Source organism: Gordionus sp. m RMFG-2023, chromosome 1, assembly GCF_954871325.1.
Source record: "Gordionus sp. m RMFG-2023 chromosome 1, tfGorSpeb1-WG-v2, whole genome shotgun sequence".
NCBI classification, from domain to species: Eukaryota; Metazoa; Nematomorpha; class Gordioida; order Chordodea; family Parachordodidae; genus Gordionus; species Gordionus sp. m RMFG-2023.
This window is the reverse complement of record NC_088775.1, coordinates 85,616,946-85,688,725: the sequence shown is the minus strand read 5'-3', so window position 1 is coordinate 85,688,725 and position 71,780 is coordinate 85,616,946. Positions and strand designations below refer to the sequence as shown.

Here is a 71,780-nt window from a genome sequence, read left to right as displayed (position 1 = left end):
ACAATATTGACAGTTGGTAGTAGAACTGCAATAATTTAAGTTATTCTTTTTAATATTTATGAAAGGAGTACCAGTATAATTAAAAGGGGGTAATTAATAATGGTAAAACATCCTGCCGAAGGTGGCAAATTTTTTTTAGGGGGTAGGCATAGGATTTTAATGGGGGCTTGAGTCCAGTGAAAATCACCCTGGTAAGCCTATTTATAGCAACCTTAGAAAAGATGTAAGAATAACAGAAAAATAATAAGTAGGCAAACAAACCCCGAGAGAAGGTTAAAAAAAGACAAGTTTAACAAAGAAATAACTGGCGTATAAAGTAGAGATCTACTCTGATATGGCCTTAGCCTCACTCATTTCCTTCGGTAAAATTTATCACGGAATTTAGCAAAGAAAATATTTAATGATGGTAGATTTTATAATGGTATTGTATATTTGTAACGATTGTTTTCTCTTTTTAGGTCACGTACCCTGCATTCATATTAAGCGTGAATTCTATGCTGTATTTTTGTATACTTTGCAGTGATCGCGCTATCTGGGAATGCAGGATAGCGATTTAACGGCTTAGCGATTTTAAAAAATCTTTTAATGAGGACAAATTTTTTTTTAATATTAAAATCAATAATCCTAAGATTTAACATCATGAATAAATAGAATTGTATTAATAAAAAAATAAACTGATCTCATAAACAGATATTTTTTTTCAAATCGATCAGCTGTTAAGTCGTGTCGAGTCGGATCTCATTAACACTTAGCGCGAATTAGCGGCAAAGTATACAAAATATTCTCTATTTTGCATTTAGAACTAATGCTTAGGAAAATAGCTTTGCAAACTTTTCTTATATTAATTAATTATATTTTAACTCAAATTTCGCTTTCTATATTAACTATCATAACTTTAAAAAATAAATGATATAATACAATCGTTCGCATACGTTGATTGTATAATTTTATAATTTCGTTAAAATTAAATTAATCATATACAATGTAAAAATTATGTAATTAAATGGTTTTTAAAAAAATAATTTTCTTTTTATTTTAAATTGAATTGTAGTAAAATAAATTAAAATTTATGGGTCACGTGCTAAATTCAAACGTATCATGGCTGGAAATGCAGTATTTCAAAGAATTTCCGGAGGAGGCAATGAAACTATCTGGATTAATCGAGGAATCTATTGATCCTCTTACTCCGGTAGTTTATCATTCGGAAAGGACTCATATGACGAGTTCAAGGGAAAGTTCTAACTTTATGAACATTAAAAAGGCTCAATCATATCCATATATATCAGGAGATAGGAATGTGTTTAATTTACAAGAGGATATAATGGAAAAGAGTCAATTCGTCAAAATTACCGATGATTTAGATAAAACCAATGAGGCCTTTGACGTTAGATATGGTAATGATGATCTCCATTACATCCAAAAAGAACATGAAACCGTGATACTAAAGCTGAGGGAGGAAATAAAGGTACTGAGACATAAAACGCAGGGTTTAAATTTGAACGTATCTGTTATGGAAGATTCTTTTAAAATCTGGGCAGATCAAATCTTTGACTCTTATTCAAAAATAGAATCCATCCTATCCGAAATAGCTGTTAACCTTTGTACAACTTTACCCGAAAATAATGACGAAAATCGAGCCATGGTCCAAAATATTTCTCAATTATCTCATGGAGATAATGCTGACATCGAATTAACGGACCACCCGATGGGAAGGTGCATAATTAAATTAGGGAATAAGAAAAATAATAAGAAAAAATGTAGCTCAGTTGCTGGTAGTTTACCCTTAGATTGTGCCTCACAATCTTTGGAACAAGTTGAGGAAAGGATTTTGAAATGGCAAAATCTTTTGAATGGCGTCTTAAGCAAAATAAAATTATTTTTATGCGTTTCAGCCAAAGATGTTGTGGAATCTACAAAGAAGAGTGGGAATCAAAGTGAAATAATGACAAGTAAAAATGTAGACGAAAATGCAAGAGGTGGAAAAATCTTGGAAAAGGAGGAATTAAATAATTCTCGAAACATTAGGACTCTAAATTGTGATTTTTCACAACACGAAGAACTAGATTTGGAGGATAATACATACGAAATAAAATTACGCGACATAGATAAAAATATTCAAGATTGTCATAATCCTTACAATATTTTAAATTATTGCCATGGAAACTCGCTTTCAACCCTGTATCGGCGTAACGTATTTGAAGACATGTGCTACATTCAATACATTAACATCATCAAAGATTATGTTATAAAATCCCCATGACGATTTTTTTATTTTTTGGAAAGTTTGAATTGAACTTAATCATTTTTAAATTTTGCAATAAAATTACACTTAAAATATAATGGGACTGCCTTAATTTTAAATTATATTGGGTTTATTTTTTTTTTAAAAAAAGACATTAAGAAAAACAGTTCCAATTTTTACAACTTTTTCAATTATATTTGTTTTTATTTTTTTTTGGCAGATAAACTATTTTATTACCAAAAAAATAAGTTATATACTTACCCGAGGAAACCAGAGTTTGGAGAGTAAAAAAAAATCTTTGAAGAACACAAAATTGTAGATTTTTTATAAAGATCATTTATTTTAAAAAATCAAAAAATTTGTGATCTCATTGTGAAATGATTTATTGGGCATAGAAATCAACTAAAGATTTACTTCTGAAAATTTTGGAATTTTAAGGTAAAAATGGATTAAAAATCTTGACAAAATCTTTATTTTAAAAAAAATCTAAAAATCTTTGGGAAAAACTTTTACTTTTTTTAAAGTCTTGAGGGGAACCTTAAAATTTCTGAACTAAAAATAAATATTTTACATAATTTAAAAAAAAAATTCTTTTAAAATATTGGTTTTATTATAACAAGTCAAGAAGCTTGAACATGTAATACATTCATTTTTGTCGCCAAAATAATATTTTAAACCTTGAAATGATTATCTTATTTTCCTTGTGGAACGTAGGGGAGACTGAGGTTAGTCGAACCAATTTTTACAAAATTGGCTATAGATATTGTAGTTTTATAAATATAAAAAATAATATATGATTGGATACCTAAAACTATACTCTATAAAGGTGCCTTATAAAAATCTTAAGAATATACTTATTTATTTTAAATTTTATTTTTTGTAAAAGTGAAAATTTTGTTTAACAAGCCCCAATAGCGGGGTGAGGCAAACCACTTGGCTTCCTAAACCATTAGTTTTTTTAAGCCATAATAAATTGAAATGCATTTTTATTTATTAATAATGATATGTATAGAATAATTTTATTGTTTTATTGTTCAAAATATCATAATACTTATAAATTGAAGCTAATTATATATAAAAATTGAAACTTAATTTTGGATAATTTAATAAAATTTTTGACATAAAAAAATTTGAATTTTAAGGAGAGATTAAGATTTCTTAGCATCCTAAATACCAATCATAAAAAGCTATGAAATTGCCTTTTCAAGATTTTGATTTTTTTCATTACTAACTGCCATAATTGACGTGTATGGTTTAGCGAACCCCGCTAGCTCTAAATTGACAAATCATGATTGAAATAATATCTAGATTTGATAAATACTCATAAAACTTACCCAAATTATAGATGTTTAAACTTAGCAATAAAATCTAATTTACATTTAAATGATTATATATTTTAATAAAAATTAAAATTCTGTCATGTAGATATCTTTTAAAAATTTCATCAAAATTTTATTTCTTAAATAATTATTTCAAAATATATTTTGTCAATAGATGTATACTAATGAAAACTATAATATGATAAAATTTTAACCTTCTGGTGTATTTAATTTTAAATGAGATTAAGTGGTTTGCCAAGCCCCGGGGTTTGCCTAACCCAGTCTCCCCTACTGCTTAAAATAAAATTAAAAAATTGAATATAATGATATTTACACTTTGGGTAGTTTGGTAATCGCTTAAACAACGACTAAATTTTATTGATATAATATAACCCTGCCCCTCTGCATCTCTCTCTCTCATTGGGATCTTAAGGATTTTAACCAATAATATTATAGAAAATCTTTTAAAACATTTTTTATTTATAACCCGCACAGATGATAAGTTGATTATCTTTCTTACATAAATTACTTATTCAATTCACATAGATGGTTTTTTAACTATTTAATTTATCATTATAACTTGTTCAATGCCGCTTTAAAGACTCGTGGCAAGATTTACCTTATAGGGAAAGAAGATCAAAATTTTATATTTTTTAAAAAAAACCCGCAAAATTAATAAATTATCAAATTTATTAATTCCTATCTAAATCTTGTTTCTATAAAAGCATGCAGGATGTTGTGTAAAATAACATAAATAAGCGAGGCTAGGGGTTCTTCTTTATAGAGCGACGCATCCAATTTTACATATAGCGTTTTGAGGTACATCTCGGCCAAGATATTACATGTTAAAGACCAACGTGTCAATAACGAAGAAAAATGCAACAAAAAATTTTTTAAAATCATTTAAATTTTTTTAAAAATAGAGAACATTTAATTTTTAACTAATTTGTTTCTTGAAAAATGGGATCAGGGTTGAATTGATAATAAGATTAAATGGACCTTTTGCTCAAGAGGACGCAGGAAAGTGTCTACTTTTGAATCAGAATAAAATGGGGGAAAAAAGACTAATCAAGTGATAAATTTTTTTTTATGATATATAGGTCATGACTAGTGTTGTTAAACATCTCGATTTGAGCCGAATTTTAAAAACGGCTAACTCAATATGTATCCAGAATAATATTATGCAAGCCTGAAGATTTTGCTCATAGACAGTACAAATATCTAGAACATCTATTAGCGGAATCTCGAGGCTTATGGGGAAGATTTTTAAAAATCGTCTCAAAACGAGCCGTTTTACAACACTTATGTCTTATCTTATCATATATTTTTTATATTAAAAATTTTTTAAATATATTTCCCTTAATACATTTCTTGAGAATTATCATTTAGATATTGTTATATTTTTAAAATAAGAGTCACGTTGTAAATAATTTACATTTTTATTCATTCTTTTATAATTCATTATACAAATATAATTCAATCAACATTAAGATAACAAATGAAAAGATTCGACATCGCAATAATTAAACAATTATCAATTTTGAAAATGATAAAAAGTCGTCGGAAAACACGTTGCCGTTAACTTATACAAAATAAAAATCAATAAAATTATTATAAAATGGTTGTATAGAGAATAACAATTAAAATTAGTGTTTGTTAAATGGCTAGTTTTGGATTTTTAAAAAAGGCTAACTCAATATTTTAGCCAGAAAAATATTACCTAAGCCTCGATATTTCGATAATATATGTGTAGACCTTCGTTCCCTATGAGCAAAATCTTCAGACTCGTGTAATATTTTTCTGAATGTAATATTTAGTTGGCCCTTTTTAAAAATCGGCTCAAAACGAGTAGTTTAATAACACTAATTAAAATATAAAATAATATGAAATAGAATAAGATGTTATCTTTGTTAGTTTATTTGGTATAATAAGTTTTATTTGCAAGGCGTTAGATAATGTCTCCCTTGGATTTATGAATATTGTGAACAGTTCTTTTAAATATATCTTTTAGCACTTTCTCTTTGAGTAAGATAATTTAGAAATTTATTAACCTAATTTTTTTTTGTTTAATTAATGTTATCTCATTATATATGTTTTCTTTATTAATTTTGTTTTATTTGTCATGAATAGTTTTAAAAAGATTTATAAACTTTAATAATATGAATGAATGGTTCCTTAAAATAATTTTAATTATTTTATACAATTTAATAAATAGGTAAACTTTTGTTTGGCTGGAATTGTATATATTTTTATGCGTCGTAAAGGAATTTTAGAAATAAGTGTTGGGGAAGGTTGTTTTATACTTTTGCCTAAAACGGGCAGCGCATGCACACATCATAGCATCTTTATTTGATAAATCAGTGAGCAAATATGAATCAGTAGTTTGAGTGGTAGGTAATGAAACTAATCTAGTTTTGATATATTTGGATTTTATTTGATTACGCATTTCATGAATAAGTTTCTTTAAATAATTTTATTATTCTATACAATTTAATAAATAGGTAAACTTTTGTTTGGCTGGAATTAATGATATTATTATGCGTCGTTGTTAAAGGAATTTTAGAATTTTTTTTCGACTTTTGCCTATGAGTAGTGTTTGTACTAACCAAAGCAGTTTTATTTGATGAATAAGTGGGAAAAGATTGATTTAAATTTGCATTTTGAGGTGTAGGTAGTGAAACTAATTGAGGTTTGTTATTTTTAGATTTTTTTTTATGACGTAATTTATATATATTACGCAATTTACGATCACCTTCCTTAAATAATAAAAGTTTTTATAAAAAATAATTAATAAATAAAATTTTTTTGATTTGAAAGAATTTCTAGTTTCCATTTTTCTTAAAAATCGTTAATAATCACCGTATTATTTGTAATGATTCATTCATTCCTAGCTTCATCATTTCACATTTTTGCCTAATTTGGCATCTGTCTATCCTCATTTATATATGTCTGTAATCTTGTATTTATTAAAAATCGTTAATAATAACCGTATTATTTGTAATGATTCATTCATTCCTAGCTCCTTATTATTTCATATTTTCGCTAATTTGGCATCTGTCTATCCTCATTAATATATGTCTGTAATCTTGTATTTATTTACTTTTTTTTTCTTAATCTGTCAATTATTTTTTACAAATCTTATTTTTTTTCCTGACGATTATTTTATAGACCACATTTTAAAATGAGAATTAATAGATATTAAAAAAATAAAATAATTGTATTACTACTTTATTATTAACACTCACAAATCATAATTAGTTTAATTTAACTTATAAACATTAATTGATTTTAAATATAATAATATTCATTCTCACCATATTATTAGATTTTTAAATTCTTCAAATTCAAATATTTGATTCATCTTACTATTTTTTCCTGAAATATGGCAGGAAATTTTATTAAATAAATTTAACTTACTACTATATTATTAACTATTATTAAATTTAAAATCAATTAATGTTTATAAGTTAAATTAATTAATTATGATTTGTGAGTGTTAATAAGAAAGTATTAAGTCAAATTTATTTATGAAATTTGCCTCCATATTTAGAATTATTAAATTTAAAATCAATTAATGTTTGAAATTAAAAATCTAATAATATGTCTTACTCTGTCATGTAAAATTATTATATAAATAAATTTTAATATTATAATTTATTTAATAGAATTTTCCTCCATATTTTAGGAGAAAACATTAGGATGAAATATTTGAATTTGAAGAAATTAAAAATCTAATAATATAGTAAGAATGAATATTATTAAATTTAAAATCAATTAATGTTTATAAGTTAAATTAAATTAATTATGATTTGTGAGTGTTAATAATAAAGTAGTAAATCATATTATTTATTTTTTAATTGGCTAAATAAAACATATTTTTATTTTTTGAATTGATATTTTAATAATTACTTACGTTAATTATTTGAGCATATTTTGTAGGCACAATCATACTTTAGTATTTTTTGAGAGGTACATTTGCTTAAACCGACATTAAGTTTTCCATGGTATAAAACAAGTAATATATTACATGATCGAAGGGTTGACACTGAATTAGGAAATTGACGACGTTTTAATATAAAAGGTAGTTGGATTTCACTTGGTAATAAAGAATTTGAACAAATTCAAAATCTAATAATATGGTAAGAATGAATATTATTAAATTAAAAATTATTTCTTACTTTATCAAGTAAAATTATAAAAATCATTAATTAAAAATGGTTGATTACTTAATTAATAAAACAAAGAAAATAAATTTAAACCAAAGAAAATAAATTTAAACCAAAGAAATAGAAAGAAAATAATTTTAAATCAATTAAATAAGACCTTAATAAGCCAATAAAAATAAAGATTAATAAGCCAATAAAAATAAAAAATAACAGCAAAATAATAACATATATAAGAAAGATTATATTACAAAATTTAATATAGAAGGTGGCTGAGTGGGAAGAACGCTTGCCTTTTAGACGTTAAGTCATGGGTTCGAATCCCGTTATATACAAAAAATTTTCTTAAAATTTAACATTAGAGAGATATAGTCTCCATCTTTATTTAACATTAAGAAGATAGGAAAGTTGATAGGAAAAATAAAAATTAACATTAAGAAGATAGGAAAGTTGATGAGAAAAATAAAAATTAACATTAAGGATATACGAAAACGTTCATTTCTTGATTACGGTGATTATATATAGGTGAATTTATCAAATCAACCAAGGTTTCAACCCGACCCCCTTCAATTTTTCTTAAATTTTGTATACTGGTAGTATATGCTATAACTAAAAAAAATGGAATTTTACCTTCCAACACTGTTTACCCGCTAAGATATGACCGTTTAAAGCGCGGAAATATGGTATATTTTTTACAAAATGCACCACATTTATTTTCAAATATCTCGAGAAATAATCATGTTAAAAAAATAATTTAAATTTTATTTTGTAGCTTAATAAAAGTTCTTTAAAATGACATAAAAATAAATATGATGGACATTTTATTAATATCGAAAACCGGATGTGTAAAACCGGAAATGGCCATAGAAAAAATAGGTATTTTTTTTCAAATTTTTTTTTCCTTGGATAGATATCACACTTCTTTATATTTGTTCAAAATCCTAGACTGGGATGAACATGGGGGGTTTAGGAGTTATCACTCTTTATATGGCTAAAATTGAACATATTTAACATTAATATCATCATATTTTAATTTAATGAATAGTTATGAAATAATGTTAATTTAAAAATTATGTCTTAATAACAGGTCTTTACTTTTTTTAATCTTTATCAAAATTTTTGAGAAGTGGCTGGAATAATGAGCTTTGTTTAACACTTTAGTTAAATTTTGTCTCGAAGTTACTTGACAAAATAATTCTAAACATATTTATAACTTTATTTGCCTCAAATTGCATTACATATAATACAATCAAAAATTTATAATTAAAATATAACATATATTATAATCATCCAAGAATTTTAATAAATTATGACTTTTGTTTTCGTCTAGGGGAATAAAAGCTTGGAACTTTGTGTTCCAGAAATTCTCTTTGTTCTCAAAAACCTGCTTTCAAGATGACTTTCTATGTTCATATATTCATTATTTCTCACAAATATATAATTTACCCCATAGATAATATTTCTTGCATAGTTAAATAAATCTATTGTTGTCAATATGTGATGTTCATATGGACGTTGCAAGCTTGCTCGAGCTGCTAACCGTTTAGTAACGGCCCCCAAGTCGCATGGACTTTTACTTTACCTTGTGCGGTTTCAAAAAATGTCACTCAGCCTTTATCCCAAAATCATTTTCATGATTGTAGAGATTAATGAAATCTTTATTTTAATATTGGTTTGCTCCATCAGAAAAATAATAAATTTTAGCCACTCTATTAAATATTTCCTTCAAGAATACGATTAATTTTTAAAATAAATAAAATGCACATGCGTTGTGCTTTAAACAATCTGATATAACCATTAAATTTACATGTTTTATTATGTTGTTCTTACGGTAATAAATTATAAAAGAGTTGATAGTGGCTTGATTATTGGTCTGATTACATCCTTGTGAATGGTTCTGCACCACAAATGCATAGTTTTCTAAAAAGTCTGCAATAACTAAGAATTCGCCAACATTTAAATTGAATTTTAAAAAGTTTCGAATTAATGATTATCGTGAAACCATAAACAAATGTGGAATTAAATTGTTTAATTATTCAATTAAATAATCTACAAATTCGTCAGCGGATTTTGACAATGTTTCGAGGGTAGTTCGATCAACTGCTATCCATTGTTTGAATGTTTTATTATCTATAGAATTCTCGTCAAATAATATATTAAGAATTTCTTTTAATTTTGAATTATATGGGGAAAATTTATTGTTGAATTTCAATTTTGGTAGATTATTTTATGCTAAATAAAATATTTAAAATTATTTTGTCAAGTAATTTTAATTTCGAGATAAAATTTAACTAAAGTTTTAAATAGCTCATTATCCCAGTCACCTCTTAAATTTTTTTTATAAAGATAAAAAAAAGTAGGGCCTATCATTTAGACATAATTTTTAAATTAACATTATTTCATAACTATTCATTAAATTAAAATATGATGATATTAATGTTAAATCTGTTCAATTTTAGCCATATAATGAGTGATAACTCCTAAACCCATGTTCATTCCAGTCTAGGATTTTGTACAAATATAAAGCGGTGTGATATCTATCTACGGAAAAAAAAATTTGAAAAAAATACCTATTTTTTTCTATGGCCATTTCCGGTTTTCTATATTAATAAAATGTCCATCATATTTATTTTTATGTAATTTTAAAAAACTTTTATTAAGCTACAATATAAAACTTAAATTGTTAATTATTTCTCAAGATATTTGAAAATAAATGAAGTGCATTTTGTCAAAAATCGCTTTAAACGGCCATATCTTAGCGGGTAAACAGTGTTGGAAGGTAAAATTTCTTTTTTTTCTTAGTTATAGTATATACTACCAATATACAAAATTTAAGAAAAATTGAAGGGGGTCGGGTTGAAAATCGACTTTTTTTGTTGATTTGATATGGAATTCACCATATATATATAGATTATGAAAATGATATGATGTTTTTTAATAATAAAAAATGATTACAATAACACTAAGTGATTTTCAAAATATTTATGAAAATAATTTTTGATTAAATTTTAAATCTATTGAATTTTATTATAAATGAACAATCTTTTCGGTGAAATCTTTAATTTATTTTTATCATTTTAATTTTTTAAGGCTGTTAAATGAGGTAGTTTTTTCTAAATAATTTAAATATTTATATTAAACTTTTTTATGTTATTTTATACGATCGTTTTAAGGTTAATATTTTAATGTGATAGATGTCATGTTCATTTTTTTTAACATTTTTGAAATTTTTTGTCATAAGAGTGTAATATATTTATAAAGATGATTATAATTTAAATGAAGATGTTCTTTGGAAATATGATAATTATATCGGTATTTTTAAACGTATTTAATTTTTTTGACACATTGTGACAAAAATACTTATTGTAAACATGTTTTATTAAAAATTTAGTTAAGATGTACCCTATTATCATTATCGTTATTTTTAAAATTTTTTGAATTTTTTTAACGTAAATGGGCAAAAATAAATATTGCAAACATGTTAAATTAAAATTTCATGAGGATGTACCTAAGATAAATGACAATCATCATTATCGTTCTTTTTAAGGTTTTTTTTTTGACGTAAATGGGCAAAAATAAATATTTCTAACATGTTTAATTAAAACTTTAGTGAAAATGTAACCAAGATAAGTGACAATTGTCATAATAGTTATTTTTAAAATTTTTTGAATGTTTTTAAAATAAATGAACAAAAATAAATATTTCTAACATATTTAATTAAAACCTCAGTGATGTTGTATTCTAGATAAGTGACATTCCGTACTTTATATATTCAGTACCGGCCCGGTATTTTTAAATTGTTGTTTTAAGTTCTAACCACCATCTTCCAATCGTTTTAGATGATTATCTTATTAGTTTACATTTTATTGTAAAGATCACTTTATCATTTTTAAAAACATTTGATAGGTTAATTTATACTTTAATAAGAACAAAAAAAATAGAAAATATATAGTTTAATTAGATTAATACTATCAGAGGTGATACTCTTATTCAAATAAAATATATAATTTTAAATAAAATTTTCATATTTACATCTGAATAATTCACATTAGCGCCTCCTATTATTATGTGACAAACTAATAATGTATGGATTGAGGTAATATACCTGCTACTTTCGTATTATATTTATAATTTATAAACATGCATTCTTTACCTGATTCAATTATTATGTAAAATATATTAAAGAAATAGATGAAATGGCACTAAAGAAAAGTTAATCTTCGATGCTTTTGTGCTTTTAATATTTTCTTAAAATATAAAAGTTATTTTAAAAATTAAAATATTATTCATAAAATTATCCAAGGAAGAATTTTAAAATATATTTATATTTGTACTTAAAAATAAGCACGTAAGCTACCTAAGAGTTATGAAACCCCTGATGTGGCTCAACTAAAGGATTTTCCCACAAGGGACAGAATATATTATAAGGTTAAATCCTTGTTGATTGAAGATAGAAATTTACATAAATCCAATACAGTGAATAAACAAATTCTATAGTAATGTGAATTATTCAGATGTAATTTTGAAAATTTTATTTAAAATTATATATTTTATTTGAATAAGAATATTCCCTCTGATAGTGTTAATCTGATTAAATTTTACTCTATATTTTCTATTTTTTTAATTCTTATTAAAGTATAAATTAACCTATCAAATGTTTTTAAAAATGATAAAGTGATCTTTACAATAAAATGTAAACTAATAGAGAAATATAGATAATCAACTAAAACGATTAGATGGTGGTTAGAACTTATAACAACAATTTAAAAATACCGGGCTGGTACTGAATATATAAAGCACGGAATGTCACATATCTAGAATACAACTTCACTGAGGTTTTAATTAAATATGTTAGAAATATTTATTTTTGTCCATTTATTTAAAAAAAATTCAAAAATTTTAAAAATAACTATTATGACAATTGTCACTTATCTAGGTTACATCTTCACTAAAGTTTTAATTAAATATGCTAGAAATATTTATTTTTGCCCATTTACGTCAAAAAAATTCAAAATACCTTAAAAAAACTATAATGATAATTGTCACTTATCTTAGGTACATCCTCATGAAATTTTAATTTAACATGTTTGCAATATTTATTTTTGCCCATTTACGTCAAAAAAATTCAAAAATTTTAAAAATAACTATTATGACAATTGTCACTTATCTAGGGTACATCTTCACTAAAGTTTTAAACATGTTAGAAATATTTATTTTTGTCCATTTACGTCAAAAAAATTCAAAAAACTTTAAAAATAACTTATGACAATTGTCACTTATCTAGGGTACATCTTCACTAAAGTTTTAATTAAACATGTTAGAAATATTAATTTTTACCCATTTACATCAAAAAAATTCAAAAAATTTTAAAAATAACGATAATGATAATTGTCACTTATCTAGTGTACATCTTCACTAAATTTTTAATTAAACATGTTTGCAATACTTATTTTTGTCACTTAGTGTCAAAAAAATTAAATACGTTTAAAAATACCGATATAATTATCATATTTCCAAAGAACATCTTCATTTAAATTATAATCATCTTTATAATATATTACACTCTTATGATAAAAAATTTCAAAAATGTTAAAAAAATGAACATGACATCTATCACATTAAAATATTAACCCTAAAACGATCGTATAAAATAACATAAAAAGTTTAATATAAATTATTTAGAAAAAACTACCTCACACCTTAAAAATTAGATAATTTTATAAAAATGATAAAAATAAATTAAAGATTTCACCTAAAAGATTGTTTATTTATAATAAAATTTAAGAGATATAAAATTCAATCAAAAATTATTTTCATAAATATTTTGAAAATCACTTAATGTTATTGTAATCATTTTTTTTAATTAAAAAACATCATATCATTTTCATAATATAATATAAATTTCATTTCATATAAATAAAAAATATTAAATCAAATCATATGTTTTTTTGTTGATAATAAAATATTATAAAAAAAAGTTATTTTACTAAAATAACGAATTTAATTTTATTATATTCTTTTAAAATATATAAATAAAAAAATTTTGGCTCAAAATTAGACTCGAGCCAACTCTTGAGCCGGCTTGAGCTTGAGCCAAATTTTCAGCTCCGACCTCGAGGGTTAAGCCAAAATTTTCAGCTCCGACCTCTAAGTCTAAGCCAAATTTTTGGCTCCGACCTCGAGGTTGAAGCCAAAATTTTCAGCTCCGACCTCGAGGTTTAAATCAAATTTTCGGTTCCAACCTCGAGGTTTAAGCCAAATTTTTGGCACCTACCTCGAGGTTGTAGCCGTTAAAATTCGGCTTTTTAACAACATTAATTTTGACTTGAATTATATGGAAAATTTTTGCAAAAAAAAACAATTTCGCGTTTTCTGACAAATTCATATTCCATTCTGGGGATTTACAGTCGTTTTTAATTTTTGCAGCGTTCCTTATTTATTCATAAATTCTTTGCGTTGAACAAAATACTATGGGAGATATGGAAAGTAAATAGTATTTTTTTTTTGATAATTATTGAAAAATTCTTTATTTTTTTTTATTATTTACAATTAATATATTGAAAATTGAATAATAATATAGGGTTCGGATCATGCAAAAATATATCCGCGGCGAACATTAGTGGCTAGCCATTCTTCAACCAATCATAAAATATTTAATTTTGCTTTATTACTATAATCGGCAACACAATCTTTTTCAAATTTATCGTAGTAGCATTATCATCATAACACTCCATATTTATAAATCATACCTATTTTTTTTTTTAGCTTGTTTTTGTTTTTTGAATAACGCTGCGTTAAATAATCCATCACTTCAACATAACGCGTTTACTGTAAATTATCTCTGAAATCAAAATAATTCTCTTTTTACGGTTGTGTTAAAAATGATTAAAAGTTAGTTTTTAAAGAAACTGATATGTCTACTTTTTTAGATATAAGAATTCAATCTTTAAACCGGATTTTTTAATGGTTAACATACAGTATATATCAGAGACCTGCTAAGGAAACATTTGCAACGGCCCGTCCCGGATACTAAGAAAAATATTTGGTCCGACCCGACTCGGGTTTTATATTTTAGGCTCGACGCGGATTTTTTTAAAAAAATATATTTCATTTATTTTCAATTTTTATAGATAATAATGACGATTTAAAATATTTGGTTTTAAAATTTCTAACCGGCCTGGGTATTTTTTTAAAAAAAAAATATTTTAGGCCCGGTTCGGTTATTTAAAAATTTTTTTGATCCAGCTCGGGCATTTAAAAAAATTTTTAGGCCCGGCCCGGTTATTTAAAAAAAAATTTTTTTTAGGTTTCTGGTATATATATATTTCCTGTAAATTATGACTAAACGATATTTTAAGAGAGAGAAAAAAAAACTCTTTTAGTAGTTATCAACTTTGATAAATATATATATATATCATTATGGAAAGAAAAAACAAATCTCATATCCAGGGATCATCAGATCCCTAGCCATATGGGGCCAAGTTTCTATTCTCTTTTCTTTTTTTTGTAAATAAAAATGAAAAAGTTTGAAATAGTTTTTCCTATGATTCTAAATTTAATTTAATAAAATAAAATATTATACAGTATAATTATATTACGACTCCATTATTATTTCACTCCTTTGAGTTTTAAGGTTATAATTATCATATTAATTCTCGAAATAATTTAAGAGAAGAGAAGAGAAGAGAAGAGAAGAGAAGAGAAGAGAAGAGAAGAGAAGTACCCTATGAATTTTAGACAAATTTCACCGATAACATTTTGAGACATTTATAATTTATACTCTAAAAAACAAAATTTTTGGAAAAATCTAATATAAATTCTATTAAATTACTAAAGTTCACATGGCAAAAATCTGAAATTTTATAGGGTAAGTATTGCAAACATGATGGAATACCATTCGCGCTCAAAAAATGATTTAAAATTGTGAAAAATAAGACATATCCGAAAAAAACACGTTGACACTAACATATATATTTTCCTTTTAAAAAACTAATGATTTTTCTAAAATTTAACCTTAAAAATTAGAAAAATATATAATTATATATATATATATAAATATACATAGATTTATCTAGAAAAAAATATTTTACGCGCCGCAAATATCTGAAAATGATAAGATACCTTCTATTGGTGTGTCGATCTGCCGTATTTTTAGTCTTAACACTCTCTATCACCCTGAACCATTATGATTCTCGAGTATAATTGAATTTGTTTAAAAAAATATATAGGAAAAATAAATTATATAGATTCAATTAAATGTATATATTAAAAAGGACAAAAATTTATTTGCAAACACTTTTAAGGAAAAATTGTTTTGCTTTTTTCTAAATTTTATTGCAAATTTACAGAGTTGTTAAACGGTTCGATTTGAGCCGATTTTTTGAAAACGGCTAACTCAACGTTTTATTGGGAAAAATATTACGCAAGCCATAAAGATTTTGACTCATAGATGACACAATTTTTGGACATCTATTAGCGATATCTCGGGGCTTAGGCCATCATTTTTCCTGGCTTAAAATATTAAGTTAACCGTTTTTAAAAATCGGCTCAAATCGAACCGTTTAACAACACTAGCAAATTTTCATGTTTACAATAAATTTCCAACCAAAAAGATTATTTTATGGTCAGGCAGTGAATGCAGCTCTCGGTTGCCTCTAAACTCTAAGCATAAATATTTAGCCTCAATTTACTTAATAGTAGCGCCATTTCGGGTCATAAATAAAAACGCGAAATTTGAATGTGCAAGCTTCATAAATTAAAATCATCTTATTTAAATTTTTTTTTTATAAATTCAATAGTATAACAATGAATTCCATTTGATCCAATTTTTGTAAGCTAATTTTTCTAAATATTTTATAGATATAACAATATATATACATTATTAACAAATAGACTGGAACATGGAAAGATTTAACCCCCAATCACGGAGCGGTGACATCCGACGTCAAACTATGTTCGGATATAGGAGTCCAGCAGATGAAAAAGGGGGGAAGCTCGATAGACGCCATAGTAGCAACCATATTTTGTAAAGGAGTTGTCAATGGGGCACATTCTGGCATTGGAGGGTTTGTATTTCTTCTTTTTGCATTTCACTGAAGAAATAAATATTGGACAATTTAATAATATATTACTTATTAATATAAAAGACCAAAATTTTTTTAATGGGAAGATGCCATTGATTATTTTTAAAATTAGATCCGGTGGCTATTTTAAAATATTTTTAAAACGATTAAAATCAAATCCATTACAGGGTAGTTCAAACCGAACTTCCAATTATTAAAAATACGGTATATATTAAGGGTAATGATGACCGAAATACAATAAAATGGTATATATATTAACAGAATCACGTGATCAAATCCTACCTACTAAATCTAATATGATCCCCCAAGGACGGAAGCACTTAGTTGGCTCCTGAAAAAAACATGATATTTGCTGGATTTTCGAACCCAGAATTAACGCGTACTGAACCGACTAAGTTATAGACGTCATTAGATAACATTAAATTTTTTTTGGTTATGTATTATTATGGGTAAAATCACAACGCTATCTAATGCTTTAATAAAACACATAACACATTATTTCTTATATTAAAAGGGGTAAAAGGATACCGGGGCTATCCGGCAGGTGGGGTTAAAAAGGCAAACGGCTATAAATTTAAAAATCTTTAAGGTTAGGTTGTTACATATTTGGTCAAAAGATCCACATCTATACATAACTATCTATCATATGTTCATTTAGTAACGGGAGCTCCTTATTCATAAAAAATTATTGAACAAAATATTTTTTAGCCCATTTTTAACAACTTTTCTTATAATTTTTTTTTCCTCGAGAAAAAAACCGTATTGCCCAATGTCTAGGACATCCGATATTTTTAGCATATCTAGAGAGGGTTTTATAGCCATTTAGGTGAATTCACTACCATCGTAGGGTTAAATGTCACGGAGTAAAATGGTTAATTAAAGAGCATTTAATTGCAGAGGAAAAAAAAATTATTCTATTCTAAAAAACAAAAATATAAAAAATTTGGAATTGAGTAATGGGTGGAAAAAGTTATTACCATAATTTAAAAAAAACGCGATGACTGGACAGATCGTTTCAAAATGTCCGGAATAAACATGTTCAATTTGTGCTAGGAAATGTACATTTTAAGTGTGCCCAATTTGTATTGTGTATGTTGAATTTTATATTTTTCATCTTGCCTAATGGCGCCCACAGTAGCGTTACTAATTCGCTCAATTTGATGCGATTTCTTTAAAAACAGCTGACTAACTATGTTATCCAAAAGAAAATATTACAGCAACCCTGATTTTTTATCATAGTTGGCACAAAGGTTTGGAAAATCTGTTAGCGGAATCTACAGGCTTGGGCAAAATTTTTGGCTAAAATATTGAGTTAGCCGGTTTTAAAAATCAGTTCAAATGGAGTTATTTTGCATCACAGTTAGAAAGCCCTGGTTTTTTTGTTTTATAGCCCAATGATACAGCTATTTATTCGCTAAAAATAAAATTACATATCATAGTTAAAGACCACAACACCTCTCTTAATAAAATTAAAAAATTTTTTTTTAAAAAATAGCTTTTATTTTATCTTAAAGTAAAAAATTATGACTAAAAAGGAAGGAAGGAAGGAAGCAAAAAGTGGGAAAATTAATTTTTTCTTTTTACGAAGCACATTGTGATCAGAGCTTGAACAAAAGAAGAAAACCTTAATAAACTTTTTGAAGATTTATTTTGAATTATGAATAATCATCATAAAAATTGAAATTTATTTTAAAGAAGCTCAGAAATTTGGAATTCATCATGAAGGATTTTTAAAGTAAGGAATTACAAAGGATTTACTTATAAACTGAAAATTTGGAAATTAAAGTAAAATTTGATCAAAAATGCTTTTTGAGCATTCTCAATAAAAAAATAGTGATTTTTAATTTACATTAGTATTTTAAACTCTGAATATGATGGGTAAGAATCTACGGAATATTTGTTGTTAGGGTAGAAATTAGCGGAATCAGAAATTAGATTGAACACTAGGTTACATAGTCATGACTACTGGTTGTTAAACAACGGCTAACTCTCAATATTTTAGCCAGAAAAATATTGCCTAAGCCTTGAGATTATTTCGATAATACATGTCTAGGACCTTTGTTCCTTCTATGAGCTAAATCTTCAGGCTTGCGTAATATTCTTCTGGATGAAATACTGAGTTAGCCGTTTAACAACACTAGTAATGACTGTAAGAAAAAAAAGAATATAAAATATGTTTACCCTAAAATTTTGACTTCACACTTGAGTTCGAGCCTGAGAAACCTATTAAATATTTTTGCTTTAAAATTCATAACGGAGCCTGAACCAGGGTTTTGCAAAAATATCTTATTAGAATTCGTTACTGAATTAATTTATTGATGGGTTAGATATAAAATGACTCTAATGAAGTGTTATAATGAACTTAAGATTTAAAAAAAAAATGATTACCATAAATTTAAGTATATACTATATATATATGTTAAATAATTGTATGTAAATTTCTGGTGACCAGGGGAGGAATGATGATCGTGTTAGATTCTAAATCCAATGTCTCTCAAGTTATAGACTTCAGAGAAACTATGCCTATGAACGCGGTGGATCCATGGGCTAATATAGTAAGAAAATTAGAAATTATAACCTCCTATTTATTTTTTATTAGGTCTTCTCTTCTCTTCTCTTCTCTTCTCTTCTCTTCTTCTTCTTCTTCTCTTCTCTTCTCTTCTCTTCTCTTCTCTTCTCTTCTTCTTCTCTTCTCTTCTTCTTCTCTTCTTCTTCTTCTTCTCTTCTCTTCTCTTCTCTTCTCTTCTTCTTCTTCTCTTCTTCTTCTCTTCTCTTCTCTTCTCTTCTCTTCTCTCTCTTCTCTTCTCTTCTCTTCTCTCTCTCTTCTCTTCTTCTTCTCTTCTCTTCTCTCTTCTCTTCTCTTCTCTCTCTCTTCTTCTTCTTCTTCTTCTCTTCTCTTCTCTTCTTCTCTTCTCTTCTCTTCTCTTCTTCTTCTTCTCTTCTCTTCTCTTCTCTTCTCTTCTCTTCATTTTCATTTTTTCTTTTCTAATCATTTTTCCTTTTATTCTTTAATTCTTTTAAACGATAATTCAAATAATTTAAAATTATTTTTATTTTTAATATATCGTTCCTTACCTTTTTCCCGAAAATTATATGACAGGTCACGTGACCACTAGATAACACTGATTGGGTGTTTTTATAGTATACTAAAGTTATTATTATTTTGATTATTTTTTTCCAACAAAAATAAATATATATAAGGGTTCTATCATAGGCGTTCCGGGAGAAGTAAAAGGGCTTTTCAAAGCCCACGAACTGTACGGAAAGTATGTGTCAATCATTTCATTATCCTTTATTCTTACCAAATTAATATATGATAAATAGAATCTCACTAAACTTAGAATCCCCACTAAACAGCTGATAACATAAATTAAAGCTATTTATAGTTTTTATAAAATGACACTTATTTTAATGAAATTTATATATTAATTTAAGGTATTAAAAATGTTTTATATTTATGTTAACTAGATTAACTTGGAAGGATAATGTGGAACCAGCAATGAAACTGGCGGAAAATGGGTTTCCAATTACGAAAGCGACATGTAATCGAATCATATTAATTTTTCATAATGGTTAACAGACGAATCATCTTAAGGGTGACTTTTTTTATCTCCAATTTATCGATCTCAGTGGTAGTTATAACAGAAAAACGATTATAGCTCCTGGTTAAAAGTGTATTTTATTATACCTAAGAACTTAATTCTAGGATTCACGGATAGGTTGTACAACCGATTAACAAATCTAATTTCCATTATTATCATATAATTATTCACATATTTAACGAAAAAAAAATTACTTTAGAATATTATTTACTTGACATTTTGCCCTTTTCTTAAAAATAATAGACCGTGCCTTGGTAAAGGAATTCGAATCCCCTAGCCAATTGGAAAGGGATTTTCCTCAAATAGCTTCCCTATATTTATCCAAAATCTCGAATGCTACTGACTTTAGCAATTCGACCAACCGAACCGTCCAATATCTTGAAGTCAGGAGCCTTATCAAGAATTTAGCGTTGGCCAAAGTTCTGAGAAGAATCGCTAACGAAGGTCCAGCAGCTATTTACGAAGGAAGTATAGCGGAACACATCGTCGAAGCTGTTTGTAAAATTTAATCATCTCTCTATCTTGCCCTAATAACAAAAATAATTAAAATGAGCATCTCTCTATACTTTATTTGATCAATTTATGAAGGTTTTATAAAATAAGAGTGCTGCAAGGTTCAGGATTAGACTAATATTGCCAACAACCAGATTTTAGGCACGTTTTTAAAACATGACTGAATTCGAAATTCTAGCTAAAAAAATTACTAAACTAACCCCGCGAGATTTTCGCAATACAGATGGCACAAATATTTGGGTCCCCTTTTCACCAAATCTCCAGATCAAGATTTAAAAAATAAAAATTGGCTAAGATTTTTTGACCGTTTTATAAAAAGGGTAAGGTTTTGACAATACTTAATAAATAGGACGATTAATATATTTTTAAATTCTAATAATTATATCCCCTCCCCTTAACCGGAAATAACTTAGGTTAACGCAAATGGAGGCGCAATGACGTTACAGGATTTGCGAGATTACCAACCGAAAATGAGGAACGCCTTCGAAACTTCCTTCCTAAAAGGAAGGTACACCATCTTGTCTTGTCCGCCTCCGGCTTCTGGCCCTATCTTGGGATTAATATTCAAACTTTTAGAGAGATTTGGAGCCTTCGATATGGTCAACGGTATTCAAATTCTTTTAAACACCTTGCTTAACTCTTTTTTTCTAAGGGTGAAAAAAGGGAAGGAAAATGAGCTTTATTAAGAAAAAATAAGAAATTTTTGATAATAAAAGACAACTTTCTCTCCTATAGGTCAATCTTTTAACCTAAATAAAATTGATTGACATTATATATTTGAATCTCAGACTTAAATCACCGGCTAAGCAGTTTTTGAAGTTAATTAAAAGTAAAATATTTTTATAATCAGAGAGTATAAATGAATATATAATAATTTTATTAATTATATATTAATTCGAATATTTATGCAAAAAATAATAATATTTTAAAAAGCTAGCCAAATTACACCATTCTTGGCTCAATTTTACGATAACACGTTGTCGTGCACTATTCCTTGTGACAGGGCTGAGGATAAATCTTCCTGGGTGATGAGTATGAACTGCGGGGATAATAGGACTTGCGATGACCCTAGATCAACAAATTCTAACCCTAAAGGTCAATATTATATACATGATTAAATTAAATAATTTTTTAGTAATAAATTGGCACAAGGAAGGGGGATGTTAATTTGGGTATCTTCTCTTAGGTTACAATCGTTATTTAAATCTATGCTTATTTTTTTATTCCAATTTGTAAACACAGCAGACAGATCAAGAAGGCAGATAGTAATAGATCTTAAAAATGGGAACAATATATTGGTAAGGATTCCCACAAAGCATGATAATAATTCGACTTCTTCATTTATTGACACTTGTACCCAATATCCTTATTACTCGGAAACGGATCTGAGGCATTTCCCGATTCATCCTTTCTTTGAAAACGCTCCAAATCTGAGTTTAGATCAGTTAACCATGTTTTATCATTGGGTTATAGAATCCTTCAAATTGGCCTCGGTCTACAGTAACTACGTGGGAGATCCCGGTCCTGAATATTCTCCGTATTCGGATAACGATGTCTCTACAAATTCTAACACAGATGACAACAAGATTCTATATATGGTACAGAGCATGTTTGAAAGCAGTAATCTAGATTTATTGGCTAACAAGGTATCTAACGAGCGTTCCAACAACAAATATAGCCAAGAAGTGTATGGTAGCAATGGCACTGCGCACGCTTCCGCAATCGATAAGAATGACCTTATCGTATCGGTCACCACGTATAATAAAATATACATATATTAAAAATAAATAATTTTTAACTTTAATTTTTCCTTTTTTTACATTTTTAAAAATTAATATGTTGCATTTTAAAAGAAAAAAAATTGTATAAAGAGTAAGCTTTGATAAATAGTGTTGTTAAATCACCTATGACTAATTCCAAAATAGATCTGTCAAGTTTTTATCCCAAAAAATTCGTTCCGATATCTAAGTTTAGGTTCGACTTATAGGGTTTCGTCCATTTTTTTAGGTTAAAAGCTTGACTAATTTTTATTGGAATTTGCTAAAGTTATGCGACATAACAAAGTGGTAAGTATTATTTATAAAAATTTAAAAATAATGATTTCTTTAGAATTTTGTAATATCATTTTAGAATTTAAATATATATAAAAGAATTTAATATAATAATTCTTTTTTTCAATTTTAATGTATTTATATGAAATGAAAGATCCATCAACAATTCATTCGGCTCTAAAGTGATATCTCATGATGGAATTCTACTGAACGATCATTTGGATGGTTTTACTAAGGATATAAATTCAGTAAATATGAATTATTTATATTTTCATTATTATTTTTTTCAAAAAAATATTCCAACATCATTATATACATTTTACAATATTGCCTTATATTTAAAAAAAAACTTATTGGCAATACTCTCTTGTGCATTGTCTGTATGAGAACGCAATAAGGTGCAGGCAACATATCTCTTAAAAAATTTCCTGAAATATTATTCCTACTTTTGTATAAGCTCAACCAGCCATCTCCCTTTTAAAATTTATAGAGAACAAATAACTCCTGACCTTCTTCTTTATTTAATTACTTCTCTTCGATTCAAGGCATTATCAGGGTCTAAGATAAGATCTTTGAAAAGCATTTGAAAAAAAAATAAAATAATTTTCATGAACATTCTCAATTTTTTTAAAAATATTTAAATATTTTGGATTGATTCGGATTGCCACAAATGTTTTTTTTAATGTATTCCGTTCACAGTTATCCTTCTATTAAAATTTGAGCCGATATATGCTCAATTCAATATTTTAGCCAGAAAAATAGTTGCTGAAAACTCGAGATCTGAACTGATAGATATCCAAATATTTGAACAACTAACAATGAGCAAAATCTTCAGATTTGTATAATATTTAAGTATAAAAAAAAAATTGAATTAATTATTTTTAAAAATAGGCTCAAATCGATCCGTTTAACAACACTATTATTAAGCTTAAGAATCGCTCTTGGCGGATATATTATCAGTCCTTTATTTTGCAGAGGTGCCTATTAAATTATTATTATTTTTTTACACATATATAACATTTCAAATTTTGTAAAACTGCATTCTTACATTATCAAGAGTCAGTCAAACAAAAACGTATTTTATAACTAATTTTTATTTTTCAGGTCTACTTCATAACATAGTCAGCATATTTAATACCTTTTAAATATTTTAAAAAATTTAAAACTCTCAGTTCAATTACCCCGCTCCTGGCAAAAGACCTCATACCTCTATGGTTCCCACCATAGCTTACGATAGGCTTGCCGATTGTGGCTACAAAATTGCTTTGGGTGGTTCTAATGGAACTAGAATAATCAGCGGAGTGACCCAGGTGCTCATGTACGTTCTAGCCTTCGGCGATACCCTGGAAACTGCCATGGCCAGACCCAGGCTCTACTTTAATCCTCAAACAGACATTATTGAAGTAGAAGGTGAAGCTACTCTTTTTTTTATGACGCTAACTTTGAAAAAAAAAATGATATTTCTTTTCTTAAAGAAGCAAAAAGTAAATTAGAGTTATCTGTATTATCGATAACCTTGTAAAGTTAAAAACAAACACTGGCTTATAAATTAATGCAGACAATTATGATTGTTTTAAAAATATTAGTTTTTCCTAAACCGGTTTTTTTAAAGAGTTCTAAAGATCTGATATTATTCAGCAGCTCTCTAGTAAAATAGGCAAGAACACCTAAATTCATTTTAATCTTTAATCATGTCCCAAGATATTTTTTTATCGCTTGAAAATTCTTTTTACACTCTCACATTAGAGATTCAAAACAAGAGTCCTAGAAAGTCACCACGAAATCAGCCTGTCCCTAAAATAAGTTTGATTCGGGCCTGAAATACTATTGGTTCGAACCAGACCAAGCCGGGCTCGTGCCTAAAATCGAGGTTCCCTATATATTTTTCAGGTTGTATAACTCGAAAATTGTTTTGAATGGTCAGGGCCAACCCGGTTCGATTATAATTTTATATCAATAAGTTCCATTATCAAACATTTTCATCGTCATATTGGGACTCAATGCTATATTATACTTACCTGGATTGACTATTAATTCGTTAAAATGATATCCTACGTCGTTAAATACAAATCAGCTGGGGACCGACCAGTTTCCCGTTTTATTATTTTGTAATTTGAAAATGAAACAAGTTTTCGTGATATTTTAATTGATTTATATTGATTCACATTTATACAAATGAATTCTCAGTCTAGTCATTGTTATAATATCATTGATAGGGATTAGGGATTCGATGGAGAATTCTGAATCTCTCAAATTATGATCATTTATTACCTAGTGATATTTTTTCGAATTCGATTTTCAAGGAAATTGCGTTTCAGCATAAGTTAATCTACCATATCATCCAATAATTAATTTTCTGTAAAAATCGGATTATATTAATTGTAAGGCTCTCACTAAATGATTTAAAATTGAGAGATTGACATTCCCAGTATATTTAATCTAATTTTATCCATCATATAAACATATTTAAAAAGAAAATTTCCCGAATCTCATCTTACGAGGCTTAGAGAAGAAAAATCACAAATTTTTGAAAGTGGAAGGCCTCAATAGTGTCCTGCCTCTCATAAAATTCCAGAATAAAATTTTTGCCAGCTCAGATCCCAGGAAATCTCCTATTCAATCAGCTGCTATTTTTTAGTAAAAAATATAAATTTAACCTCTTATAAAAAAAAACCACTATATATTTTTTTAAAAAAACAAATTTTTGTAAAATTGTTTTTTATACAAAATAATAAAATTACTTAACTCAAAAAGAAAAAAACAAATCAATTATAAGTTTGATGAAGGGATTTATTTTGCGACTTGAAATGGACACCCCATTCATAGAAAATTAAATTAAGAGTTTGGAATTGGGATTGGGACAAATCCAGTTATAGGAACGGACTTTTAAAATTTTATAAGGAACTGATTTCGTAAAAAAAAGTGCAAATAATCCATATATTTATTTATAATGTTAATCCATTTTATCTGAGTTATTAAAATTCTAAACATCTACCAATTAGACCTTGGCATTTAAGGAGCAATTTGTAAGACCGCCAAGCACTTTCAAAATTTTTATTCAGAACCCATCACCCGACTCGGCTATATTTAAATAGGATTTTAAAAAAAGTTTTTTATCAGTGTTCCCCATAATGTCTCTTCCTACCCACTTTGATTTCTCCTCTTCCATTTAGCAGTTAATAAGTTCTTAGGAGTTCAGCCAGAGGCCTCTGTGGTTATCGACCCTGTTATTTTTTAACAGTACTTCCTCTTAATAATTCTAATTTTGGTCCCTTCATAAACAATTTAACCTTGTTTATAATAAAATTGCTAAATGGCGCTCCCAGTTGATATAGCTCGGATCTTCCTTAGACGGGTGGGGCATCTCATTGCCTTATCGAAGACTGATAATGGTATAAGGCCTATAGTAGTTAGGTTCTTTTTCTATGAAATTAACTGCAAGTTAATAATGAATCGTATTAAGATCCACTCCCTCCCGATTATTAATGAAAATTGGATTCCCCTTCCTGAAGTTACTCCCCTGTGTTTTTTTTAAAAAAATTGAGATAGAACAATATAATGATAAAGCAAATGAATTATTTTTAGATGCGCCATCCAAATATGAAATATCAGAATAAATTTGTTCTTCATATATGAATTGCACAATAATAAAAAAAAAATATAATCCATCCTTTTTTATTTAATATTTTTCATGGCTAATATTATATAGGGTAATATTTATATTTAACGTATGAAAAATTTTTACTAAGTTTGAACAAAAAAATAATTTGCTACTTTTCATAGATAAGAATTGCGAAAATAAAGTTTTTTAAGGTGTTTCATGTTTAAGTAAGAACAGAAGATGTAAGGCATTTCCCCCCAATCCCTCTCTGTCCATTTATAATAAGCATTCCAAGTCTTATGATCAATCCCTTTGACTTTTTCGGCTATGATACCGGTCCAGAAGACGTCTTCGTTAGGTAATGGTTTAGCAAGGCACTCTAGAGACTGATTGTAAAGAACTCCAGCTAACAGAGGACTCATTAAATAACCACACCCACTGCAAAATTTGGCGTAGTGCTCTGCTTCATATTCTTTCTTATCAATAAAGTTTTTGTGCCCGTATTCGCGATTAGTTGGCATATTTTTCCATACATGGCAATAAAGCTTCCTTTGGAATTCCATTAAATTGTCTAAAGGATTTACCTCTTTTTCAGTGTTGTTTTCACTAATAACAGGTTGATAAGTATTCATTGAAGGTAGTTCATCACTGATGACCATTTTATCATGTCGAAACAAATTTCGGAAGGGTTGTGGATAAAAAATGCCCTAGGAATATTTAGCAGTTGGAACCTGCGGTAAATCGATGTGTTAGAATTTTCGTCTAAGAACTGAAATTGATCCATCTCATTTTCTATGTCATTATCGTTAATTTCATCGCCAATATTTTGTGAGTCTTTATATGGATCAGAATAAATATATCCAAGCCACATCTTCTTCCAATCTCTAAAGTCAGACATAAATTTGATTGAATGATAAAATCGAGAATTTAAATAGTTCACTTTGATATCCATCGTATACCAGTTTTGATAACGGGTCGATAAATAGCGCAAAGACGCCAACAAAAATACGCCGAGTATGGGAATTAAGCATTTACTTCGCATTGTGAAATCAATTAAACTGATGAAAAAAGGAATTTTTATTTAACTCTTAAATGAAATGGAGATATTCCGATATTAACCGATATAACCATATATTAGAATTTATTTATTATACAAATTACTTATTTAAATTAAACAAAGATTATATATTAAATACGGTATAGATATATAGAGAAATAATTAACGGGAGGGGGGAGATTGTTGTTATATAAATATTTGTCATTTTTAAAAGATTTTTGTAGGTTTTATATAAAAAAACCTTTTTTAACTGGTTCGAACCAGTAAAAGTTTAGTCAAATGAATAAAATCAAGGTTTAATAAATTCAATTGGATTCGCATACATTTTAAAAATTTTACAAAAAAGGTATATAAGATTTTGAGGTTTGACAACAGATTACCTGGTCTTATATTGTCAATCTGTTAAGATATTCTAAAAAATTAAATTAATCTAATTATTTCATCGGAATCAAGAAGGGTTAAACTAGTATTAGGCTATGGACAATGAATACTAAAATCATACATTTTTATCATTTAATTTAAGTAGTCTCTATTAAATCTAAGAAGAAAGAATATTATGAGACTCTAACTAATGGTGTAATAAAATTTTGGTTAATTTTTTTCTAGTTATTACAAGACAAACCTATTTTCAATTTAATAATTTAACATTTTAAAGCAAAATTAAAGTTCAAGAGGAAGTTAACATATAACACTTTATTTCTTACAAATATTTTATATATTATTATTACTATACAATATTTTTCTTGTAGTTTATTACGATAAATACAATTTAATTTTGTAAAATCATACATTATATTACATCTGAAAATAATCTCAACAATTATACAACACTAGATTTAGAAAGCGAGAATATTTGTAAATGCATATTATTCACTATATCATCGAATGAACAATACCGCTATATTTACAATTATTATTTGGTATGGAGCACCAATCATATTCTAACGAAGGAAAGAACGAAAGAATTACTAGAAAAAATGTTGTAAAGTATTTTATAATTTGCAATTTATTCGAAACGATATTATGATGCAGAGAATTTAGAAAATATAAAATAGGTCCTTTAAATGAGAAATCGCAAGGTTAAGAGTTTAGTTACAACAACAACAAAAATATTATAAAGATATCCAAAATGATAAGAAATCATTTTAAGAGTTTAGTTACAACAACAAAAAATATTATAAAGATACCCGATAAGAAATCATTTCTAGGTGTATTAAATTACCATTCACTATTCATAATATACATGAGATTATATCCAAATAAGATAAAATAGTTAAAAAAATATAAAATGATTGTTGGATTATAAAGATTCAAAAATTTGAAAAGAAAATACAATAGTTAAAGAATAAAATACTACATATATATAATCCAAATCTAAGTGTTGTTAAAAGGCTCGTTTTAAGTCGATTTCAAAACACGGCTAGCTCAATATTTTATTTAGAAAAAAATATTACCTAAGTCTGAAGATTCTGCTTATTGAAGGAGCAAAGGTCTAGACATATATTATCGAAATCTCGATTAGGCAATATTTTTCTGGCTAAAATATTCAGTTAGCCGTTTTTAAAAATAGACTCAAAACGAGCCGTTTAACAACACTACCCAAACCGCGAGTTGATATTGCAAATAGACGCATCTAACCAAGGTTTTGAAGCAGTAATCTTATACAAAAGTGTTATAATGGATAATTAATTACCGTTATCGAATTCCTTAAAAAAAAATTAGAAGATGCCTTTGAAGTACTATTTTTTTACAATAGACAAAAAAGTCAAAAGTTTTAATAAACGATGTAGTAAAATTTTATAATTTACTTGTATGGATGAAAATTTACAATATAGGACAAATTATAAACCACTAATAAAAATATGGAAATAAAATAAACTTAAAACATATTAACAAAATAACGATAAGTACGATTACTATCTAAATTATAGATGTATGACTATGCCAGTGGCGCAGCTAAGAATTTTCCTTAGAGGGGGTCCATAACCCTTTTGCAAGGACTTCGGCAGGATTTATCTTACAAATCATTAACATATCTTCAATAATATATAATAAAAATTTTTTTAAATGCATCAATAATATGTTTTTATAATTTAACAGATTATTATCAATGACTTTATAATAATACTATCCAGAATAATTTCAATAGTAATATAATATCCTTCCATAAAATCAAAACCAGAAAAATATAAATATTAATGATTATTTGATATAAAGTCATTTATAAGTCTTTTGAACTTATAATCTAAAAAAAATTTTTGCTCTGGGAGGGGTCCGAACCCGAAAACCACCCCCGTAGCTACGCCACTGGACTATGCTATAAGGTATAAGTAAGGTGATAACAATACTAATGCAGATGCTTAATCACGAAATCCAATAGAAAAAAAAATGATAATAAAATAAAATTAGGGAAAATAAAGTAAATTATACATGTAGAACACTTTTAACACAGGTAAGGATAGAAGAAGTGTAAAATTATAATGGCTTATTTTGGAATGGCAGATTTATCATTCAGTACACATTTTTGAGAAAGTTTTTGCACACATGCTGGTCATCTGGTGTATTACTTTCATTAACTCATGTGTGCAGGGAATTTGTAAGGAATTTATGGTCCGAATAATTTTATTATTGTATATAGTAATTATGTGCATCGGTGGTAAAAATAGGTGAGGATGTATAAGAGGCAGGAGGGTGAAGATTACGAAGCGGCAATAAAGTGTCAGCATTTGGTGAAATCTAATTTATTTTCATTGGATGTTTAATATGAGAGCCCTAATTTAATTCACCTTCATTTATTGATGTTTTAATTGCATCGATGAGGTAGATTGTTATCGTCATTATCAATTATTACTCTTAGATACGTAATCAATCATGAAGAAGGAATCAAAATTTTCCAAATTGTGCTTAATGTGATCAAATAGGGAATTGTTATTTGATTTGGTAGGGGTAAGGGGTTTGTAGGGAAAAAGTTAGTAGATTACCCCATAATTTTATGTTATAACGTGGTTGTTTGCATCATGAAAGAGTTAGATTTTAAATTTGGTGTGTTCTGCAGAGGTGTTTTATGGTGGGACACTTCCTCCAGGCTAGGAATATATTTGAGAAGTTGTCAATTACTCTGCTTGTGTGTGTGTTATTAGGTTGAATTAATTTTTTTATCAGGAATGGTTAAAGGATTTTGACATTTTTGAGGGAATGTGGACATCTTTTATCAGGTGATCCATGTATGTAAAGGTATAGGGTTTTGGCTAACTCGAAGACCCAATTAACAACGAGGACATACAAAGGTCATCTTTTAAATAAGGAGAGGAGCAATGATAATGATCTATGTAATTTTTGAAATTTATCAGCTAGTTTAAAAAAAATAAATAGCATAAATATTTATTTTGATATTTTTTTATAATAAATCCAATGTCAAATAATTTTAAAATTGTTTATTACCTAATATTTGCGCAGAAAATAAATATTTTCAAATTTGTTTAATACCTAATATTTGCGTATAAAATAAACATTAATTAAATTTTTCGGTAACTCACTGAATAACGGGGAAATTTCTAACATTATTTTTTTTTAAATATTATAATAAATATAAGATCAATTGGTTGAAATTTTTTGATGCTATATAAATTCAAAGTTTCGTTACTCAAGAGTTTTAAGAAATGCATATTTTTTCCCCTTCAATTGGCTTAATCTTAGATTAGATCGTCTTGGATTTTGGTGCAAATTTTTTATCATAATTCATTAATTTTACAATAAAAAAGGAGTATATTTAAAAATTTTAAAAAAATTTGTGAAAATTTTCATAAAAACTTTAATTTTACAATAAAAAAACAAGACGTGTACTACGAAACTACTAAGTAGTGATGTTAAATCACCTAGCTTTGACTAATTCCAAAATGGATCTGTCAAATTTTTATCCTAAAGAATTCTTACCAATATCTATGTTCAGGTTGAACTTAAAGTTAGTCTATTTTTTTAGGTTAAAACATTGCTAAGTTTTATTGGAATTGGCTAAAGTTATGCGATATAACAACACTACTACTAAGTTAGGACTTTTAATCAAATACTAAATAATTAATCAATTTATTGGAATAAATAATTTTTTTATTTCAAAAAAGAAATATAGTTTATTTATTAGATTTAAAAGGTAAGCACTTGTTTAATTTGGGCATCGTTAGGTTTGAAATCGTTGAAATTGAATGACCCATAAAATTAAATATAATTTAATATTAATCTATATAAATATAATATTGTTTTCAGTTATTATAATTTTATTGAAATACCAAATTATACAAGTTATAGCTAAATTATTAAAATTAAAATAACGACTTCATCCTACCAGACGAAGTATAAATAAAAAAAATAATAATGTTTAAAATTTCTCCGTGATTCAGTGAGTTACCAATTTTTCAAATTATTTCAATATAAAGAAAATTAAAGAAAAATTTTAATTATTTACATAACATAATTTTTTTACAATCAAATTAACTATCTAGGAAAAAATTTTCAATTGTAGTGCTATTGTGGTTTTGAAAAAAGCTAATATCTTTAATTGGTATATAAAATACAGCTCATTAAAAGATTTATAACCAAGTTGCAAAGAATATTAGAATGAGAAATAAGCCAATTTACGGTGCAAAAAATTTCGCGATCGGCTTAGCAGGAGATAAGAACATAAACCTAAAGGGGATTTTTTTCGAATCCTAAATCGTTTATGGCTAATATTACAATTTTGTATTACCACTTTTAGGCCTATTCAAAAACGAATTCGAATCGAATAGTGCGTTAATCATATTAACGAATCGAATAATTTACTATTTGAATTCGTACGAATAATAAAATCTACTATTTGTATTCGATTCGAATAATAAAATCTACTATTTGTATTCGATTCGAATAATTCGAATTAATTTTTTTAATAAAATAAATAAAAGGAATATTATGATTTATAAATAATTTTAATAAATTATCCTTAAAATTAATTTTTTTTGAAGAATTTGGTGTAGACTTTAAAAAAATGTCAATTTTATTATTTTTTTTACTAAGGTGTGAATGAAACCTATTATAATGATTAATAAGAGGAGATGTTGTTTTGCCTTTACATTTTATAATACTCTTGCAATGATTGCAAGCAGCCTTTTCACTATCTTTAAGGATTTGATATTGATCCCATATGATTGCTCTCTTTTGTGAGGAAATTTTCTCATCTTCAACATCAAGCATAATTTCATCAGAAGCAATCTCCTCTAACATAATTATGCTAGCTAACAATAATTATTGTAGAAATGTAATATATTTTTATGTACCTCTGGTTTGTGTAATTTTTAATATAATTTATTATGAGATTCAAAAAATAAACTTTTCGTGAGATTCAAAAAATGTGGCAAATAAAAATTTAAATTTTCACTTCAGAAATTTTTAAATTTGTGCTAGAATTTTTATAAACACAAACACATCACCTGTCCGATTGGCAGGTCAACAAATAGAAATGACAAATGTTAGATTTATTAAACAATTTATTAAATATTACGAATAATTCGTTTTATTCGAATAATTCGTTTTTTCGAATCGAATAAATGATTATTCGTATTCAGATAAAACAAATAATTTATTATTCGTATTCGTAATTATTCGATTAGATTCGAATTATTCGAATCGAATCGAATATTCGAATTATTTTTGAATAGGCCTACCACTTATAATCTATATCGTTAAAAAAGTAAGAATATGATTTTTTTTGAGAATTATTATATTATCTAAACTTTCTTTTTAAAATGATCCAAAAATATCCTCATTTTCCATTTCTCTTGGGCCTATTTACATTCTCTATTTCTATTGGATCCCCTGTATTCTAGGTGTTACATCAAATTTCTTAAGATTCTTTCATAACACACCGAATTTATCTTTCGCTGAAGAAAAAATATGTGATCAGTTTTTTTGTTTTTATTATTTATGTCGGATAGTTTACTTTTGAAATATCCTTTCAATTAAGAAACAATATCACGTTATTGCAAATTGTAAGTGTGGGACTATCAAATCTGTAACCATTTTATTTATCAGGAGAGGGGGGGGAGTTGTCGTTTTATCGCGTATTTTGATAAGAAATTACATATTTTAAGTCATTTTTTTGACTATTTTAAAATAAAATTGGCTAATATGAAGATTAGAATATCAATTAATTAGTAATAATTAGGAATTTATATTTAACGTTAGTTAGTATTTAACGATTAGAGTAATTGATTAGAATAATATTTATTATTTTTATAAATTCATTTCCAAATATAGTGGTATAAAAAAAGGTTCGTTGTTGGGGAGGACAAATTCTGAGGTGGTTCCTGACCCCCCCCCTCCCAACTCTCACCCCGCAGTTTAGGCCCAAGTGAATCGGTCATTGAATAAGACACTCTTTATTTTTACAAACGAACACTGTATCGTGATTTATAAACCTTAACTGATTAAAGTTTTTCATTTCAACTAAACATTCTATTATTTAACATTGTTGCAAGGTTTTAGTTTCAATAATTATTAATTTTATGTTAATACATAAATATTTTATTATATCAAATAAATTCCTTATCGGTAATTTAAATTGAATATTGTTTTAAAGATGTATCTCGTATACTAAATCATTTTTTATTAGATGCTTAAAAAAATTGAAAGAATGAGCTTATTTGAATTTTATATGGGTGGCGTGAGTTAAACATTTTAGATAAATAATTGGCCGGCCGGTAAAAAATTTTAGACTAATGGGCGGGCGGGTAAAGAATGTATATATTTTTCAAAAACTATGGGTGGATTGGCCGGACGGGTTGAATTTTTAAAAAAAATATTGAACGGGATTGGCTTGTGGGCTAAAACTCGCCCATTGCAGACCTCTAGTTCAGAGAATCTTGACTAAGATACTCATTTAATAGTTCCGCTTATGCCATGCTGATGATGTCACATTTGTGTGAATATCGTCTTTTTTTTGTAGTAGCTTTTGTTAGAAAAATGGTTAATCATGTGCAAAAAATCATAGTAATTTGAATTTTGTTTAATGACTACAATTGTGGAGGAAGGTAAGAAGCAGTTTAAGTATTGTTATTATCTTGTTAATTTGAAATATTCTCTTTCTCACCATTTAAAATTGATATTTCAAAGTTGTACTGAGAGGCCCATTTTAGAAATGAGTTATAATTCCGATTATTTTCAATATAGTTATATCAATTTTATCATAGTCATGGCTTTAGATTCATTTATGATCGTCCATTGAGTCTTCCATATTTGATTCTATGAGTCTTGATCGTTTCTTGAACTTAGATGAATTTAATATACCATCTTAGAGAATATTCGGGTTTTAACATCGTGTTTCTAAGAGCTAAGGTTAAGTCAATAATTAATTCATCAAAGGGAGTGTTTAGCTAATAACATTAAGAATGTAATAAAGAGCCTTGACAAAATTTGTGGATGGGGTCCTCTCGGGGTTACCTAATATTTTTGGACCCGATTAGCTGAGGAAAATTAAAAGGGAAAGTGATTATTATGGAATATGATGCATAGTTTCGTTTATATAAGTTAAAACTTAGGATGGATTCATAGTGAGATCAGATCCGACACGATTTAAGAAATGACGATTATTGAAATCTGTTAATTAATTTTAATCTTTAATAAACTAATTTTACCAAAAATGTAATTGGTACCCCCCATAAATTTAACCCCCATTCGATACCTATCTCTAACCCCCCCTTCCACACCTATATGCCTACTCCCTACCCCACCCTCTTTCAAAAAATTTGGGAGCAAACTGAATATTTTGAAATTTCGGACAAGGTCAGATCATTTCCATATGCCCTTTTCTATTTTTAATTTTAACATTTTGAGCACAATGATCTTTTGCCATAAGTACTATATCTCCCTTTATATACCATGATTTGCCATTACCATTTATCATGCATTATATATAAAAAAAATAATAAATAATATAGATTAAATCTTATTTTTTTATTATTAATTTTAGATTAAATTGTAATAATAATAATCATTCATATCAATTTGTAATTTTCATTTTGTTCTCATTCATTTGCAGTTTTCAGGTTATCGTTCCAATCACATCTTTAGAGCTTCTCAGTCAGTCGTTCTTTCTTAGAATTTATCAAAAAAAATTATTATTTTAATTACCTTCTCCTTGTTTTAATCCCCTAATTAAAAGTCAAAAATAATTTTATAATATTTTTTTAAGTAAGACACAAAACTTTTATTTAGATGGATTTAGGGCGTGTTGAACATAATCTTGTATCCCCAAACAACGCTTTATCTTTTTAAAGCTATTCACATTTGTGAGAAGCGATGAAAAAAAACGTAAGTATGCATGAGGTGACTAAACTTCACGCGGCATCTACATGAGAGCAAATACGCCTAGAAAAGTTCGACCTGGCAAAATTGGGCCTGTTAATTTTCCTTTTAAAATAATTTATAAAATACATCCAAAAGTATTTGTAACGAAATTTTAATAATTCCAGGCCAGGTTGTATAATAAAGTTTTTTTTTTTTATCAAATAAGGGTTTGGCAGGATCGTCAATAGGTGTCCATGTGGGTCTCTGTAAAATATAGAGAAACAGAGCCTGAAATAAAATTGCATATTATTGGTATACATCATATTATATCTTCTGATAATGAATAATGCAATTAGAGTAATAATTGACTAATTATTGTAGTTAGAGACAGCATAAAAAATAACCCCGAATTCATAGTTAGCAAGTATTCACTTATAAATATAGATATCTGTATTCTTCGCAATAAAATCAGCACTAACTGTGAATTCAGAGTATTGAGAAAATAAAATTTCAAAAAACAGATTTTTGGCAAAAAAGATATGGGTTGATTTCTTCAGGTTCTAACGTTTTTGCGCGGTAAATACATCTAAAAACATTTATAGACATTTAAGGTTTTGTAGTTTATATATTTTTTTTATAGCTATTTATATTTTACCCATGGAAATAGAACCTAAAGCCTTCCTATCTCTCTTGTTTAAATAAAATTGATACATAGAAGGTTTCATCGCCATTTTTTTAGCAGTTTTCAAAAAAGGCTAGTGCTATAATGAAATTGCAAAAAAATGGATTTCCAATAGTGTAATTATGTCTATATTTTCTAAAAAAAATGAGCTAAATATCAGGTTTCCTATAGAACCATAATAATCAGGAAACGATATAAATAAAAATTGATGAATTTAATTTAAATATGCTTAAATTAGTGGATGTAGCAGTCCTTATCTGGTTTGCAGTGAACAAGTTTCAAAAATTTTTTTAAGCACATCAAATTATTTTATATAATTATGCTAAAATATTTTATTTAATTATATAATATTTGTTGACCATTATAGGTTTGCAATGGGCGGGTTCTTAGTCAAAATGCCGTCCTTAGTTGTTTTATATTTTTCCTAATCCGCCTGCAAGCCCATTTATTTTTAAAAAAAAATTTACCCGTCGTACGCTCAAACTATCTATAAATTTTGTTTAACACGCCCGCTTAATGATTAAAAATTATTTTAATGGCTGGTTTGGCTTTATTTTAATATATTTATAATTAAACGTATTTAATATCATTAAATAAAACTATTATTTCTAATAAATTGAAGTCTTTCTGTTCTTTCGCCTGAAAAATATTAAAAATTAACCCACTCAATATTAAAAAAACCCGACCACGCCTGCCAAAAATTTGGGCGGGCTAAAAATCCGCCCAATGCAGACCTATATTGACCATCATTTTGTTTGCAATTGTTAGAAAAAATGTTTTGGAGAAAAAAATTTTACCACCAACGGTAGAATATGGTTATGTATAAATAATATTGTGTAGCGTACGTAGCTAAATGGCTCAGTTTGATCCGACTTTTAAAAGGCTAACTTTATATTTTAGCCAGAAAAATATTGCCAAATCTTCGAGAATGTCCAAACCTTTGTATCGTCTATGAGCAAATTCTTCAGGATTGTGTAATCTTTACTTGGATAAAATAATGAATTCGCCATTTTTAAAAATCGGCTCAAATCGAGTCAAATGTGGGCGAGCCCTTAAAGGTCTCTGGTAAGTACCAATTTTTTTTTTACCTAAGCAGCAATTTAATACCCGGCTATATCCCCTAATCTCTAGTTCAAATGCCCAAAAACTGTTAAGTTCATCATGTTTTATAACAATTATTTAATATACTGTTACTATTAAATCTAAATAATTTTTTTCTTTCAAAAATCAATATATTTTAAATCTATAATTTCACTAGTCAGAAAACAATTCAGTTATTTATTTTAAGAAATTGTTACACATTTTCAAATAAATAAGATTATTGATTTGTATAAATAAAAAAATTTTGATTATTTTTTTTAAAAAAAATATCGATTTTTAGAATAAAACATTTTGTATTTCCCAAAGCTTGACTTTTAAAGCTCAAATTTGTCTTACAACAAAAAACGTTAAATGAATTTAAAGTGATATTGATATATAAAGAAATTGGGAATCATTACAGATCTTTTTACTAATAGACAAAAAAAATATTGCAAGATCTTAAAATTATAATCGTTTTTATATATTCCATCTAAGTATTTCGATAAATAAGGATGAGTAGTGATCTGCATAGGGCCTAACTTTACAAACCCAGCCCAGATTTTTTTTAAAACATTTGTCCAACCCAGTCAATCCCGACCTGGTCAAATTTATTATAAATATATCAATTTATTTGACAAAATGTCAATATCATATTTAAGTCCAAAATTTTTAAAAAATATTAGGCCCAACAGTCAAAATCTAAATCATTTTTTAAAAAATATTAGGCCCAACAGTCAAAATCTAAATCATTTTTTAAAAACAGACCTGGCCCAAAACTCATTCAGGCAGGAATTGTACTCTAATGTACAGTACATAAATCTTATCTTATTAAAATTTATCTGCCATAAATACTGGCAAACAGATATACTTAATCAACCATTTCCAAAAAGGACATTCAAAATGCCAAAACAATTCATAAAATTTAACAAGATTATATAATCAAAGAGATAGCCAGCTGACATTTGTAGTTATTATTGTATTTGTTATTTATATGTATATATGTAAAAAGCAAAAAAAAATTAATAAAAAATACAAAATAAAATTTGTTGAAAAAATTTATAATTTTTTAAAAATATTTATTTTTTTAAAAATATACAACTATTTATATTTTATAATAATTTTTCAGGTTAATATCAAATTTAGTTTTAGATACATTTCTAAAATAAAGAAAGAAAATATTCAATAAAGATGTGAATAAAAATTAAATAACACTCAACAAAATGATTTTTTTTAAAAAAAAAGTTAGAATAGTTTTATTTTCATTGCCTGGATTACTAGTTATAATAAAAAAAATTATAAAAACCATGTTGATAAGTTAAACCTTTCTTATTAATGTGTGATAAAAAGAAATTGATCAATTATAATATTGTAATATCTATGTAGTAAAATAGAATGGGTTATTTATGGCCAACACTTTTGCTATATTTATCACATACCAAAAAAAATGTTAAATATTTATACTAGATATTATAAATACAAAAGGGACTAAATAAATAATCAGGATAAGAAGCCTTTTTATGTTCATAATTTTTTGGCTAAAATTATATCTTAAAATTTTTTTGTGGCATGCAAAAAAATTTATATTTATAAGTTTACATACAACCAATGATAAATTAATTAATAATTATATGAATGAATGGATATTTTATTCATGTCGCATTAGATAGTTAAGTGAAGGATGAGAGAAAAAAAGATATATATATAAAATGAGATATTTGTAAAAAAAATTCAATTAGACAACATGCACAAAAGATTAGGTTGGTTCTTGATTTTCTTCTTCCGCATCTCCAGTATCAGATGTCCAGAGCTAATTTTAGATTTTTTAAAATAAAAAATAGAGCCAAAAATTTTTATAGCCAATTTCCTAACTTGATTAAGCATTTTTGAAATTTTTTTACAAATAAAATAAACATTTGTGCTAATTTTTACAAAATAACCTTAGATTTCTCATTCTATCCTACCTATAGTTTAGGTAATTTACTACTAATTTTTTTATATAAGCAAGCCTTAAATGTCAAATATTTAGATTGATTTACAGTTAAGTTATCACGTAAGAGTTGCATAATGAGTGTGCTGTCTTTATAAGAATCTTCATTCAATGTATCAAGCTCTGCAATAGCATCATCAAATGCCTAAAATATTGATTTTTTATAAAAAATGAATGTCTATATCAAGAGCTTATAAATTATATTAAGAGATGTTGCAATAAAATTTACCTGTTTGGCCAAATGACAAGCCTTGTCTGGTGAATTCAGAATTTCATAATAAAACACCGAAAAGTTGAGAGCCAGTCCCAGTCTTATAGGGTGAGTAGGTTGCATCTTCTCTTTACTAATATCAAATGCTTCTGTGTAAGCTTCTTGGGAATTTTTTACTATAGCTAGTTGAAACAAATTTATAATACAAACGTATATATTATATTTTTTAAAAATGTAAATTTACTATCTCTTTGTTCTCCTGTTGCGACTTCAGCTAGGTATCTATAATAATCACCCTTCATCTTCAAATAGAAAACTTTACTCTCTGGAGTGCTTGCTTTTGGTATAAGATATTTGTCCAGTAAACCCTAGGTAATATGATTTTTTTAAAATTTATATAAAATGAGAAATGATTAGGTTATTTTGAAGTATTATTAAATATTGTACAATATGAAATAACTTATATTGTAATGAAAAATTTGAAACTCACCAATACATCATAGCAAATATCCCTGAGCTCTTTTTCAACCTTCTCCCTGTATTCCTTGGACATGGTTTGTTTGCTTTCACTGTTCTCTGCTTTTTGTTCTATACTGCTTATTACTCTCCAGCTACTTCTTCTGGCTCCAACAACATTTTTGTAAGCAACAGATAATAGGTTTCTTTCCTTTTGTAAAATTTTACAAATTTTAAAGTTTTGAAAATTTTTATGTATGCCTTAACAAAGAAATTTCAATATTTATAAAGTACTCAGGCTAAAAATTTGGTTTCACAGTTAGTATTTTTATTTATGATATATATATTTTGATTAAGTATACAAATTCAAAGCACCCATAATTAAAATTTTGCTATATTCATGATAGTTAGATCATAAGATTAAATGGCTATAAAAGCATAATAAATATGGGGAAAATAACCTCATTACTCAACTCTGCACCAGTTTCTGTCACTTGCTTCATAGCAGCAGCCATATCATCATATCGTTCAGCCTGTTCAGCTAATTTGGCCTTTTGAACCAACTCCTCCTTATTATCAGTGCCAGGGGTAGCCATATTTAGTTGTAATCAAAGAATGAAAATCTGTAAAAAAAAAATTCTATAAATCTAATCAAATGAAGCATATTTTTTTGGTATAAAATATCTAGAATTTATTTTAATATGAATAGCATCCATGCCAAATTTATAAAAATAATTTGCTCTTAACTCTCACCTTAAGTTTTAACTAAGAATTTTTTTTTATTTGTTTACCTTTATTTTAAACGAAAGAAATCCTCGAATAAGATTGTGAAATGATATGACAAATAATATTTAATCGATTTTCATCAAAATAAAAAAAACATGTAAATTAAAATGATTTAAATATCGATGTAGTAAGAAAATAGTTCAATTCAAATAAATATAGAAAATAGTACAAGATTATGCAATAATATGATAAACGGAAATCAGGCGGAAGAAAATGGCCGATGACTAATAACTTTCGTTCTCTCACAATAAACAAAATTGATAAAATATTTTAAGAATTTATGTAATGATAAAAAAAAATAATAAATGTGCCATCTCAAAATTAATATAAACAAACACATTAAAAAAATGAACACATTTGATTAATGTTAAAATATTTATAATAGAATTTAAAAATGAGTGAATTTTAAAATTAAATTACACTTACTTAGTTTCTTAGATAATGGATATTAGGATTAAAATGGGTTTCAATAGCTAGTCTCAGTGAAATATTGATTTATATTGTTGTTATTTTTAATGAATTTAAATGAATAATGTAAAAAATAAATATTTATGAATAGGAAAAAGAGGCAATGACGTCAAAGGTTGCCTTGGTAAAACGATAAATTATTGATTTGTGATTGGTTGGTTAGATTTTTTTCTTAGATTTCAAATTTATTTTAAATATTATAAAAATTTATATTAATATGTATTATTATAATATATATTTATATTAATTTCTATTTTTAGAAATTTATAAAATTAAAAAATGATAATTATTAATTATTTATAACTTTTTTTATAGAACTAACTAAAATTATTATAAATTTTCACCTATAAATTTTAAAGTTTATCATTAAATTATTCGTAGTATTATATATATATAATGGTATAATCATAGTTTTATTAAAAAAATACACTATAATAAGATAAATATATTTATCTGATAAGAGTAATATAATAGCTTAAGTATAAGATAGTCTTTAAAATTATTTTAATATTTATAAAAACTATTTTATTTTATTTTTGTCATTATATTTATTTCTTAATAATCTTTACCTTGATATATTTTTACACCCGATGCCCCAATTTTAATTTGGATCTCTCTTACTACCTACATAGTTTATCCGCATAACCAAATAATTTATTAATAATCTATTTAAAGTCAGTTTTAATCTTTATTATAGCTAAATAAATTCCACTTCTTTTGTCCCATATATTATGCAATTTTCTACAACTATTAACATCTGTTTCTCTTCCATTTCGTAGGAATTATTCCTTAACTTATTACCCAAATGCAGGAACTACATTGAACATTCCAAGTCCTTCAGGTTTCAATAGTTTTTTTTTCAAATTTAAGTTATATAGGTTAATATTCAAACTCCTCTAAACAATAAAAGGTTTTCTCTTTATTTAAACAGTCAATATTTGAAATCATAACCTCCCCCCATTATAGTGTATAAATGTTCCTATAATTGAAAAGTAAGTCATCGACCAGGGGTGGGAATTTGTTTCTATATATCTTTCAGGCTGGTATGGAGGAAAAATTTTTTGGAGAATAGGGGGTAAATCTTGGTTTGTCATCTCTCTTGCTCAAACGCTGTTGATGATAGTGCTGTTAAAAAGCCCAATTCGGGTCGATTTTAAAAAACGGCCCGATTAAGATTATAGCCAAAATAACATTATGTAAGCCCAAATATTTTACTCATAGCTTACAGAAATGTTGGACATCTATTTGTCAAATCTTGATGCTTACATAATATCATTTTAGCTAAAATCTTAATCGGGCAGTTTTGAAAAGTCGACCTGAATCGGGCTTTTTAACAACACTAGTTAATGAACATAGCTGTGACAAAAGGAGGAGTGAATGCAAGAGTTAATAAACTCTTTTTTTGTAATTCATTACATAATTAATAAGTATATATAGGATTCAATTTATATTTTTAAGGCCTATATCAAACATATTCAAAAAATTCATTACTTTACATCCTTATGGAGCATAGAAATGATTGAGGGTCTGGGAATTTCAAGGATAAGTTATACAAATAATTTTAAAAAAGATTTTGGTTTCTCTTTAAATTTATTTATACTGTAAGTATAAATCAGAAGTTTATTCCTATGAATGATACTAACTCATTTCTCTTTATTTCCTACTCGATTAAATTTTCGTTCTTAATATTTTAAGACTTTGACAGCGTATACATAATCCAGAAATTGGCTAGAATTTTATAGGGATTTGGAGTGAAAATATTTTAAGGAAATCTAGCGTTTTACCTTAAAATTTGCTGTAATCTTGCATATTTCTATTTTTGTTGTTGGAGTTTATATAATTTTTTCTCATTTTATTCTGTGCTGTATCCCAACAATTGTATTCATTATCTCCTTGTAATCTTAATTCTTCAATGCTACTTTTTCTCATTTCATTTTAGCTTTTGTTCTTTATCCTTAAACTATTTCATCTAGGATTCCTATTGAAATGCTCTTTTTATTCCCTAGCTATTCATAACTTATAATGTTTTTTTTAATTTTTATCCATCCCTACATTATTATTTTTATAGATATCTCTAGCATTTATTGCTCCTTATTTGCTCCAGAATGTAAAAAAAATATCTCGTCGTCGTTGATGTGAAGTTATTATCACTTTCGTTTATCCCCCCCTACCCCCTCCTCTCCCAATTCTTTTTTAACTATCAACTTCTTTTGTTTAGTGTATTCCTCTTTACTCCCTTTTAATCAGATTTCTTTTATAAAAGTAGATTTACATAATTAATATGTTATTCAAATTATTTTGAAAACATTTTATTATATTCTTTAACAGTTTTCACTAATTTCTTATAGTTTAAGGAACCAAAACCACAAATTATTATAAACCACTCTTTGAATATTTAATAATTCATACAATACGAAACTTAGCATTAAGAGCCATTTACTTATTATATATTTTAGATGATCGACTCCCGTGAAGATAAAAAATATGGGGGGGGGGGGAGTACATATAAATCGTAAAAAGTTTAACCTCCGTTATTTTCAATATATAGACATTGAATGGAATATTTCTTCATTTAGTTAATCACCTTGTTGTATGACATTAGTTTCATCAATCTCAGTCATCAGACCAAATACAACCCTGTTCATAATATAAAAAATAATTGGGGTATAAACATAGGATAATAAGTATTGTATGTCCAGTTTTATTCATATTTTTTATAATTGCATTCTATTAAATTAGGAAGCTGATAAAAAGAAGATATCAAATAATGTCCAATCTTATTTGTATTAATCAATATTTCCGAAATATAATTGAAAAATAAATAAGTCTCGTGATTGAAAAACGCCAAAATTATCATACAGAAATATGAACAAAGGACGTAAACAAAATTTTCCCAATTAATAATAACTAACTTTACTTTAAAAATAAAAAAAAAATATCTTTGACATTTATTCGGTAGCTTCCTCAATTCTAAAATTTCAAAAAATCTCTTTAAATAATATGAGCTAATTCTTTTTTTAAAATCTTTATCATTCAGAATTAGGGGCGCCGCTAGGGGTGCGTTGGACTAAAGCACCCTCTTTTTTTAAAATTAGCATCAAATTTGAAAAATAGATTAGCACCCAGTTTTTTTTAAAATTATCCCACAATTTTTAAATAAATAGCACCCACCCATTTAAACTAATATATTCATTTTTTTTAAAATAGTTTTCTTATAAAATTTTAGAGTTTATTTTAAAGAATATAATTTTCCTTGTGGCATTAAATTATTTATTAATATAATTTCCTTCCTTTTGTTTGTCAAGGAAAACAATGGTGGGAAATAAAAAATATTATTATCAAAAAAATGGCTATAATCTTATATAATCATTCATTATTATTTTAAATTCTGTTATTATTAGATGATCGTGCATATTAACTGAATGAATTATGGTTCTTTTAGCTATATTATGATGTATAAAGCTTTTGTAGTTAGACTGCTCATATTTATACTTAGTGTCAGGGTTACCATCCACCAATATCTTTTTGATAAAGTTGGGGATGTTTAGTCTTGTTAACTCTATAATAATAAAATTTCTATTCCTATTTTTTCTGGTCTGAGATATTTTTCGTTTTTCGAGCTGATTGTTGTTGTTTTTGAACATGAGATTTTTTTACATATTTTCCAAATAATGTTCATTTTTGAATAAGACCCATTTTAAATTTGAAGAAAAATATTCCAAATTAAAGGAAGAATTTAGTAAAATATTTTATTCATATATTTTATTAGAAAATCGAATATACTGAATAGGGTTATTTAACTGTCTTTTAAATATGTTATGAGGGTAAGATATTAGAATTAGATACCACATTCTTTTTGTCAAATACATGTATATTATAATTATTTATAATAAAATTTAAAAATCATGCATATAAATCAGGTCGACAAGGAAGTAGGGGTGGGACTAATACTAATATATTATTGTTTTACACTACCAATACCAATATAAACCAATTAAGATATTGGTATTGGTTAATGGTTTGATATATTGTTTAAATACAATATTAACCAATATCAATCCCAATACCAATATTAAAAATAGATAAATACAAATAATTATTTAGTTTTATCATGGATGATTATATAGTTGTATTTTTTTTTAACTTTCTTTCTTTAAATTGCCTAAACTTATTACATTCGATATTTCTTTAGTGCAAATGCTAACTTTTCTGAACTTTGATATTAATTTTGGTGTATTATGCAAATGAAGGTAAATTTTTTACATGATATCAACTTTTATCTATTCATTTAGGAAATAATAATTAATGAAGATCAAATAGTTTTAGTTAATATAGATAATGCTGAGATATTAATAATAAGAACAATCATCAATATCTAATAAATGATGAAATACAGCAAAGATCTAGAAATTTTATACGAGTTGCGATAACCAAAAGAAGGCTATTTGTAATAAATGCAAAAAAAAATATCTTCCCAATTTTGGAACCTCCGAGTTATGGACATATCTTAAATCCATCCACTCAATATTATATAGGAAATGTGAACAAAAAATAAAATTGTCAGTAAAATAATTAACACAATAAAATCATTTTTAATAAATTATATAAATATCTAGATCTGTGCGCCGATGAAATATCGGCCGCCTGCGCAATTTTTAAAAAATCTAATCGACGGCCGGCGGCGCGCTGATTTTTAGCCGCCGTCAATAAAATCGGCGTAAATCCGCGCATATATAAATTTTTATAAGATGAAATTTTTTAATTGCTTATTAATTAAAAAAAAAACAAATAAATATACACCTCTACAGATATCTCGGCATATTTTTTAATATTCATTTGATAGAAAACTTATTATATCCAAAATCGATTTCGTAATTTAATTATCATGTATAAAAATTATTTTATTAAAATTTTTGGGACATAATGATGATCTCCTTGAATTTATCGTCAATCCAGCGGTAGATAATACTCTTTCACTAGGTGTGCTAGTCGCCGGAATGCAAAAAATTTTTTTGTCAGCTTGGAAAGATTGGGAAGTTCACGCTTCTTTTCTCTCCAAAAATTTAGAACGTCCATATCTTGTGAATGTCGTTTTCCAAGAAAACTGTGGCATTCTTGTTCTAAGTCACCTAACTTGGAATCATAATTTATATTTGTTGAATGTTTATTTGCCAATTTTGTCAAACAACTTGAATTTAGTAATTCATCTAGCTATATTTACTACCTGATTATCATCATTCTCTATAAGTTAAAGATGTTTTATTATAAATTCTGAAGCTGAGCAATTTTGCTCTATTAAATACTTTGACACAATTGTCAATTTTTAAAATCTTGGATCTAAAAGAGAAGCCAATACATAATTTTAAATAAAAAATAAAAGAATATATTTATATAATATTACTTGCAGATTACAATCCGGAAATCGTAACGCAAGTTTTTTTAGCATATTTTCCTTAAGTGAAATAATTTCAGATCTATCACTATCATTTACTATTAAATGTGGTTCAATTTCACTTCTAAAATGTAACGCCAAGTTTAAAGTAGGCCCTTTTAGTACTGAAAGAAATTCGACAGTTGCTTTAAATTTTGAAAGAAATGCTAATAGTTCTTCTACCAGATCAGATTCATAATTTGAGAAAGTGCTTCCCAATTCTTTTCAAAACATTATTAATTAAATTCTTATTTAATCCAGATATGCTTTCTAGCATAATTATTATACTATGCCAACGTGTTGGGATATTTAATTTTAAGGTTTTCATATGCGTGGAATTATTGTTATTATTATCATTGGACTTGCCAATTTGAAACCGAGTATCCAGGTATGGATCAATGCTGTCAAGATCTAATATGTCTGATGTTAAATCTATTGTACTTAGGCATTTTCTTTGATATTCCTCGAATTCAAATTCAACCTCTGCAGTATTATATCTTAGAGCAGTAATAATTTCTCTAATTCTTTTTCTTTGATATTCCTCGAATTCAAATTCAACCTCTGCAGTATTATATCTTAGAGCAGTAATAATTTCTCTAATTCTTTTTCAAAAAATTTCCAGATTATGGATTTTTTATTATCGAGTTAGGATACAAAATTATTTAAATTATTAAAGTAGATGCATCCATTTTAAAAATATGTAAAATTATGGTAACTTTTGGAATTAGATTTTTGATTGATTGAATTCTATAATGACGTCAATATAATTAAGATTTTAAAATAGTAGAAAATAAAAATTCATCAAAATCCTGATTGACATTAAAAAATTACAAGAGTGATGTTGACCAATTATTAGAATAAAAAGGTAGAAAGAAATTTCGGCGGCGTTTTTGGCTTAACCAAAAAGGTCGGCGGCCGGCCGGCGCACAGGTCTATAAATATCTAATATTACATCTAAATTTTCCTTAACAATGGACATATGGTTCTCCAAATAATATAAACTTTATGGGCATAACAATTTATTATATTGATAATGATTTTAAATTAAATCATTTATTAGATTTCATCCCTTTGAAATCAGCACATAATTCTATTAATATTTATAATATTTTTAATTCTGTATTAAAAGTAAAATTTAAAATTGATTTTTTTGTATTACATTAGACAATGCAAGTTATCATTTAGCATTTATATTTTAATTTAATTTGGCTGTTATGGCTGCCTTAGAACCCTTATAAAACTTTAAAAAAATCAGAAAATTTTAAAAATTTCTTATCTAGATTTAATAAACTCGAAAAAAATTTTAACCATAAAATTTCCTCACCCAATTTTGGATATACAAACACGTTATAATTCAACATACCAAATGTTTGAAAGGACAATATTGCTCAAACCCTATTTGAGAACATATACCAATCATTTACAAAATACCAATTAAGAAAATTATATTAGAATTATATAGAAATATATCTAGAATTTCTGGAACTATTTAATTTCCCTACAGAGATGGCCTCATATGAAAACACTCCATCAGTTTTAACCATCATTCTTTTATAAAAATTAAATTATATTTTTTTAATATTTCCAATTTATTTAAATATAAACGTTATAAATCCTTAAATATTACAGATATTTTAGTGATGACGATAAGATTTGTTCGAAAAGGCATCTTGTTAATTTAAAGTGTCGGATAAAAACCACATCCACGCCATATTATCATATAAATAGTTCAGATAAATTTATTGAGCAAGATGATTCAGATATATTGATACAACTTAAAGAACGGAAAATACTCAAAAAGATGTAGGGAAAAGTATTGGAACGATAATTATTGGATTCGACGGTTTTAAAAGATGAGACAAGAATATAAATATTTTACACTTTTAAGAGTATGCTAAGCTGTAGCACCCTGGATTTATATGTCCAAAATCTTATTTGCTATTCCTGCAATCCAAGGTAATTTATCATATTTTTAAGTAAATATATTTAATATAGGTTAGCGTTGAAAGATTTTTATCATATTTAAAATTCATTCTTTCACCTCAAAGATCGAGGATGAGCAAACAATTCTTGGAAGATATGATGGTAGAGTCTAAATAATAAATTTTAAATTGATACATGATTAAGCTTTGTATTATTAATATATTTTGCCTATATATTGAAATTTTTATTTTTTATACATTGTAATTTGAATATATAAATTTTTTCCTATAAACAAAATATTCCTAAACCCAAGCTAATCTTGGAACCAAACTCAGGCAAAAAATATTCCACTATACAGAACCCATCAGAACCCTGACCCTAATCGATCACTTAATTATTTTACATTGAACCAAATCTAAACCGAACCCTAACGGAATCACAACTCTGGTAATAATTGTCACTATTCAGAAATGGAAGTATGCTGAAAAACATTTGATAGAAAAGAACAAATAGATTATTCAAAATTTAAAATGTATTTTAATTATATTTTAATATTTTCTCTCTCTAAATTCTCTCATGGAGGCAATGTTTATATAAGCGGGGGAGAAGGAGTCAGAAATAAAAAAGAAATTGAGCAAATTTGTTGCCCATAAAATTATGTAAAAGCAGTTAATTCTTGTTATTTGATTCATTTTGGGAGAGAAAAATGGCCCATAGTTATCAGTTGCAAATAGGAAGAAGGATTTTCTGAATGATTGTGTATTTCTTTATTATCTTTTATCTTACCATTTTTTTTCGTAAGTCGTACGGGACATTTAAATATATCTTGATTAATGCATTCATAATAATTAGTATCTAAGACTACTTTATCCAGGCGGAACAAATAATTTTTAAAGGTTAAGATCTCCTTATTTTTGCTTGATAACGTATTTTTATAAGACTCCGAAATAAAGAGGAAAGAATGGCCAAATATTTATAATTTATAACCAAAGGAGGCACCAGCCAGAGGAGAAAATTTTTTTTTTTAAATTTCGGCAATACCTTTTTTTTAATTATGGAAACTCCAAACTTTATTGTGGCGAAACACGTATCTCAATTAAGTGATTCTATATCAATGGCACTACCATCACCGAATCTTATGAAATAATTCAACGAACGCGGAGTTCAAACTTTGCACCTCCGAATCCTAGCAGCCTTAATGAGCTGGTTATCCCGCATGAATATTGCAGATAAGTATGAGGATTTCATACTTCATGATGATGGTCCGGTAAGATTTTCTATAAATTTTTTGAACAAATATTACTAAATCTTTCATTTTTATTGCGATAAGCTGCCCGATAAGAAACACTTTATTATAATTGCTTATTTATTTATCATGTGTGCTAGGTTCCTGCCCGTGTTATCATATTTGGAACAAGAAAATAATTTGGACTTCTTAGCTTCATGCGAACATTGGTTTTCTGATGATAAATTTAAATCGTCGCCACCTTTATTTACGCAAATTTATACAATTCATGGGATTAAAAATAATAATGTTTTACCTCTCATATATATATTGATCAATAGAAAGGATTATGAAACATATAAAAGAATATTTACTATTATTGACAACTTAAAATCAACTCCAAAAAAATTTATGACGGATTTTGAAATGGCCAGTGTAAAAGCTTTCAATGAAGTGTTTCCCAGTTCGCAACACAAATGTTGCTATTTCTATTTTGGCCAATCCTTTAGGCGAAACATTCAAAAATATCCAGAAATATCGCAGAAATATCGCAGAAATATAAAACAGATGTGGAATATAATATACAACTTAGAATGATGGTTTGCTTGTCATTTGTGCCACTTTTAAATGTAGTTGAACATTTGAATTACTAAAAAACTCTGAATTTTATTCTAATAATCAATTGTTACTTCAGCCTCTAATTGAAACTTTTGGAAAAGCTTACATTGGTAAAATGTTTGGAAAAGGCAGACTATCTGCTTTGTTTAATATTGAACTATGGAATTGTTACCAATCAACTCTAAATGGGGAAGCGAAAAAACGCGGTTGAAGGCATAGATGCTTCAGTTCCCTCCTAACAAGTCACCATCCAAACATGTGGAAATTAATATCAAGTTATCTATATATCTATTATTTTAAAATGATTTAAAAAGTATAAAGATTTACTAATAAACTATATAATTTATATTCTAGGCTTAAAAAAACAACAGGGGTTGACAGAGTTAAAAATTGCTCAATATAATTCTGGTGAAACACCCTCAGAAAAAAATATCGAAATCTACATGCGAGAATAGTAACAATTGTTTCTGACTTCGAAAATCGATCAAGATTAGATCATCTTAAAGGAATCGCTATTAACACAACATTGAATGTTTAATTTTTTAAATTCTTATAATAAAAATTTTGTTTGTTTTTATATAATAGTCCCAAATTTTTTATATTTGCATTATTTTTTTGTGACAAAAATATAGGAAGGTCTACTTTGGTATAAAATTTAGCTTGAGAGTATTTACAAATTCTTTTATATGTGATGCAGTCTTTCTCTACCACATCAATCCCACGATTAATATTTCAAAAATAACTACCTTTCGTCATGCATTATAAAATTATTTTAAAATTCATATTCCTAGCCCTTGAGTCATATAGTTGTTTTCCCTTACAAATATGATCATTTTTGATGAGCAACATTATTATAAAATAATACTCAAGTATTACACTAAAGGGCAAAGTTTAAAACGAGGATTACATTTCCTTTTATTTATTAAAGCATGTAATTTTTTTTATATTGGGTTGTTTTTGTCCGATGTTTTTTTTCCATGGTTATTTTTAACCAGTCTTTGTCCAAATCAGTGATTCTTTTAAAATTTTACACTTCAGTTATATATTTAACAAACAAACTATTGGTTTAGACGATATGATATGGCAATGCTTTACTTTTTCCTTCACAAATTCAATAAATAAAAAAATCATTTTTTAAATAACTTTTTATAATGAAATTTATTTTGTAAGGATATTTATTCAATATGTAAATTAGATATAAAAAAATATGACCTAAAGGGATCTAAATATAAGATAATACTTGCTATACTATTTCCAATTATAACTTAAGAAAAGAACTGCGGAGAATATAATCAGGGGCTTGTATACATATCTATAAATGATATCAACCCTCTCAAAACTTTTAACCTCCTACCAAATATAAATAATTAAAAAAAGAAAATACCATTCATCCCGTTCCAATTTTATTCAAATAATGATAATTATTTCATAACTAACTATCCCCCCTCTAATTTCAATGATGCTCCTCCAATGAGTTCGCAATTCAAGTTACGATATTGACCTTGCTATAAAAATTTGGAAAAAAATTGGTTGAATTAATTTTGTTATATTATAGCTCTAAAATTCCTTAAGATTATTATTATTTATATATTGGCATTTGGTTTACTTTTTTTGGTTAGGGTACCTTTTCAGGGGCAATTATTTTTGTTATTATTTTTTTTATTATTTTTGTTATTATTTTTGTTATTTTTTAATGTTATTTTTTGTTATTTTTTTATGCGATTTTTTGTTATTTTTTTATGCGATTTTTTTTATGTAATTTTTTTATGAAAGCTATTGTTTTTATGTTATTTTTTTATGATTGGTTCATTTTCTTATTGGTTAATTTTTTATTTAAGATATTTTTAAATTAATATATCTTTTTTTATTTAAGATATTTTAAAATAATTTTTTCTAAAATTTAAAATTCGTACAATTATTTAAAGGAAGTGAATGGGGGCAAAGGGGGAAGGCTAGGGGTAAGGGGTAAAATTATTAGATTATGTACAATGCGGGTAGGTTTGGGGTTAAATTTTTGATAGATGAAACTTCGCTATTTAAAATTTATTTGGTTGATTCTTTCTATACATTCCCTCTGTACAAACTTAATATGATTCCTTCTATACAAACTTAATATGATTTCTTCTATACAAACTTAATATGATTCCTTCTATATAAACTTAACATGATTCCTTCTATACAAACTTAATATGATTCCTTCTATACAAACTTAATATGAATAATTTTTTCTAAAATTTGTATAAAGAATTTAATTTTTTTTAGTGATAACACTATAATTAAAGGAAGATTCCAAAAATAAATAAAATTTAAGCATAACAATCGAAATAATTTATTCATTAAATTGAAATATACTATTAAAATTTATAAAATCATTAATAAAATGAATAAAAACATCAAAACGATTTAATAATCTACAATCATTAATAAAATGAATAAAAACATCAAAACGATTTAATAATCTATATTTTCGAAAATATCTATAAAAAAATTATTTTAAAATATCTTAAATAAAAAAAGATATATTAATTTAAAAATATCTTAAATAAAAAATTAACCAATAAGAAAATGAACCAATCATAAAAAAATAACATAAAAACAATAGTTTTCATAAAAAAATTACATAAAAAAAATCGCATAAAAAAATCAAAAAATAATATTAAAAAATAACAAAAATAATTGCCCCTGAAAAGGTACCCTAACCCTTTTTTTAATATACTATATTCTCATTTGATTTGATAACAATGTAATTGAGCTTGGGTGGCTTCATGTCATGCATGTCATGTATAATAAAAATAAAACTAAAATTAAAATACATCATTTTTTTTGGTTATATTTTTTAAAATTATTTTTATTTTTTTTAGGCATTAAAAATAATCTAATTTATTTTTATTAAACAATAGCTCAACCTATTCGCTTGATGAAAATAATTAGCTATCCTAATTGTTTTAAATTTTACCATAACCAATCCATCTCATTTTGATATAACATTTCCCAAAGTTGCCCAAGTTATGTCATCTGTCGGAAAAGTTTCTAAGCTTTATTTTCTTTTGGTTAAAATATCGAGTTAGCCTTTTATCTTTAAATCCTCATATTTTGAAATAGGAAAAAAGTTGATTTTATAAATAATGATGTAATATTTTTTTAAGATATTTCATTTAATTTTTTTATTATAATTGCTTTCTTTAGATTCTTTGTTCAATCTAAATTTGATTCAAATTTTTTAAATTCTAATAACTTTTGGTTCATACATACTTAAAGGTGTGCTATTGTCTATTTCTCTTATTAAAACTAGTTTTTGTTTATTGAAGAAAAACTGATTGATGGAATAGTAAGTACTAATCTGACATTTCATATGGTATGAGCTCACCCAAAAATATTTGTTTGTTTTCGCATGTAGCCAATCGTGGCAATTTTATCTTATTTTATCGTTAAAAACTATCTACCAAACGAATTGAAGAATCAATGTAATAAATTTCAATTATTGATTTAAGTTCCAAATTAAATGCTTCCAGAAATTTGCTTGATTTTACGCTTTAATGGGTGATATAGATTTTATTTCTCTTATAGTACAGTTACCTTTTTGTGTGTAAAAAATGACTGAAGAATTAATAAATATTAGCGCAAACCAGCTATATTCCATTCTATCAATAATGCCAAATTAGGCAATTTTTCTTATTTTGGTAATAAACGTTTTCTTTATACTGTCTATTAAACGAATTAAATTATAATTAATACGTAACAATAAAATATTCGGAAATTATTTCAGTCGCTTAAATCATAGATTTGCCAAAATTTTGTTACTTAAGTTTTTTCCTTTTACGAGCTACTATATACTCGTTTAAATACTCAATTGGTACTAATAAAGCAAGAAATATTGATATAATTTACAACTAGTTCGTAGAACTATTCAGCCGCCAAATTTAACGGCGCTGATATTAAAATATATAAATTTTGTCTATTCCTTTATTCTGATACACAAGTTGAAGCATATAAAGAAATTACTCAGAATTATCAAACTATTATGGTGATTATAGATATAAATAGCTTAAACCGTTGATTTTGAATAATACGATCAAGTTAGAATATTTTGAAAGAATTAAATAAAAATGTAAACATAAGCCTAAAAAATATGTAAAGATTTATTTTAAATTCTACATTCAAATGCTGGCTCAGAGATAAGTTTAATGAATATGATTAGGCGAAAAAATCCTTTTTCGGTCTCATTTAATTTATTAGAGGCCGAATTAATGGTAAAGCAGAATTTTGACATGAATTGCTAAGAGTTAAAATTTATTTTTATATATAATAAACTTTTAAATAAAATAAATTCCTTCCGATAAATATGTAGATTTGGATCTAATTTATATATATTTTGACTTTATAAATAAGGATAATATTCAAATTTAAATTTATAAATTATAATTTTAAAAAAATTACAATTTTTATCCTTTTAGTCATTAAAAATCCCACCTCACTCTTAGAATATGGGAGGTATGACCGGGCCTAAAAATTTTTGCAATTTACAAAATGAGAAAATTGAATAAGACACCTATTTAATCTATAATTAAAATATAGCCAATCTTTCATTTATATACTCTTCTCAAAATTTAGAAAATGTTTTTAATAAACCACTCCCCCCCCCCTTCACCCTTGTCGTGGTAAAATATCTAAGAGTAAATAAATAAACACTCCATTTTGCCCTGGTTTCCCGATATTGGAATATCTTTATTTTCTTGATTTGGAACATTTTCTATTTATTTTCAAAAAATTCTGATTTTTTTTAATTCCATTTTATTAGAAAAAATGAGTAAATGTGCTTACAAATTGAGTAGAAGCGATTAGCGGTGTTTTCATAAAAACGCTGTGATTTAAATTGAACTGGTATTATTTTAAAAAATGATGAAAACTATTTTATGTTTTTTAATTTTTATATTGTTTTAGTTAGACTTGTGAAATCAGCAAAAAAGATCTAATGATTTATTTCTATAATTTATTCTTCATAAATATTACAAATTTATGTAATCTAATAGAATATTTTGAATTTTTTTTTTTGATTAATCAATAACTTTGCGGTTATTTCTATTTATTAAAATGCGAAAAGAAGAAAAAGGATAGATCAAAATATTCAAATGAATTAGTTATTATTATATCAGAAAGTTATATCGATGTGCATTATCTCAGTAAAATCTTCTATAATTTTTAAAAATGATCTGAGAAAATCAATAAAAAATTCTTAGCTTTCAATATTATTTTTTTATCTATATTGTATTTCATTTACTTTAAATGACATAAACACACTTTAAAATTTTATGCGGGGGGGGGGGGGGGTTAAATTTTTCTGGTAAAAACTTAACCCAAAATGTCCATTCCATACTTACAATCATGAGTGAGTGAGACCAGAAAGACTAATATATTTTCTATCACATCATATAGAGGTTACATGCTTGTTAAAAACAAAACGTAATAAAATATTCTTAAAACATTCGCTTTATGATTTAAGAAACTTCGGTTGGTAAATTGATATTGAATATATTAATTTCACTTAAAATGAATTTGCAATTTTCGCTGTCATGCGCTCGCTATAATAATTTCGCGCAAATACATTCGCGGGAAAATTCGCTATAAATGGTTCGCGATTAAAGTTTCGCTATAACGAGTTCGCGATCAAAGTTTCGCTAAAATGTATTCGCTCTAAAGTTTTCGCGGTTTAGGTTTCGCGGAAATAGATTCATCAAAGTTTCGCCAAAATGTATTCGCTATAAAGTTCGCGGTTAAAGTTTCGCGAAAATAAATTCGCTATAACGAGTTCGCGATCAAAGTTTCGCTAGAATGTATTCGCTATAAAGTATTCGCGGTTAAGGTTTCACGGAAATAAATTCGCGATAATAAGTTCGCGATATTGTCTTCGCTAGAAAATTCCTTCGCGATAAACTACATTAGCGATAAACGACACGATAAAAGTTTAGCGAAAAAGTGTTTCGCGATATAAGTTTCGCTGAATTGACCTGATACGGAATTAAATAAAAATGATTGGGTCGGGTGTGGACCTCCCCTAGAGCAAAATAATTTTTTTAGATTATACGTTCAAAAGACTCAAAAGTGATTTTATATCCAATAAATACCATGAATATTTATATTTTTCTGGTTTTGATGTTTATGGAAGGATATTATATTAGTATTTAAATTATTCTGGATAGTATTATTATAAAGTCATTGAGAATAATCTACTAAATTATAATAAAATATTATTATAGCATTTAAAAAATATCTTTATTATATATTATCGAAGATATGGTTCCCCTAGAGCAAAAAAATTGGATCTTACGTTCAAAAAATACTTGTTTAGACATTATTCATGAAATCTCTAGGCTTGGGCATTATTTTTTTGGCCAAAATATTGAGTTAGCTTTTTATAAAAATTAGCTCAAATCGAGCCGCTTAACAACACTAATTAAAATGATCACAAATTAGGACTTTTATATTTTAAGAAAAACAAATATGATTTTTAAGATAAACCCCGCCAAATGCTGGGCAATAGGTCCGAAGCCCTGTTAAAGGGGAGTTTGAGGGGCGAAGCCCCCCAGCCTTTATATGTATGACACTGGATGGGGGCCTTAAATTTAAATAATTTAACTCAATACGTTTTATTAGGCCAAATTTTCAGTATATTTTAAAATTTTAATAACGTTAGTATCTTTAATAACATCATGAATGCAGCTTAACGATATTTGAGCCAATGATATTTGTTGCATGTGCGTTTTTGTACGCTATTATTTTATTACTTATATTTAAAATGTCAGTTACACTTAATAATATATTATTGTATTTTTATATACGAAGCCTTTAGCCACAATTTATTTTACCATAAATTATATATTACGATATATATATATTGAGATTTGGTTAAAATATACATAATAAAATAATTACTTTCTTTTCTTATATTTTAATACAATCACTCAAATTCGATTCTAATAAATTATTCTGGAAAAATACTTTCTAATAAAGCCATTCACAAATTGAACCTTTTTCTTCTTGTCCAATATGGTGGAGGATAGTAATAATAACATAAAAGTCTTACTCAAAACCCGTGACCTAAAATTTATTGCCGAAAACATAACTGATGAACCTACTAAGAAGTATAAACTGTTCGAGACAATTAATAAAGATTTGGCGGTGAGTATAATGGATTCGATTGATAATTTATCTTATGAACAAATAAAGGATTTAATTCAAAAAAAGGTTGAAAAGAACAAAATTACACGTATAATGGAAGTTTTTAGTACTAAACCAGATAGATTAGAGTCATCCAGAGAATATCTGGATAGGCTGAAAGTGTGCGGATCTGGCCTTAATTCAGAATTGATAGCAGTTCAATTCATTATTAATTGTCACAATGAGAGATTGAAAACAAGATTGGTAGAAGAGAACACGACAGACTTGATTATAATTGAGGAGATTATTGTCAAATGTCAATCATTGGAGTTTAATAATAAAAAGTCCTTCATTGAAAAAGATACATGGAGAATAGATGACAGATATGGTGCACAATTCTATACGTCATGGAATGAAAACAAGCATAATGGTAGGACCTACAACAACAAAAACAACAACTACAACGATAACAACAACAACAACAACAATTTAAAAAAACAAGAAATTATACAAACGCCATATAATTTAAGGCCAAGGAATAAGATAAATTTTATTAATGATTTTATGATTAATATGCAACTTAATAATCTTAATTTTTCTTTTTGATAGATACGGGTTCTCCAGTGACATCCTTGCCCATTAAAGATTTTGAAAAATTGGAGAATTTTGAAGAAATTGAGTTGGAAAATTGTTCTATAAAATTATTCTCTTATGAGGGTTCTCCTATCACAGTCGTTGGTCAGGTCTCGAATATTAAGGTTAAATATTTGAATACAGTTAAATATTTAAATTTTTATGTATTGGATGGGGAGGGACCACCTCTATGTGGTCAAGACTGGATTAAAGAATTTGACATAATCAAATTCAACGTTGATGTAAACACTATTATAAATAATGAGATAGGAGATAGAGTGAATTTTTTAACTTTTAATAATCCGTTATCGCTTCGATTAGGAATCGGTTGATATAAAAAAAAAATAATAAAACATTTTTTTTAATGACAATGACTTTGATTTACGACCTTAATTTTAAAAGAATAAAATTTTGAGAATTAACTTTACACAACTCCGTTTTTGTTAAAGTGAGCTTCAATCAATTATGACGTGGGGGTATTGTCACTGAGAGGATCAGTAATGTCATTGGAAATTCAGATTTTCTAAGATCAAAATTGTTAATTTAGATCATAATGTTTCTTTAATTAGAATTGTTTTCTATGATAATACGCTTTTCTTATATTTTTTATCACCATCCCCAAATTTTATCAAATATTTTCATGATTGTTTTTTTTTTGATTAAATAATTTTCTTCATTATATTAATTTTATTCCAAATATTTTTATTGTTTATTGGCCACCTATAGTGTGAATTGTACCTATCGATATTGTAATTTATACCTTTTGTAAGGATAATTACATAAAAAACTATCATGTACAACTATGGTGCCAATTTTAAATAATTTTCTTCATTATATCAATTTTTATTCCAAATATATTTATTGTTTATTGGCCACCTATAGTGTGAATTGTACCTATCGATAGTGTAATTTATACCTTTTGTAAGGGTAATTACATTAAAACCTATCATGTACAACTATGGTGCCAATTTTAAATAATTTTCTTCATTATATCAATTTTTATTCCAAATATATTTATTGTTTATTGGCCACCTATAGTGTGAATTGTACCTATCGATAGTGTAATTTATACCTTTTGTAAGGGTAATTACATTAAAACCTAACATGTACAACTATGGTGCCAATTCCCCTTTATACATATATTTTCATTCTTAAAAATAAATTACCTCTCGCATGCTAAACGAGTTCTTTCCTTCCCCATTTTTTTGTACCATGTTGTGTTTTCAAGACTTTAATTTTTTTTTTATATTTTTTTTTTTGGAGGGAGTGCATGTTGCATGTGCGTTTTTGTACGCTATTATTTTATTACTTATATTTAAAATGTCAGTTACACTTAATAATATATTATTGTATTTTTATATACGAAGCCTTTAGCCACAATTTATTTTACCATAAATTATATATTACGATATATATATATATTGAGATTTGGTTAAAATATACACAATAAAATAATCACTTTCTTTTCTTATATTTTAATACAATCACTCAATTCGATTATAATAAATTATTCTGGATTAATACTTTCTAATAAAGCCATTCACAAATTGAACGTTTTTCTTCTTGTCCAATAATATTATAATTTTATTTTTCGCCAACATTGCGAACAGCAGGTTTTATGCTAAACTTCTATCCATATTTTACTAAAAAAAAATAAAATATAATAACATACTTTATGGGTTTATGTAAATGCCATAGAAGAAAAGTTTCGACCTTATTTTGTTTTGAGCATAGAGTCAATGTTTGTGAACATTGCTTGGTTTCGGATCATTCACAAGTAGTTATGTTAAATAGTTATTAATTCAGAAAACCACTTAAAATGTGGTTTTTTAAACTGATACTTTTATTTAAAATAAAAATATACTAATTATTTAATTTATGATTTTTATTAAAATTTAAATTTAGATTTATATATGATGTATATTCTATATATTTTAAAATAAAATTTATTTTATTGATTGTTATAAGTGTGTGGTTCAATCATATTTACAATGGCTGCAGGATAGTGATTATGATGCAACATGCTCTTTATGCCATCATATGCTAATTGATAAACCAACAATACGATTCCTATGCTTAGGTTTAAAATAAATATACAATTTATTCAATTTTGTTCCCAATATTATAAGAGATAAAACAAAACACATTTGAATATTTTCACATTTTTTTTGTTATGATTTTAATATTTTTTAATTTAAATATAGCAAGATATCAATGACATTTTTGTAATAAAATATGTTTAAATGATAGAAACTGTAATTTTGTTAACTTCAATATTTTTATTAATTTTGAATAAATGTCATATTTGTTAGGATCTTAATTAACATTTTTATTATAAAAGTCTATATGATAGGATTTCATGAAAAAAAGACTGGGCAAAGTGTTTATTGTTAATTAAAAAGAATGTTTATTATCATTTTATATAAATTTGTTTAAATTATACAATTAAACCATGATTTAGACATATTCCATGCTGACTGCTTGGATCAACATTATTCTACATTACCCAACACAACTGCTCCAAATGGTTATACCTGCCCAACATGCAAGGAGTGCATATTTTTTTCGAATAACGTTAAATCCCCATTGGCCGAGAATTTAAGAAATCATTTTGCTAATTCATTCAAAGACACAAAATTTCCCTTTGATTTGACATTGGTGAGGAATATAATTAATATAAGTGTAGTTAAATTTATTAAATGAAACCTTTGATAGATAAGCATAAAATAAAGTAATATATATTTTTTTTTAAATGGCTTAGATTTAAAAAGCTATATAAAATAGTTATCAATTCTTTATTCTGCATTCATCCATTTAAGGATGGTGAGAATCCTCTTAACACTCATTCATACTCCTATATTTATTGTCCTGCCTTGATTCCAAGTCTCAGCAATCTCAAATCCTCTCTAAAAATCCTGACATTTCTTCAGGTGAAAGGGTGGCGGGGGGGGGGGGTTAATTATTTAGGATTTAATTATATATTTTTTTAAAGTCATTGCTGATATTTCCACAAAAAAATCACATATTCGTTTGATTGCATAGCATTAATTTGATTTTAAAAATAGTTAAATTAACAATTTTTAACAGATTTCTCCAGATTTTTCCCCTAAGCAAAACGATTCCTTGCCAGCCCTTAATCATTCTGTCAACTTTGGTATATAATAAAATATACAAAAATTATCTGTTATTTTTTTATAAAAATTTGTAATATATGTGAGAGACCTGCAGAGGTACCATTTGCAAAGGCTGGCCCGGATTTTTTTTAAAAATAAATTTTTGATCGGGCCTGAATTTTATTTAAAAAAAATTTTTCGGTTTTAAATATATGGCCTGGTTTGGGTATATTTTTAATATAATTTATCCAAGCCAGGCTTAGGGCTGGGCCTGCAGGTCTCTGTGATATAGTTCTTAAGGATATGTCATATTTAAAAATTGAATATCTCGGCTATTTTACTGCAATCCTTTATTAGGTCTAAACTTTAATTTAACTGACTTTATGTCTGCTATAATAATTAATTGCTTATATTTGACTAACTTGAATTATGTAAATTATTCTATGTAATTATTTAATATTAAAAAGATGATGTAGCATATAACTCAAATATTATAATCTTATGTTCTATTTATTTTCAATATTTTACATTTTTATGATAATTTCGAAAGAAGTTTTTCAAAAAATGAATAAGGCTGAATTCATAGTGGGACCCTATCTGGCACTCTTTAACAGCTGATCGCTTTTTACTGTCTATGATATAAATTTTTTAATCTTTAATTCATGATAATAATATAGGAATTATTCATTTTAGTAAAGAAAATTGATCTCTAAAACAGATTCTTAAAATCGATCAGCTTTTAAATTGTACTGGAGCGGATCCTATTAGCAGCCTAAACGATATTCCTTTCATATAAAATCACTGAAATACTTTTGGCACATAGTTATCATTAGTTTACTTTTGTCAGCACTCCAATATTGTAGAGTCGTATATATCTATTATTTTGTTTAATGACCCATCTTATCGCTATCACTTCGAAAATTTAGATAAAGATCCGCGCGTTAACCCCAGTGTCTATGCCAACAAAAACAAAACTAGCAATGACTCGGACCGTTTGACTACACCATCATCAATGCTAAAATCCGAATTTGTTTCTCCCGGGCAATTTAACCCCACAGTCACGCGACAGCATCAAAATGCCAGGCACACTAACCGCGACGAATCGACTTTCGTGGACAATTATTATCACCAGGGGAATAGCAGGATGGAGATCAAGAATGATAAATTGACAGAAGGGGCAGTGGCCCGAAAACTCAAATTGTTCTTCAGGAAGTTGACTTTTAACACGTAAAAAAATTTCATTAGTTCTTTTAATCATTTACATAGTAAAGGCTGAATTCTTCGGCGACTTTTCGCTAAGTCTGGCAATCAAAATGTAAAAAGGCTAGAGAAAAAGAATAAAATATATCGCGCTAACTTAAAATCTAACCCATTTGTCTTAGGAAATTATCTTAGATCGACGCGTTATCTTTACTAACATTGTAGAATTTGGTTTGCAGTTATATTATAATTAACTTGCTTATAAACGCTTCGTAAGTAGCAATGAATTTTAATACGCGAAAAGCAGGAAAATAAATAATATATACCCATAACTCGTCAATTCTCAAACAAATTATATTACTTTATTTATTCGTAAAAGTGGCAATTATCCAAGCTATAGAAGGCGGCTGGGCACTTCTCAATTTATGCTCTTGATATTATCGCTCGTTTTGGCATTCTTATTTTTCGTGGTTTTCTTCCATCGCACGTCAAGGTACGGTCCATACTCGAGTGATTTAGTCGAAAATTTAGGTATATTTTATTATTAAGCGCAGAATTGTTTTAAGAGATAGAAGATGAAAAAGATAAAATGAATAGGAAAGAATATAAATTATACATTGAATAGAGAAGATTGATTGCTAAATAAAATTTACTATAAATCAGAAAGTTAGGAAGAAAGAAGGAAACAAATTTAGAAAGTGGATATTAGATCATAATTGGATTAAGGATGTTTGTTATATATGATTAAATTTTAAACCGGCTATTGCCAAATTACCTAAAAGGATTTTTATTATTTTATTGGAGTGAAACGAGACAGACCACTTCCTTGACCCTTTTTAGGTCGGTCATCTCTGCTAAAATAAAAAAAAATTATATAATGAACTCTATTCTTTTATTTATCTAGATTCTGTTCAGAATTACTTTCTCAATCTGATTACTTTTAACTTATTTTTAATAATGATCATGTATTCATAGATTTGCCCAACACATCAATTCTCATTTCTATCAGGACCATCCCATCCTCTTTACATTCATATCTATTTTTATCAGCAAATTTAATATTCTTTTTAATCCCCACCCCCTCCCCCACCCCCCAATCCCTCTTTTTAATATTTTAGAAGAGGAACAAATTCTCGAATACGAACAAGAGAAAAATGATCTTTTGCATAATCCTATGTTGGATCCTTTAAATAATCCCATGATCAAGATTAGGAGGCATCGATAAATAATTAATTTTTAAAAATAAAATTCTAACTATAATTCTTGTAAAACCTAGAATAAATTATGATTTTATTTATTTGCAATTTAATTGGGAAAATTAGCTTTTTTGACCTGGTTTACATTATTATTATGTTTCATATTATTTCCGCAGGTATGTATGTACTATAAGAAAAACAACTGTTTATAACATTTATGATATCCTCGAATAGATTATTATACCTATAAATTTTATCATTATTAATATCCTATTAATAGGGGTTTTTTACGATTTTTATAATAACTAACCAATGAATATTTGCCTATTTTGATATTACATCATCAATATATAATGAATTATACTATCGTGCAGGGTTTCGAACCCGAACCGAACTTGATTCCTTTTTCTGAGGAAATTTCTAAAAACCCAAACCTAACACGGAATTTTTTGAACGCGGGTTTAATCGGATTCAGTGTATTTTTATAATCATATATTAATATACGTATAATCGTAAATACAAATATTGATAATGTAAATAAGATTTTTTTAAATATTTTTCAATTTATTTAAATATAAATGGTATAAATCCTTCAATATTATAGATATTATTTAGTGATGATGGTAAAACATCTTGTTAATTTATAGAGTCGGATTAGAACCATATCCACGATCATTTTATCTGATGATAATAGCTGGGGTGAAGTTATTAAACAAGTTGATTTAGAGAAATTACCACTTAAAAGAAAGACAGGAGAAAATAGTTAAAAGAGGACGAACGATTGTAGAGAAAAATATTGGAGTGATAATTACTGGATTTGGCGATTTTAAAAGATTGGATAAGAAGGAAAATATTTTGCATTTTTTGGGAGTCTGCTAAGCTGCAACGCAGCACCCTGGATTTATATATTTTGTCCAAAATCTTATTTACTGTTCCTGCAACCCAAATGAATTTACATAATAATTATATTTAATATAGGCTAGCGTTGAAAGATCTTTTTCACATTTGAAATTCATTCTTTCAACCGCGAAAATCTAGGATGACAGAACAACTCTTGGAAGATATTATATGCTAATACGTTTAAAAATCTGTATTTTTTTAAATATATTTTGCCTATAAATAAAATAATTTACTTTTTATACCAAATTCATGTCTAGTTTTTTTTATTATGATATTTTATTTTAATATATAAGAATTAAAAACGATTTTTTGGAATTAATACCATCATAGTCTTGCATAATTTTTAAATAGATATTTGTAAGGCGGGGTCAATCAACACAATATTGCATATAGTTGATGTGGTCGAAAATTAAATAATAAGACAAAAAATAATAGTAGAATTATTATTTTTATAAAGAGATTTTTTTTCCTATGAATATCATTATTATAATTTTTATGTAAAATTATTAGAAATTTTTAGAAATTATGGAAATAAATTTTGCAATTTAGGAATAAAATTTTTTTTCTTTTGGTATTTAAAATTTAATAAAATGATAGTATTAAGAAATTAAGAATTGTTAAAAAAAATAGGATTAAGAAATAGGCATGTGAATCTAGGATTCTTATACCAGGTAATTCTGGTTCACCAAAATTCAAAGGTACAAGAAATTTATATAAATATTTTAAAAATTATTACATTAAGCACAACGTAGTGTCAATGATTTTTTTTAGAAAAAAAAATGTGAAATGGGTTTTTATTTAATTATAATAATACGCTTAGTATGCTTTTAATTATAAAGAAAATCGGTAAAATTGATAAAAAAAATGATTTAAAAAAGTGTATAAATTGTATAAAATTATTTATTTAGTTTTTAATCGTTTTTAATATTCTATATAATTTAAAGGATTATTTATTTTTTATGGAAGTAACAATCAACGAGGTTTAAATCAATAAAAGAAATTCAATTTATTATAAAATATTTGTGCTCATATAACATATTTTAATAAAATAAGTATTTAATCAAGTTTATAGTCAGAATCTTGTATATTTCATATACACCTGATTCCTGAGATAAAGTATCTAAAAATAACAATTTTCGCACCTGTAAATTAAATTGTTTATATTTCAAAAACTATTTTAATGCATGAATTCTATTAAAATGGATTTAGATGAAGGATAATATATCGTTCAGATTTTTCCACATTATGGTTTACGGGTTTCACTGGTACAAAGAGCAAGTTACCATTCGTACTTTAGTGATTTAGTTTAAGACACTTAATAATTCAAATCGTTTAGGTTACCTAATAATATCACGTCCGCGAAGTGGTGGAACAACTTGAGGATCAAATCCCGAAACTTATGCTAATATTTAAAGTCTTTGATCTTCAACCCAGACACTGGCAGAAACAAGGCTTAGCGAGCTATAAGTAGAATAAGGAAAGTGTAAAATGTTTAAAATAAATATTGTAGGCGAAAGATGTGATAATTGTCATAACCCTTTAATATTGAATTTGTGAAAAGAATTACTAAATAAAAAGAATTAAAAATAGCAATTTATAATATAACATATTTTAACGCCAGCTAGCGGATATTTTTATGGTAAATTATAAAATAGTAAATTATATTATTATTATTATTTATGTATAGTATATTATTGCTAAGATAATACTTATAATTTTATCTTTTTCGTTATTTGGTTCATGCATTATAATATTTTAACCTTACTCAATAATTATTCTTTATAAGGTATTTTTTATAATTTTCAAAATTTTCATCAGAGATAATGGATAGTCTTAAAAATACGTGGAATGCTTAAAATAATATAAATTTATTTAAATTATAAAAAAATATTCGATTTTTTGGAATAGATATAAAATCATATAAAAAATTATTTATAATAAAAAATATGTACTATTAATATTTTCTTGTGCGTTATACAAAATAATCAGCAGGGATAATAGAGCAATGGTGGATCCGACAAAATGGTAAGCTTTTAAAAAAGTAGGATCCTTAAAAATTGTTATATAGTTAAATTTTAAAAATGTACTTTGTATAATTTTCAGTTAGACGAAATAATCAGAGATAAAAGGGCATATTGTGCGGCCCGACAAAAGGATGCATAAATAATATAAAATTGTTTAAATTATAAAATACTAAGTAATGTTCACTCTTATTCGTATAAACCGGGATTAATCAGATATAACCTCACGATATACCACATTGGTCGTAGTTCTTGTTTTATCATTGGTTAAAATATTTTATGAGGAGAACAAACTCGAGACATATCCATATAGCTGTCCATGTGAAAAAACAGGATGAGGTAAATAGATACCAACTTTGTTCAACGTTTGTCCCGAGCTTCATTAATTGTCATGACAAAAGCAGGTCTCACGGGAAATTGGCGGCGCTTAAAGGAAAATGGGAAGCCAGAATCTGTAGGAATTAAACTTATTCTAGGAATGAGAACTTTAGTACTGAGAAAACTACCAGAAACAAATTCCGCCTCAATTATATTTGGTAGCAAAAAAGTTATAATCAATTTAGTCTCATTATTCAAACCAGAAGCAGAATTTAAGTTACGCATTAATATTATAGGTACCCCGACTTTGAGTAAAAGTTTGTGAGGTGGTAATCCTGATATACTTAAAGAGTTTAAAAATTCAGTGGGATAAAACGTCGCTTCATCCTCGGTTATCTTTTCATCAGCACTTATGTATGTAATTAAATCCCCCGGAATTTTGTTAATCAATTGAATATTTATAGAATCGGCATCTACGTTTTTAGGGGTCAGGATGACATTTTGAGCAAAGGATGCACGGTTAAAGGAGAAGAAGAACACAATACTAGGTTAATTAAAGTGTTAGATATTATATTAGAAAATGGTTTAAAAGCTAATATGAATAAGAGCGTTTTTGGAACAAGAAGAATAAAGTATTTAGGACATATTATAAAGGAAAATGAAATTACGCCAATTGCAAAGAATATAGATAAGATAATGAATATGAGAGCCCCAAATAATAAAACTGAAGTACAGGCGTTGTTACGAGCAACGAATTATTATCATCGGTTCGTTCAAAATTTTGCAGAAATTGCCTCACCGTTGTATGATTTATTAAAGAAAAATAAAAGGGTTGAATGGGGAGAAGCAGAGGAGAAAAGTTTCGAAAAATTGAAAATAAAGATGGTAGAGAAACCGATTTCAAATTGTTTTAATGAGAAATTAGATATTATATTAGCGGTTGATGCATCTAATGAAGGTGTAGGAGGAGTTTTATAACAGATGACCGATAATGTAGAGAAACCGATTTTATTTTTATCGAGACGGTTTACTAGCACTGAGAAAAATTACTCCACGATCGAGAGAGAGGTTCTGGCTGTGAAATCTAGCGAAGTGCAAAGAATATCTGATTGGAAGAAGGTTTGTATTATATACGGATCATAAGCAGTTGGTAGATTTATTTAAGAAAGAAAATAAAGAACTTATGATTTTACCAAGATTACAGAAATGGATAATTTAAGTTAATAATTTCGATTTTGAGATAAAATTCAGAGCGGGTAAATAAAATTGTTTACCAGATATATTATCGAGATTGTTTAATAAAAACATTTCAGACATCCAGTAATCAATAGTTTAGAATATATAGAAGAGGAAGAAGAATTAAATAGTAAAGTTATAAGAGTTTGAAAATAGATACAAGAGAAGAACCGATAACGTTCGAAAGAGTAGAGGAGATATCCATAAAAGATGAAGAATTAATAAGATTTAGAACTTGTTTGAAAGGAGAGGCAGAATAGAAAAGTGAAGACAAAGCTTTTAAGAATATAAGGAAAGAATTAAGACAATTGTTTATTGAGCGGATATCGATTAGTGATACCGAGTAAGTAAGAAAAGATACATTAGCCGTATTACATACAGGACATCAATACATAGAAAGAATGAAGAATAAAGCAAGAGAATATATTTGGTGGCCCAAGATGAATAGTGAAATTGAAGAATTAGCTAGAAGCTGTGAGACTTGTAACATGTGGGCTAATGTACCAGCAAAGAATAAAGCAGATAAATAGCCAGAAACTGACATTCCAGGTAAAAGAATACATGTAGATATTTTAGAAGATGAAAAAAGAAAATATTTTATCATGGTAGATGCTGTATCGAAATGGATATATTGTCAAAATATTTCAGGTTTAACGACAAAAATAGCGTTGACTAAAATAAAAGATTTTGCAGGTAAATATGGATTAATGGAAACTTTGGTATCAGATGGAGGCCCAGCGTTTAAAGGTAGAGTTTTTAACCAATTTTGTGATAGGTGGAATATTAAGCATTTAGTATCGCCACCACATTACTCGAGAAGTAATGGGTAAGCCGAGAGAATGGTTATTATTGTTAAAAGCTGGTTAAAAAAGAAAAATATGGAGAGGGAAAATGGTGGTTGTTATTATTAGCATATAACAATACTAAGACTGGCAAAGGAAATTCACCAGCAGAGAAGTTTTTAGGTAGATAAACAAGAACTGAATTAGATTTTTTGAAATAAACGATAAAGCAAAGGGATAATACATATGAGGAGAAATTTAAAGTTGGAAGTTTAGTATGGATTGTGTTTGAAGGAGTTAAATGGGGGAAGGGTATAGTAAGTAAGAATATAGGAAGAAAAAAAGTAGAAGTAGAAATTGAAGGGCAAGAAGGAACCTTTACTAGACACCTGAAACAAGTAAGACTTAGAAGCTTAGGGCAAGAAAGAGATATTGGATATAATTAGAAGAAATAATTGATGATAGACATAATTATGAGAATCATATTTTTAGATAGAATGAAACTGATGATAGACATTATTCTCATAATTATGAGGATCATATTGATGAAAGACATATTGATGATAGACATAATGATGAGAATCATAATTTATAAAGAGATAAATTGATGATAAACATAATTAGGAGAATCATAATTCTTGATGAAATAAAATTGATGATAGACCTAATTATGAGAATCATAATTTATAAGGGTTAAAACGGTTAAGAGAATTATCATGTGGATAGAATACTATGTATTGTAGATCATTAGAAGATTATGGAATATGTATATATATTTTTATAGTAATTTTTGTAGATGGCGTCATACTTTCGCTTAGGAAATAAGATTATAAAGATGGAAATTAGAGAGGTGGATGGATCAGTAGAATCTAAAAGATGTATGGAATCTGCGAGAACGGAATCGCAACAGAGATATGGGAAACTCCTGCAGGAAGTACCCAAGAGACAACGATTCGAACGAAGAAATGAACTATATTGGGTAAAGAAACTGTCTGCGATTCCGTTGCTCGCAGATTCAGAAATGCACAAGTTGAGGTTCTGTCCAATAGCAATAGAGACCTCAAGTAACAATACAGCGTTTTCGGTGCAGGAGAATGGGGAACCAATGAAAGATGCAGTGGAAGGTTAGTCTTAAGAGTGGAGGTGTTATATTCGCTTTGTGAATATGTGATCGACGATTGTTAAGTATTAATTTGAATATGCAGTCTAGGAATTTTTTTTTTATGAACTTGAATAGACTTGTAATTTTAATTATTTTTTATGAATACTTGTAATTTTGATTATTTTTTATGTATTTTTAATATACTTGTAATTTTTTTTGCATATTAAAGAAATGTATATAAATGAAAAAATTTAAAAATAAAAGTCAGTGTATGGTTTTATAATTCAAGAAACTTATTTTTGTGGTATAAATTTCGAAATTTGGTTTCGTAAGATTTTACCGAATTATTTAATTTTTATATATATTCTTTTTTATTAATACTAGGTTCCATTAAATTCATTAAGTCTCTCCCACGAGCCTTCGACAATTTGATTACAATTCATATAAGGAATTGTAACAGAAGATATTATGCTAATATGTCTATAAAAATTTTTAAAATTGATTCATGAATTGAAATATATTTTGCATATAATTATAATAAAAAATTAATTTTTTATACCAAATTTATATCTAGATTTTTTTTATTATGATATTTTATTTAATATATAAGAATTAAAGCGATTTTTCGGAATTAATATCACCTTCAATTTTTATCAAATTACTAAAAGCCTCTTCCATATTTACAAAAAAATATCGACCTGACCAGCTTCTTAAAATTAATAAAAATGATTAAAAACAGTGTATTAATATTTTTCCAAAAGGGATGTCTTTGTATAAAGTTAAATATTTACTTTTTAATCGCTTTTACCTATTTTATATAATTTAAAGGATTATTTATCTTGTATGAAAATAATAATTAACGAGATCTTCAATCAATAATAGAAATTCAATTTATTACACAATTTATATTTTATTATCAAATATAAGCCCATATAACGCATATTTAATCAATATTAGTAAAATTAGTTTAATCAATCAGAATCTTGTATATACCTGACGGCTGTAAAAATTTTAAATTGTTCTCAAAACTATTTTAAGGTGTGAATTCTATCAAAATGAATTTAAATGAGGGATAATATATCGTTCAGGCACATTTTTCTGAATATTATGCTTTTATGGTTTAAGATGAAGTACAAGGATTTCCCTGGAATAAAGCGCAAGTTACCATTCAAACTTTAGTGATTTATTACAAGACACTTGATAATTTTTAATCATGTAGGTTACGTAATAATATCAGGTCCGTGAAGTTGGCTTGGCGGCACATCTTGAGAATCAAATCCCTGCCAATATCTTAGACTTTTAATTGATCTTCA

The 71,780-nt window shown here is 26.7% G+C and overlaps 5 protein-coding genes across 9 annotated transcripts; 3 read left to right on the top strand and 2 right to left on the bottom strand.

The window, feature by feature from the left end:
* Nucleotides 1-13,731: 13,731 nt before the first annotated feature.
* LOC135927676 (scoloptoxin SSD14-like) lies at nt 13,732-25,687 on the top strand. 4 transcript variants are annotated; one of them, XR_010572153.1, is made up of 14 exons: nt 13,732-14,210; nt 15,790-15,920; nt 16,617-16,789; nt 19,260-19,362; nt 20,009-20,073; nt 20,276-20,349; nt 20,653-20,903; nt 21,336-21,528; nt 21,856-22,017; nt 22,165-22,678; nt 23,128-23,221; nt 24,146-24,383; nt 24,720-24,843; nt 25,448-25,576. XR_010572153.1 is itself a non-coding variant. In XM_065463840.1 (13 exons), exons 1-13 carry the CDS (start codon nt 14,195-14,197, stop codon nt 25,609-25,611), a joined length of 2,175 nt encoding a protein of 724 aa, XP_065319912.1. In that variant the 5' UTR covers nt 13,732-14,194; the 3' UTR covers nt 25,612-25,686. The 4 variants fall into 4 exon arrangements, 3 of the variants coding, with proteins under 3 accessions (XP_065319912.1, XP_065319924.1, XP_065319905.1); XM_065463840.1 differs by lacking the exon at nt 24,720-24,843 and having other exon boundaries at nt 22,168-22,678; nt 25,448-25,686; XM_065463833.1 differs by lacking the exon at nt 24,720-24,843 and having other exon boundaries at nt 13,733-14,210; nt 25,448-25,669.
* Nucleotides 25,688-26,750: 1,063 nt separating this feature from the next.
* LOC135930864 (uncharacterized) lies at nt 26,751-27,206 on the bottom strand. Its single transcript, XM_065467661.1, has one exon. The coding sequence runs from the start codon at nt 27,204-27,206 to the stop codon at nt 26,751-26,753; it is 456 nt and encodes a 151-aa protein (XP_065323733.1).
* An 11,450-nt stretch (nt 27,207-38,656) lies between these two features.
* LOC135922488 (14-3-3 protein zeta-like) lies at nt 38,657-41,730 on the bottom strand. 2 transcript variants are annotated; one of them, XM_065456852.1, is made up of 7 exons: nt 41,573-41,730; nt 40,822-40,983; nt 40,395-40,571; nt 40,149-40,272; nt 39,923-40,086; nt 39,743-39,838; nt 38,657-39,513 (listed from the first exon to the last, which is right to left on the bottom strand). In XM_065456852.1, the coding sequence occupies exons 2-7, from the start codon at nt 40,954-40,956 to the stop codon at nt 39,460-39,462; spliced, it is 750 nt and encodes a 249-aa protein (XP_065312924.1). In that variant the 5' UTR covers nt 40,957-40,983; nt 41,573-41,730; the 3' UTR covers nt 38,657-39,459. The 2 variants fall into 2 exon arrangements, with proteins under 2 accessions (XP_065312924.1, XP_065312925.1); XM_065456853.1 differs by lacking the exon at nt 41,573-41,730 and adding an exon at nt 41,152-41,311.
* Nucleotides 41,731-57,855: 16,125 nt separating this feature from the next.
* LOC135930863 (putative uncharacterized protein DDB_G0291786) lies at nt 57,856-58,572 on the top strand. The gene has a single exon (XM_065467660.1). It carries the CDS (start codon nt 57,856-57,858, stop codon nt 58,570-58,572), a length of 717 nt encoding a protein of 238 aa, XP_065323732.1.
* Nucleotides 58,573-60,187: 1,615 nt separating this feature from the next.
* On the top strand, nt 60,188-64,315 carry LOC135931725 (zinc finger protein-like 1 homolog). Its single transcript, XM_065469000.1, has 8 exons — nt 60,188-60,212; nt 60,298-60,376; nt 60,568-60,679; nt 61,061-61,257; nt 61,687-61,753; nt 62,639-62,939; nt 63,292-63,443; nt 64,031-64,315. The coding sequence occupies exons 3-8, from the start codon at nt 60,640-60,642 to the stop codon at nt 64,135-64,137; spliced, it is 864 nt and encodes a 287-aa protein (XP_065325072.1). The 5' UTR covers nt 60,188-60,212; nt 60,298-60,376; nt 60,568-60,639; the 3' UTR covers nt 64,138-64,315.
* The last annotated feature ends 7,465 nt before the right edge of the window (nt 64,316-71,780 follow it).

Bases quoted from the DNA above. Each gene is read 5' to 3' on its own strand.
- LOC135930864 (XM_065467661.1), bottom strand. From the start codon at position 27,206: ATGAATACTTATCAACCTGTTATTAGTGAAAACAACACTGAAAAAGAG.
- LOC135927676 (XM_065463833.1), top strand. The intron at 19,363-20,008 runs GTAAGAAAATTA...AATATATATAAG, and splicing joins TGGATCCATGGGCTAATATA to GGTTCTATCATAGGCGTTCC. The intron at 20,074-20,275 runs GTATGTGTCAAT...TATGTTAACTAG, and splicing joins GCCCACGAACTGTACGGAAA to ATTAACTTGGAAGGATAATG.
- LOC135931725 (XM_065469000.1), top strand. From the start codon at position 60,640: ATGCTAATTGATAAACCAACAATACGATTCCTATGCTTAG. The intron at 61,754-62,638 runs GTATATAATAAA...TCGAAAATTTAG, and splicing joins TAATCATTCTGTCAACTTTG to ATAAAGATCCGCGCGTTAAC. The intron at 63,444-64,030 runs GTATATTTTATT...TTAATATTTTAG, and splicing joins TGATTTAGTCGAAAATTTAG to AAGAGGAACAAATTCTCGAA.
- LOC135930863 (XM_065467660.1), top strand. From the start codon at position 57,856: ATGGTGGAGGATAGTAATAATAACATAAAAGTCTTACTCAAAACCCGT.
- LOC135922488 (XM_065456852.1), bottom strand. From the start codon at position 40,956: ATGGCTACCCCTGGCACTGATAATAAGGAGGAGTTGGTTCAAAAGGCC. The intron at 40,087-40,148 runs GTAAATTTACAT...TGTTTCAACTAG, and splicing joins AACAGGAGAACAAAGAGATA to CTATAGTAAAAAATTCCCAA. The intron at 39,514-39,742 runs GTAAATCAATCT...ATCTAAAATTAG, and splicing joins TCTTACGTGATAACTTAACT to CTCTGGACATCTGATACTGG.